At 53.5% G+C, this 57,157-nt stretch overlaps 5 protein-coding genes across 9 annotated transcripts; 2 read left to right on the top strand and 3 right to left on the bottom strand.

Moving 5' to 3' along the window:
- Positions 1-12,085: 12,085 nt before the first annotated feature.
- LOC148757484 (leukocyte receptor cluster member 8-like) lies at positions 12,086-18,661 on the bottom strand. The gene is made up of 4 exons (XM_088800723.1): positions 18,573-18,661; positions 18,325-18,516; positions 12,698-12,838; positions 12,086-12,582 (listed from the first exon to the last, which is right to left on the bottom strand). Exons 1-4 carry the CDS (start codon positions 18,659-18,661, stop codon positions 12,228-12,230), a joined length of 777 nt encoding a protein of 258 aa, XP_088656849.1. The 3' UTR covers positions 12,086-12,227.
- On the top strand, positions 17,640-22,255 carry CDC42EP5 (CDC42 effector protein 5). The gene is made up of 3 exons (XM_019718648.3): positions 17,640-17,899; positions 18,114-18,268; positions 21,719-22,255. The coding sequence occupies exon 3, from the start codon at positions 21,719-21,721 to the stop codon at positions 22,178-22,180; it is 462 nt and encodes a 153-aa protein (XP_019574207.3). The 5' UTR covers positions 17,640-17,899; positions 18,114-18,268; the 3' UTR covers positions 22,181-22,255.
- Positions 22,256-23,108: 853 nt separating this feature from the next.
- LENG9 (leukocyte receptor cluster member 9) lies at positions 23,109-24,840 on the top strand. Its single transcript, XM_019718647.3, is given in 2 exon segments — positions 23,109-23,620; positions 23,622-24,840. Coding segments are annotated over 2 exon segments (1,347 nt in total). The 5' UTR covers positions 23,109-23,243; the 3' UTR covers positions 24,592-24,840.
- On the bottom strand, positions 24,664-35,919 carry LOC109438643 (leukocyte receptor cluster member 8). 4 transcript variants are annotated; one of them, XM_019718645.3, is made up of 16 exons: positions 35,782-35,919; positions 34,111-34,203; positions 33,223-33,397; positions 32,741-32,842; positions 31,885-31,995; positions 30,896-31,148; positions 30,618-30,756; positions 30,212-30,400; positions 29,698-29,976; positions 29,483-29,623; positions 29,081-29,363; positions 28,567-28,668; positions 28,421-28,489; positions 28,197-28,326; positions 27,912-28,119; positions 24,664-25,891 (listed from the first exon to the last, which is right to left on the bottom strand). In XM_019718645.3, exons 2-16 carry the CDS (start codon positions 34,146-34,148, stop codon positions 25,729-25,731), a joined length of 2,382 nt encoding a protein of 793 aa, XP_019574204.3. In that variant the 5' UTR covers positions 34,149-34,203; positions 35,782-35,919; the 3' UTR covers positions 24,664-25,728. The 4 variants fall into 4 exon arrangements, with proteins under 4 accessions (XP_019574204.3, XP_074172089.2, XP_019574202.3 ...); XM_074315988.2 differs by lacking the exon at positions 31,885-31,995; XM_019718643.3 differs by lacking the exon at positions 24,664-25,891 and having other exon boundaries at positions 27,400-28,119.
- Positions 35,920-40,593: 4,674 nt separating this feature from the next.
- TTYH1 (tweety family member 1) lies at positions 40,594-56,664 on the bottom strand. Of its 2 annotated transcripts, XM_019718650.3 has the most exons (14): positions 56,424-56,663; positions 53,269-53,447; positions 51,204-51,315; positions 50,239-50,459; positions 47,694-47,789; positions 46,303-46,375; positions 45,785-45,860; positions 45,243-45,298; positions 44,992-45,084; positions 44,703-44,795; positions 41,443-41,585; positions 41,263-41,308; positions 41,052-41,132; positions 40,594-40,931 (listed from the first exon to the last, which is right to left on the bottom strand). In XM_019718650.3, the coding sequence occupies exons 1-13, from the start codon at positions 56,547-56,549 to the stop codon at positions 41,094-41,096; spliced, it is 1,353 nt and encodes a 450-aa protein (XP_019574209.1). In that variant the 5' UTR covers positions 56,550-56,663; the 3' UTR covers positions 40,594-40,931; positions 41,052-41,093. The 2 variants fall into 2 exon arrangements, with proteins under 2 accessions (XP_019574209.1, XP_019574208.3); XM_019718649.3 differs by lacking the exon at positions 41,263-41,308 and having other exon boundaries at positions 56,424-56,664.
- Positions 56,665-57,157: the final 493 nt, after the last annotated feature.

Below are 57,157 nucleotides of genomic sequence, written 5' to 3'. Positions count from 1 at the left end.
GTGAGGACGCAATATTGCTGGACTGTGTTGCCACAAGGGTTTAAGAACTCCCCCACCCTCTTCGGGGAAGCCTTGGCCCATGACTTGTAGGCCTTGCAGCTAGAAAAAGGAGTGCTTCTGCAGTACGTGACTGATCTGTTAATCACTGGTGACTCTGAACAAGATCGACTAAACAATACAGTAGAGACTTTAAACCACCTGGCAGAATGTGGATACAAGGTTTCTTGAGAAAAAGCCCAGATATGTAAAAACTGGGTCACCTTTCTAGGATTTCTTCTTGAGCCCAGAAAGAGAAGCCTCCTCAGAGACAGGAAGGCTCTAGTAACAGGGCCAAGACTCCCACAGGTAGGAGGCAGTTACAAGGATTTTTGGGAATGGCTGGATTTTGCAGGATTTGGATTTTTAATTTCAACCTCATCACCAAGCCCTTAAATAAGGCCCTAAAAGGAGAGGAAAGCTTGCCCCTGGATTGGACTCCTGAACGTCCAATCGCCTTCCAGAAATTAAAAAGGCTCTTAGGCCCTGCTCCTGCTCTTGGGCTACCCAATGTGTCTAAGCCATTCCACCTGTACGTTCATGAGAAACGAGGTTTTGCCCTGCGGATGTTAACCCAGATGATTGGGACTATTCAGCAGCCAGTAGCTTGCCTTTCTAAGTGCAGGAATGGCCCAGCTGCCTATGGGCCGTAGCTGCCACCTACAAAGGGACTGGTCCAGGAGGTGGAAAAGTTTTCCCTTAGATAGCGAATGACCGTACTAGTGCCACACCAGGTATTGACACCTACTGGAACAAAAGGGCAGACTGTGGTTAACAGCTGGACGGGTGCGCAAATATCAAGCCATCCTGCTAGATAGTCCGAACCCCCACCACCAGACTGTCTCTGTCCTAAATCCAGCAACACTGCTACCCCTTCCCCACAAACCATTAACTCATGATTGTATAGCAACTGGAATTAGTCTGTTCCAGTCGGCCAGATCTACAGGACCAGCCCATCCAGGACCCAGATTGGACTGTTCTTGTGGATGGAAACAGCTTTGTTGACAATGGGAGACAAAAAGCAGGGTATGCGGTGGTTACTCTGGACCAAATGACAGAGGCCTGACCTTTATCGGCAGGTATGCCCGCCCAGAAGGCTGAACCCATTGCACTCAAACAAGCCAAAGGAAAACGAGTCAATATTTACACTGACTGTAAATCTGCTTTCCTAGTATTACGTGCACATGGGGCCATTTGGAAAGAACATGGCCTCCTTACAGCTGGGAAGAAAGAAATAAAACACACCTCAGAAATTTTACATCTACTTGAGGCTGTCCAAGAACCCACCCAGGTCGCCGTAATGCATTGCATGGGGCATCACAAAGGTGGAGACCAATTGGCAACAGGAAACAGATGGGCCGAGTTTGCAGCCAAGGAGGCAGCCCACCTAGATACAGTTATGGCCCTGATTTCCATGAGAGATCTCCAGAAGCATCAGCCTGCCTATTCCGAAACAGACCTGCAAGAGGCAGCATCCAAGGGGCTACACACAAAGTAGTTCCACAGGGAACAGAAGATAAACTTGAAAGGGAAAGTCTTCCTCCCCTCCTCACTCCTGCCATTGATTCTCCAAGAAATACATCAGGCCACACGCTTTGGGAGAGATGCTTTACTTGATTATGTAGCCCCCGAATCACTGGAATTCACTTGACACAAATAGCTCAAGATATTATCAATAAATGCTCAATTTGCCAGAAAAATAACCCAAAAGCACATTCAGACTCCAGAGGCCAAGGCTGTCAACACAAAGGCCAGCTGCCCTTTGATGACTAGCAGATTGACTTCACTCAAATGCCCAGGGCACAGGGAAATTACCAGTACCTGCTTGCATGTGTACTTTCTCAGGCTGGGTAGAAGCATTTCCTACTCGAACAGAAAAGGCAGCCGAGGTAGTCAAGGCACTACTCTGGGAGAGCATCCTCAGGTACAGACTCCCCCGAAGTCTGCAAAGTGACAATGGACCATTGTTTATCTCAGCCATCACCCAAAATGTGAGTAAGCACCTAAATATTACCTGGAGACTTCACACACCATGGAGGCCCCAATCCTCAGGCAAAATAGAAAAAATGAATCATATCGTTAAAAAGGCCATAGCAAAACTCTGCCAGGAATTCAGCTACCATGGACTTAAGCACTACCACTTGCCCTACTGAGGGTCTGGGTGGCTCCCCAAAGCAGGGTTAAATTAAGCCCATTTGAAATTGTTTATGGGAGACCATTCCAGGCCCTAAGGGACATAGCTCCATCTGAGTTTAACCACCATTTACATGTTAGGAATTATCTTAGGGAACTTACCCAGGTAGTAGAGATTTTCTCTTAACAGGGAACGGGCCCCATCAGAGGGACCCTACCATCCTTTCAAGATGGGAGACAAAATACTGCTCAAAACCCGGAAACACCAAGGACCTGCAGACCAGCTAAACGAACAGTGGACCGAACCTTGGATTGTGCTGCTGACCACAAACTCAGCCACCAAACTTGAGGGATTAACTACACCAGAATAAAGAAGACAGAACTGGAAGACAGAAGAGAAGATACTGCAACATGGAAATCTACGCCCTTAGGGGACCTCAAATACTTGTTCTCATGGCAGTTCTCCTAGGATGTTCCTTGGAGGGACCAATACCACTTGCAAGGAATAAAAATGTCTGGGCCTATCTGGCTAAACATGTACTTAATAGCTCTGATTTTGCCTTTCAGGAGGGACGTATGTAGCACAGACCTTCACCTCCTGCTTAATAGGAGTTTGTACCCCACTAGGGACTATCAGGAATCACACAATGTTCCAATCTATTGACAAGTGTATATCATACTCTGACATCTATCACTGGGGTCCTGTCGTCACCAGGAAGGACAAAGCTATGTTTTCCTTCAAGGTCTCAGCTGTGACCCCAGCAGAGGACTGTGTTGTTTACTGGTTGTACCCACTCTTGTTTTGTTGTTACAGCCGACGCAGAACTAAACTGCAGTTCCACCATCTTATTAAGTTATGCCAATGGACATGTTAAGTTCCTCAGCTGTGGAAGAACTGTCTATTCTTATGTGCCTACCAATAGTTCAGGAGGGCCTTGCCCCTTGGGAAGACTTACTGTTTTTCTGCCACAGAGACCCCACCAACCAGACAATCACAGGGAAATTGCTCTAGGCCTTGACTGCAGTAGCGAACTACACTTGTTTAGTCCAATTGAATACACAGCCTTATCTCTCTTTGTGATGCCAGTTATGACTATTGCACTGAACATAGAAATAAGCAGAATGGCCTGCTCTATGGTAAAAGCCCTGAATGCCACCTCTTAGGCCTTCCATGCTTTCGGGGAAGAACGAGGACAAGTTAGAGAGGCCGTTCTTGAAAATCTCACCGCTATAGATTATTTGTTGCTAAGTCACAACCATGGATGTGAGGAATTCAAAGGACTTTGCTGTTGTTGTTGTTTTTTAAAGATTTTATTGGGGAAGAGGAACAGGACTTTATTGGGGAACAGTGTGTACTTCCAGGACTTTTTCCCAAGTCAAGTTGTTGTCCTTTCAGTCTTAGTTGTGGAGGACGCAGCTCAGCTCCAGGTCCAGTTGCCGTTTTCTAGTTGCAGGGGGAGCAGCCCACCATCCCTTGCAGGACTCGGAATTGAACTGGCAAGCTTGTGGTTGAGAGCCCACTGGCCCATGTGGGAATTGAACCGGCAGCCTTTGGAGTTAGGAGCACGGAGCTCTAACCACCTGAGCCACCGGGCCAGCCCAGGACTTTGCTGTTTTAACCCTACCGAAAACTCCCAATTAATTGAGGGAAGGTTAAAAAAATTCATGATCTCGTATCTAATATCAGAGAGAAGGTGTTTTTTTTTGGTTTGGGTCTATCCCAGTTTATCTCCTGGCTCCCCAACCTTGCGGTTTAAGGGAAGCATCTCTCATTTTTCTTTTGTTTATAATTGTAGGGCTTATGTCTTGCTTCTGTGCTCAATGTGCCCTCGCTTATAGGTCTGCTGCCAGCTGGCTACCAAAGGCCCGACAGACACCAGAGGCTTGAGACTTTCTTCAATGTCACAGCAACTAATTTCACCTCAAGCTGGTCTCATAGATATGGACCTTGCCTTTTGACAGTGGGGAATTGAAACAGGGCCCAGTTGCAACCCACACAGAACAGGCCTCACTTTTCCCTGACCTATAGCTTAGTATTAGATCAGCACCCCTATAGTAGAGGCCTTGCTGCATCCCCGGCCTCACCGTTCCTTGACCTGCCTAGAGCTTAACATTAGGTCATCCCCCTGAGGCTTGAGCTCACAGTGTCCCCTGTCACACCCAGTTCCCTGTTGTAGAAAATTACCCTGAAACTTATGATTAATGCCCCTTGCTTACTGATCACAATCTCTATGGCCTAGCATTCTTCCCAGGTTACTGTCATCACTGCTCCAGGGTTGATGACCAGAAGGAGAGCCGCATCGCCAGAGGGAAGGCTCCACGCAGATCTCCGGACTATCACTCACACAGCCTCTGGAGGAAGGCCCAGATTTTCCGTTAAATACCCCATGCCCAGTCTGAGCATGTGAAGGCAGTTTTTGGAGGTGTTAACTCACTGCCTTCTCAGACCACTGGTGCTCTGATAATAAATGCTTATTCTACAACCCGACTCCCGTCTATTGGCTGAGCGGCGCAGGCAGCAAGAGCCCTGGGCTCGGTTGACCTCCAGTTTCAACTTTATTTCACTGAAGCATCGTTAAAAGCACTACGGGTATACGCCATTTCTTGGGGAAATGAAACCTGCAGAAGTTACAGAGTACTGCGTGTCAGTAAATAGACCATCACAGGTCTGCAGTGGGTTGTGTAAGTGCATGTGTGTGTGTTTGTGTGTGCATGGGTGTGTGTGCATGTGTTTGTATGTGTGTGTATATGTGTGTGCATGTGTGTCTACCTATGTGTGTGCATGGGTGTGTGTACATATGTGTGTGTGTGTGTGTGTAGCAGAACATGATGAAATGAAGTTCAGCAGAAAAACAAGGCTTTGTTTTGTCCATCATTGATCTGATCCTACTCAGGAACTGCCCCACTTAATAAGAGAGGGCACACACACAGACACACAGACACACAGACACAGTCTCTCTCACACATGCACACACAGCCCTTCCCAATCACTGCAAACACTCCTTCAGTTAAATTCCGTCTTCCAGGGACCCCTCTCCTTGCTGCTTCCCAGGATGCGTCCAGGGTGCAGGGAGCAGGTGGCCAATGTGACCAGTGGGGGATGAACGGCTCTGTGTCCTCCCGTTGGACCCTGGGTCTGAGCTGACTGGGCCTGTGCAGTCTCTTCTTCAGGTTGTTGGAGGCCCCGCTGATGTCTGTGCCCAGAGGTCATGGGGTCCACTCTCCGTCTGCTCCCTCAGGACCTGGGGAACCTCCTGGTCATCTCAATGTCCACTGTATCCCAGGGGTTCAGAGGACGTGTCCGAACATCCACTCCTGCCCCATCTGATCTAGGTCGGATCTTCCCTCCTACCACACGGGACCCCCTGACGCCCCCCCCCCCCAGCGTTCACCCCAACACACCTCAGGGGATTTGGGGGTCCCAATGCATGGTAGAGCCCCCTCCACCTGGCCACGCTGAGCCACCAGGAGTGCTCATCATGGCTTGTCCTCCAGGTGGCACCTGGGGCCACGAAGCAGGAGGGACGTCCTTCCAGACAGGAATGTCCCTGCATCCCATGGCCCTGTCCTGCCTCCTGTGTCTGGCAGGTCAGAGGGTCAAGTAGAAAAGACTAGTCCTGACCTGGGCTCTTCTGTCTTCTCCCTGAGCCCCCCTCCTCTCCCCACCAATCCCACGAGATGGGAGAGGTTTCTGTCTTATTTTAAATTTCTCCCAAACCATGTCTCTTCCCACTGTGTCCTTGCTGCCTGGACTCAGGACGTCTTTTCACTGAGCCGTCTGTGCTGTGGGCAGGGGTTGTAGAACTCTCAGGATTCCTCTCTCTATGAATGCAGCCTCTGCAGCCTCTCTGCTCAGGAGCCCTGTACTCACCTGTCTACCTCGGATCTGAAGCAGACAAGCCAGAGTTTAGGGGTGTGACAAAAAAAGGGGTCTAAGGAAAATAACCCCATAGGGTGATCTGATCGTAGATTCCTAGCTGGGCAGGTCAGGGCGGGGAGTCTCGCCCCAGGCCTACACTTGCTTTAGTAGAAGGTTTAGCTTTGCCTCCAGCAAGTCCTTTGTTTCTGTGCATCTCATTTAACACACCTTTGAAATGTCCCCTTTCAAACCTTTCCTTCTAAAGCACTGCCACCCTCAAAAGAGCACATCATCTTAACTATCCTGTAATCTGATCTTCTTTACAGTCCCTCCTAATCTCAAATGCATTAAAGAAGCTGCAAAACTGTCATTCTCTGGAGCATTTGAGATCTTTCTCCCTGAAACATGTCATCAGTTTGGCTCAAATAAACTCATAAAAATTCCCTACAGGTTTGGACATTTCTTATGTTGACACGGGAAATGCACCTGATTATTTTCATCAATGGACTGGGCGTGGGGCCCTGAGAGCTGATAAAACACTGTTTTCTGGGTGTGTCTGGGAGGGGTTTCTGGGGGAGATTAACTTTGATTCTGTGGAATGAATGAGCCACCCTCCCCAGTGTGGGCAGCACTACCCAATCCCCAGAGGCCCCAACAGAACAAAAAGGGGAAGGAGGGAGAATTCTGTCTCTTTTTGAGCTGGGAGAGGGGTAGAAATAGGAATGGCACTGCTTGCTATTACCCCTACTGACCCACTAGCAAAATTTGTGCCTTCTGTACCTGCGACCTTATGCTCTGCTGGCCTAGAGGTCTTAGTTCCAAAGGGAGGAATGCTTCCACCAGGAGACACAATAATTATTCCATTGAACAGGAAGTTAAGATGGCTGCCCAGCCACTTTGGGCTCCTCATGGCTCTGAATCAACAGGCAAAGGAGGGAGTTACTGTGCTTGCTGGGGGATTTGATCCTGATTACCAAGGGGAAATTGGATTGCTATCCACAATAGAGGTATGGAAGAGCATGTCTGGGATACAGGAGATCTCTCAGGGCGTCTATGTATAACCATCCCCTGCAATTAAGGTCAATGGAAAACCAAAACAATTCAAGCAAGACTACTAGCAGCCTAGACCCTTCAGGAATGAAGATTTGAGTCACCCCACAAGGTAAGAAACCAAGACCAGCTGAGGTGCTTACCCAGGGCAAAGAGAATATGGAATGGGCAGTGGAAGAAGGTAGTTAATACATTGCAGCCAAAACTATGTGACTAGTTACAGAAACGAGTGCTGTAATTGCCATGAGTATTTCCTCCTTATTTTGTTATGAATATATATATATATATATATATATATATATATATATATATATATCTTTGTTTTCTTCTCTCTTATTCCCTTATCATGTAACACAAAATTTATTGACTCTGTATCATAACATTTAAGCATTGTTAAGCTTTACTGCACAGTATTTGAGTTATGGGATTTCAAGGAAAAGAGCAAACATCACCCAAAGACTTTGCACCCTGTTCTAGGGAACAGGATAGCGCATTTTCGGTTTGTTGTTCGCAGGATAGTAGTATCACATTAGGTGGAAGTATATACCCTGTTATTATCTTTATCTGGAGATTAAGTGTGAATTAAGGAGATGTAATGGGTGCCAAGTTGACAAAGGGTGGACTTGTGATGGTTAACTTTGTGTCAACTTGGCTGGGTGAGGGTCAGCTCTGTGGTCAAACATTATTCTAGACATTTTTGTAATGGTGTTTGTGGATGACATTAACATTTAAATTGGCAGACTTTGAGTAATGCAAATTGCCCTCCATAATGTTGGTGGGCGTCATCCAATCAGCTGATGGGCTCAATAGAACAAAAGATTGACCTCCTCTGAGCAAGAAGGAATTCTGCCAGCAGGCTGCCTTTGAACTTGAACTGCAACATCCGCTCTTCTAGGTCTCCAGACTGCCAGCCTATCCTTCAGATTTTGGACTTGCCAGCCTCCATAATTACATATATATATATATATGATTGTTGCACAAGATTATGAATGTACCCAATGCCACTGAATTACGGGTATGCACTTTTATTTATTTATTATTTATTTATTTTCAACTTTTTTTTATTAGTTTCAGGTGCAAAAAACAATGTAATAGTTAGACATTTATCATTTATATCCCTCACACAGTGACAATCCCTCTCCCCCCATCCACTACCCCTCTGACATCGCATTCAGCCATTACATTTCCACTGTCTCTATTCCTAATGCTGTACTCTGCTTCTTGTAAATATATATATATATATATATATATATATATATATATATATATATACACACACACACAATTATAGTTGACATTCACTATTGTTCAGCTTCAGCTTCAGGTGTACAGTGCAGTGATCAGGCATCTACATCATCCCTGAGGTGGTCTCCCTAATGAGACAAGTATCCATCAGATACCCTACAAAATCTTTACAACATTATTGATTTGGGTATCCACTCTTAAATGGTTAATGTTATGTTATGTGAACTTTACTCAATGAGAAAAAGAAATGTAATGATGTAATGTTTGTAAAGCAGGCAGCACTGCCCTGACGTTTTATGAGGGTATTCTCATTGCACTCATAGTGTGTATTCATAACATATGCAGAGAAGACAATATTATGACTAATCCAAGTCCAGGGTGCTTCCATTTGTGCTTCCTCTCTGCCTGCCCCAGTGTAGAGTGTGTGTGTGGGGGGGAATTGTCTTTTCCAGATGACAGCATTCTGTGGTCAAGCTGACCCTCATCTATGTGTTGAGCCTCCCTGACTCCTGAAAACTTGTGTCTCCTTCTCTGGGTGTCCCCAACACCTCTGGACCTGTAACTAGATACTCTCCCTAATTCACCCATCAGGACCCAACCCAGGGGGGAGGGGGGAGGGGGCAGTGGCGGCTGTCGCTGTCCATGGTTCTGATGGGGTCTTTTGCTGTTTGAATCGAGTTTCAGCACCATGGTCAGATCCTATGGGGGGCAACATCATTTTCTCTTATCCCAGCTGGCAATTTTGCATTGGCTGAGCCCCCCACCTTTGGTTTTCCTATATAGTCTCCATGCAGGAATCTAATAAAAGATATTCAGTCAGAGCAGGAGAATAAGTTGGAAAAATACTAGGGGATGACAGTAGTTGGCATCAGTCCAGACTCCCCTCACAATCCGTGGATCTCAAGTGGGGACAGAATTCGGGAGTTCATGGTGTTGGCTCTACACTCAGCATCACAAGCATTGGAACAGCCCAGGGTGTCCAATAACATTAGTTCTCCCCTATTTACTGCAGAACGTCTCTTACCTGACCAGGTTCAGGATGCCAACCATTGGGTGGCTCCAAAATGTAACAGATGGGCTCACAGCAAACCGGTTTCAAACCTAGATGTGCCTCTTGCTAGCGCTGTGCCCTCGGGAATATCATTTTGCCTTCTGAGGCTCACTTTGCTTTCCTGTAAAATGGCAATAATGATGGTGTCTGTTTCATAGGAATCTTTGGAAGATTCATGGTCAGAGATTATTATATTCTGCCTCACATAGGAAGGAAAGGTCTAGAGCCAGGCAGCCTGGGGTATGATCATAGCTCTGCACCTTGTTAACTATGTAATTTAGGGAAAGTCACCCACATGCCTCTATTTTGTCCTCTGTAGAATGAGGATCGTGCTAGGACCTACTTCACAGGGTTTTGGTGAGAAACTAGTTTGTATGTGTGATGTGTGGAGTAAAGTGGGCAACATACAGTTAGCATTCATCAAGAGTGTGAGATTTTGTTACTATTATTGCCATGATCACCAAAATCACCCTAATGGTTATGTGCCTTGACACAGACTGATAAACCTCCTGTGTTCAGTAATGATAGCTACTTTCATGGATTATGGAGACGACCCTTAGACATCTGACATAGGTGAAGAAACTGACACTGAGTTAAAAAGTGACTTGCTTGGGGCCACATGGCAAAGTTGTTGGGACTGGGACTCAAAGCCAAGCCTGTCTGATGCCAATGTGTGGGTTCTTGCCACGATCCCACCTGCCCACATTTACTGTCAAGGCAGGAAGGACTTTAGGAATCTCCTCCACCACCCCCAGATGGAAGACTGAGGCTCATGGTACTATGGTCACGAGTTGCAGTCATTATCTCTTGGTCCTTTCCTATTTCCTCAGCTTTTCTAATTGTACCAAGATACCTCTTTCTTTCACAGAACCTGCAATAGGCCCCCAAGGACTTTTCCTGGTGAGGTTTGAGGGCAGAGGAGAAGGGAACTGCAGATAATCTGAGCGCAGGGGGCAGAGTCACTGGGAGACAGGGTCACTGTCAGACAGCTCACCTGAAGAAGGAGGAAGCTGAGACACATCACAGGGAGCTCCAGAGACAGAACTCAGCTATTCTTGGACGTGCCAGACTAGCTGCAGTCCACTCACTAGCATGTCGGCTTCTCCTGGGGCTCTCTCTATTGAAATGGTCCTAACTTACTTCCTCTTTTCTGCTTCCCTCTGCATCTCTCTGTCTCTGTCTCTCTCTCCCTTTCTGTCTGTGTGTATCTCCTCCTTCTCCCTTCCCTTCCCTCCCCTCCCCTCCCCTCCCCTCCCCTCCCCTCCCCTCCCCTCCCCTCCCCTCCCCTCCCCTCCCCTCTCTGTCTTTCGTTCTCGCTCTTGCTGTCTCTCCTGCCCACATTGCTGCATCTTTGACTCTGTCTTCCTCCCTGGGTTTCTTCTCTGTCACTGTCTCAGTCTGTGTTGGTCTCCATCCCTCTAGCTGGCACTCAGCCTGTCTTTCCTGGCCTGTCTCTGAGTTTCCACCCCTTTTACTGTTAGGGATCTGAATCTATAGGTCTCTCTGTCCTCAGAGGCTTTTGTCATGCCGTCTGCTTTTATGTTGGGGTGTTTGTGTTTCTGCACTCATCTCTACATTGCACTATCTACTCCCCCCTGTAGTCACACAACAGCCTAGCCAACTGTCCCCCCATGTCTTTCCTTAAGGAAAGAAGAGTCTGTGAGACTGTGCCTTTCTGGGTCTTTGTTCCATCCCTATGTTTACACCTTATGTCTCTCTGTCTGGTCCCCAAAAGATGGTTTGCAGCCAAAGACGGGTAAGATATCTCACGGGAGACACAACCTAAGCCAGGCTGAACCGAGTGGGGACCCCAATGAGCTGCCTTAGAAGGATATGGGAAGGGGCCTTGCCTCCCCTTCCCCCTGCCTGGGAAAAGCTGTTGCCGGCTCTGCCTTTTCCCTGGCACCTGTTTGTGAGAGAAGTTACAAAAACAACAAAAATCAGTTCTCTCCACTTAGCTCAACCGAACTTACAAAATAAGAGACTTGACCCTTCTGACCCTGAGAAGGTACATACCTTAATTAGGACATGGTGGGATGTTGTGCTTCAGCTGTTGACTGACAAAGGGTGATTGAGATAAATATTTTTCTGTTATGATGTGTGAGTTTCAGAGACCGTGTATGAAACAATGTTGCTTTCTCTTGTTTTTGCATACCTAGTCAATAAAAACCCCCAGTCGGCCATATTCTGGGCTCCAGTCCTCTGAGACTGAGAGACCCCTGGCCTTCGGAGAGATTTAACTGCATTAAGTCTCTGTTTGTTTCTTTCTAAAAAACTTAACCCAAACCGCCCCTTCTCGCACCCTCACTGCCCGTGTTGCACTGGACGCGACACCCCCACACACTTCTGTCTGTCTGTGCCATGTGTGCCTCTTCATTAAATCTCTCCCTCTCCATGTTTGTGTTGTGCAGGTGTGTAATTGTGTCTCTGTCTTCCTGGGGCCTCTGCTCTTCTCTCTGACTGTACATCTCTTTCTCTGCGTATGTGTCTCTGTCTTTCTCTAGGTCACTCTCTCTCCATCTTTACCCTCTTTGGGTCTCTCCTCTCTCCCTCTGAACCTAGATGGTGCTCTTTCAAAGTGCTTTGGTTTTTGGAAATCCTTCCTGATGTCAAAACCCCAACCCTGGGTGCACTGGTCACTGCATGGTTATAGCCTCTGAGTCACAGCACAGCACAGGTAAGTGTGTCCGGGCCCGGTTCCCACTCCAGCACCCAGCAAGCATGCACCTGGGACACAGTGTTCACTGGATCATCCCGAGGGCCTCAGCGGAGGACGCTGGGGTCCTTCTCCTTCTCAAAGCCATGAAAGCCCAGAGGCTGAGTGACGAAGCCACACACCCAACACTCAGGTCTTCAGTTCACCTCAGTGCCCACCTGGCCAGCTGGGCTCACACGGATGACCCACCTTTCCCACCTGCACTTAACCAGGACAGGGCGCACAGTAGATGGGTCAGGGGCGCAGGTGAGACGCAGGTAGTGCTTGGTGACGTCAGGGCAGGTGCCCACGATCTGCAGCTCCTGCCAGTCAGGGTCAGCCCCGCTGCTCTCCAGGCCGCCCACCTGCAGCACCAGGGGCTCGAGGCGCAGGCGGCGGGAATGTCCGTGCTGGAAGCGGGCCGCCCGCTTCTGCTTCTTCAGCTCGCGCTCAGGGTCCTCACACTCCAGGGCCACCATCCTCTTGCGGCTGCGCTTGAGAGCCAGGTCGTGCCTGGGTTGGGAGGCAGCCAGTAGAGGCATCGACGCCTCAGCCACAGCAGCCACGTGCCTCCCCGACACTCCCCAAGGGCACAGTCCCTCCTCCCTGGTCACCCACTGAGACTCACCTCTTCCCACGCTGTGCCCTGCCTCGGCTGCAATCCATGTGGGCCCCCCTACCCCCCCGGCCCTTGGGGGGTGGGTTCCTGCGGCCCGCAGGCTGACACTCATTCCCTGAGTAGGAACTGTCAGAGTCCGAGTGGGAGTCACTGTGGAAGAAGCACGAAGGTCAGGCCCCACCTGGCTGCACAGGTCACTCACCCACAAAGCTGGCTCTGCTTCAGTCTCTCCTGGACATGGTCTCCAGCACTTTCAAACACCTGCTCCTCCTCCCAGTTCTCCACCTTAGTGGTGGCCTCACATCCCAAAGGACTTGCCCTCTTAGGGTCATAGGGTAGACAGAATGCACCTCTAAGGATGTCTAGGCATGAATCCCTGAAACCTATAAATACGTTGCATCACCTGGTAAAGGGACTTTGCAGGTGTGATTAAAGTGACAGACCTCAAAATGGGGAGATTATCCTGGTGTGATGGTTCCCTTTTATGTGTCCTCTTGGCCAGGCTATATAGTTTCTGGTCATTGAACCAAACACAAACCCAGGTATTGCTGTGGTTAACACCTACAATCAGTTGACTCTAAGGAAAGGCGATTACCCTTGAGGATGTGGGCAGGCCTCCGCCAATTAGTTGAAAGGCCTGAGGATGAAGAAATTTTGCCTCAAGACTGCAGCATCCTTTCCTGCCTGAGTTTCCAGTCTGCCCTACAGATTTGGGGCTTGCCCGCACCTAGCATTGCAAAATCTAATTCCTTGCAGTAAAACATATACACGTGTGTGTGTATATTACTTAGATATAGGTAACTTACTGATTACCAAGTAATACTTAAATACATATTCATTACCAAATATATATGGATATGTACTACTTGCTAATCAGTAAAAGTACATATATATATATGTACTTTTACTGATATATATATATATATATATATATATATATTTATATATATATATATATACCAGTAAAATTATATATACCATATACCGTGGTATATATAATTTTACTGGTATATATATATATATATATATATATATATATATATATACCGTGTTTCCCCGAAAATAAGACCTAGCTGGACAATCAGCTCTAACGCATCTTTTGGAGCAAAATTTAATATAAGACCAGGTATTATATTATAAGACCCGGTCTTATAGTAAAATAAGACCGAGTCTTATGTTAATTTTTGCTCCAAAAGATGCATAACAGATGATTGCCTGGCTAGGTCTTATTTTTGGGGAAAAACAGTATATACACAGGGTGTGCCAAAAACATGTATACAAGTGGACACTGGTCAACGTTGCTCAAGCAGTAGTTCACCATAATCAGAAGTGTCTGGACGCTGATGGTAACCACTTTGAGCACCTCTTGTAATTGCGAAGTCAAACGTGACTTGTATTCATCTTTTTTTTTTTTTTTAAAGATCTTATTGGGGAAGGGGAACAGGACTGTATTGGGGAACAGTGTGTACCTCCAGGACTTTTTCCAAGTCAGTTGTTGTCCTTTTAATCTTAGTTGTGGAGGGCGCAGCTCAACTCCAGGTCCAGTTGCCGTTTCTAGTTGCAGGGGGTGCTGCCCACCATCCCTTGCAGGACTCGAGGAGTTGAACGAGCAACCTTGTGGTTGAGAGCCCACTGGCCCATGTGGGAATCAAAACAGCAGCCTTTGGAGTTAGGAGCATGGAGCTCTAACCGCCTGAGCCACCGGGCCGGCCCTACTTGTATTCATCTTTTGTTATCTGTATGTATTGAGTATTACAATTTTAATAGTTTTTTCCTTTCCTAAAATGTGTATACATTTCTTGGGGCACCCTCTGTATATATATATACTATACACACACACACACACACACACACACACACACACACACACACAGTCAGACAATTAAGTTCGCGAACTCACCCTAGAAAAAGTGCCGCATACCTCATTGCTGAATATCACTACAGTCACCTTCGAAGTACTCCCCTTAGGAAGATTTGCACTGATGCCAGCGCCTAGTCCACCCTTCAAAACAATTTTGGAACTCTTTTTCTGGAATGGCCATCACAGCTGTTGTTGTATTACCCTTGATGTCCTAAATGTCATCAAAATGTCTTCCTTTCAATATTTCCATTATCTTTGGGTAAAGAAAGAAGTCATTAGGGGCCAGATCAGGTGAGTAGGGAGGGTGTTCCAATATAGTTATTTGTTACTGGCTAAAAACTCCCTCACAGACAGTGCTGTGTGAGCTGGTGCATTGTTGTGATGCAAGAGCCATGAATTGTTGGCGAAAAGTTCAGGTCATCTAACCTTTTCACGTAGTCTTTTCAGCACTTCCAAATAGTAAACTTGGCTAATTGTTTGTCCAGTTGGTACAAATTCATAATGAATAATCCCTTTGACATCAAAAAAGGTTAGCAACATCGTTGCAACAATTTCACTAACTTAATTTCCGACCTTGTGTGTGTGTGTGTGTGTGTGTGTGTGTGTGTGTGTAGTCTATATACATATTATACAAAAAGATATATATCTTAACTAGAGAGATAGCTTAATTCTATACTTAATAATACATATGGAGATACATGTGTCTGTCTGTATGTATATGACTCCCACTGGTTCTATTTCCTGGAGAATCCTGATACACCTGTTATTCAGGTGCGCCCAATGTAATCAATCACATAAATCCTAAAAGCAGAGATCCTTCCCTGGCTGGAGGCAGGAGAGAAGGAGCAGACCCGCAAATAAGGGAGATTTCAAGCATAAGAGAAGAGGGACTCAACCCAGTGTTGCTGGTGGAGAGCCACATGGAAAGAACAAGAAGGATGCAGGCAGCCTCTGGAGCAGACCAGCCCCAGCTAAGAGCCAAGGATTCCAGTCCCATGGCCACCAGGAACTGAATTGAGTCGGGAAGAGGACTGGTCCAAATAAGGGCACAGCTCTGCTGGCACCTTGATTTTGGCCTCCTGAGACCCACAGGACCCACCTGGACTCTGCCCAATAGCAACTGTGAGATAATTAATGTCGGTGGTTGTAACCATGTGAGTTGTGGTGATCTGTGATGGCAGCAATGGAAAACTAGTAGCATTGTCCTTGGCTCCTCTCTCCTGCAACCCCATCCCTTTTCATTCCCAAGTCCGAGTGAGCCTGCCTCCTGAATCCCTTCTGGTCCATACCTTCCTCTCCATCCTTGGGCCCCCACCCCAACTCAGACCCAGGGTTCGAATATGAGGCTAAATAAATAAATAAATAAATAAATAAATAAATAAATAAAATTCAGGGGGAACCAAAGGTTCAGTCACCACAACCCATAACATTGTAATGCAGCAAATGAATAAATGGAACAAAAAGAATAAGTGACACATCTAAGAGGAGCAAAGTGTCAAACTTTTAAATGAAGACGTGATCTGTGTGATTTTTCCTTTAGCCTCAGGCTCCAATACAGTTCATCGCAACCCTGACCCTGTCTTCATTTGAAGTTTTAGTACTTTGTTCACTATGGACCTTTTTTTTTTGCATTCTTTTTTAAAATATTGCATTAAGATACTATTTATCTTAAACAAAATGTGGTCTACCCCTACAATGGAATATGATTCAGATATAAAAAGAGTGACGCACTGACACAGGCTACAATGTGGCTGAACCTTGAAAACATGAGGCTACTTGAAAGAAGCCAGACACAAAAGACCACATATCAGAGGAGTTTATGTATATGAAATATCCAGAACAGGCAAATTCAGAGACAGAAAGCAGACTAACAGTTGCCAGGGGCTGGGGGAGCAGGGAGAATGGGGCATGACTGCTAATGGGGTTTTCTTTGGGGGAGATGGAAATGTTCCTGAACTGCACAGAGGTGGTGGTTTGTACAGCACTGGGAATGGATCAAATAAATGCCACTTTAAAATGGTCAACTTTATGTTCTGTGAATTCTACATCAGTAAAAATAGTTAATAAAAATCTGTTTCTGAAATATATTTTTTATCTTGGTTACTGAGTTTTGGGTGACCACCCCAACCCAACCTTAAATTTTGCTCTGGAATCAAGTTCTAACCTTGCTCCTGCCCACCCTGCCTCAACGTGGAAGCCAGGAAGGGGTGGGGCACTTTCCACCACCTGGATCTGACTACTTTATTTCTGTCCCATACATACCCTGCAGCTTTGGTCCCTGCAGTGTCCAGGACAAAGCCTAAGCTCCTGATGGCTTTGGAGTTGATCTCTCTAGGCAAACAACACATCACCTTATGCCTCAGTGCCCTCTGCTCCACCTGGCCTTCAGGCCTGCTCTGAATTTTCTTTCTCCTCTCCAGGATTTATAACCCTCCCCCACCACTACTCCTTCAAGAGTTTGTTCAAGCCACACTTCCTTGTTACCTGTTAAAGTACCTCTCTCCTCTCCAGCCCCACAACCCCAGTTCCAGCTCACAACTGAGCCAGCCTCCTCCCTCCATCCAGAGGCCTCTACCTCTCCACCCTCCAGCCAGCCTCCTTCTTGGGGACTCTGCTGTCCTCCGTGTCAGGCCCATCTTCACACTGACCCCTGAGGGAAGTTCCTAACACCTAAATCTGACCCTCTTCTTGTCACCTGTAGGCACAGGCGCTCAGGTGCTCAATGTTGTATTGACCTGACTACGGACAAGCATCTTCAGGCAGGAACCTTCAGCCAGAGAAGTCTCCTCAGCAGTCTCTCTGTCTCTGTCTCTGTCTCTCTCTCTCTCTCTCTGTCTCTCTCTCTCTCTGTCTCTCTCTGTCTCTCTCTGTCTCTGTCTCTGTCTCTCTGTCTCTGTCTCTCTGTCTCTGTCTCTCTCTCTCTCTCTCTCTCTCTCTCTCTCTCTCTCTCCATACACTCCCAGAACAGCTGCAATCTGGAAGAAATTACTGTTCCAAACACCCAGACTTCCCCAGTTTCAGGAAATTCCAAGCTGGGCACGGGGCGGGGCCGGATTGGGGGGCGCGCCCTGTGCATCCCCCACCCCCTCTGCGTGTCCTCCACGCACATCCAGTCACGGCCTCCACCCGCCCCCACACTCAGCCCCGAGGGGCCTCAGGTTTTCCACCACTGCTTTCTAGTCCTTTAAATCCTAGAAGCAAACTTTTGGGGGATAAGGAAAGCTGGGCGGGGCCTGCGCCTTAACCCTGTCTGCCCCAGACGGACTGAGCTGGACTGGGCGGTGACGCCGCGCCCGTTTGGGCTTCTACCATGGCCCCCGAGAGGGGCTGACATTTCAGTCCCGGTGCAGGTAAAAAAGGGACCGATGCCAGGGGTGGGGCCCGGATTCCTGGGTCTGAATGGGGGAGACACTGGGACCCCTGACTCCTGGGCTGAAGAGTAAGAGCTGGCAGCCAGGACTCCTGGGACCTGGACAGGAGGGGGGCCTGAGGAGATGGCACCGTGGGCCGGGACGCCTGGGTTCTGATCCCCTTCCAGGTTCCGCGTGACACTTTCTTTGCCAGGTGAGATCCGGCCGGGAGGCAGGAGGAAGAAAGCGCGGGCCTGGGACCAGGAGGCCGAGGCGGGCTCCGAACCCAGGACACCGGGTCCCAGCTTCAACTGAGCCTGAGCGCGCGGGCCTCCCTCAGCGCGGGCCCCCCTCAACGAGGACCACGAGGTAAGTGAGGGCAGTAGTGGGCCGGAGTCCCCAGTCAGGTCCAGAGGGAAGCGTACCTAGGGCCGTAGAGACGGCGGCCGCTGAAGTCTGGGCCGCAGCCACGTGGCCTCAGGAATCGCGTACTGCAGCCCCCAGGGACCGGGGTCTTCCCCTTTAGGGTGCCCCACCGCACCTCGCCGCGTCTCCCACGCGGCTGAGAACCAGTCCGGCCGGATTCGGAGCGGGTTGTTATCTCTGTCCTGGCTGGGCTGGGGCCGGGAGAGGACAGAAGAGAACCAGCTGTGCCCCCCACCCCCGCCCCTACAGCTGGAGCGCGCTGGAAGGGGAAGAGGCGGATGGGGGCGGGAGGAGGGCCTCAGCCCCGGGCGCGAAGGCAGGAGGCCTGTGTCCCATTTTCGCTATTGCCTCTCTGCCTGCTTCACGTTTGTCACAAACAACGGCCCCTCTGTAGGAGCTTTGGCCGAGTGACGGACTTTTTCTGAGTATGATCTCATTGCATCCATCACAGAACTCTGCTCGAGGGAGATTAGAGCCTCTCTTTAAGAATACACGAGGCTCAAGGCTAGGAGAAGTGGAGCGACTCGCCCCACGGTCTCAGAGCTGGCAGAAGAGGTGGCATTCAAAACAACAAACAAACAAAAAACATTTACTTCATTGTTCTCATCTGGAATAAATAAAAAGAAAAGAGAACCAAACAGGGTCATGGGTGTAGGAATCCCTGGCCTTTCTAGCAAATCAAAACATTCTTTCCATGGGATGCACAGAGCCTGCCCTATCCTTTGGGGGCTATGAGTGATCAAATATCATCCTTATACTCTGGAATTCAAGTGCTGGCATCCAAATCCGTCCCCCAACATTTGCTACTGTGTGACCCAGGGTGTTACTTCACCTCTCTGTGCCCCAGCCACCACATGTGTAAATCAGACATTATAACACTGGTCTCCTCTTTGGGTCGTTCTGAGGATTACTTGAGTTTGTTCGTCTGTGTAAAGCATGTAGGCGCCCGCCTGGCCCAGAATAAGTGCCTGGGAAGTAAAATGGGAACATCCTGAGTGTACTTTGTGACCACCCCCAGCGTACACGCACCCTGATTCCCGTTTTTCAGCCAAGCAAACTGAGATTTAAGGTTGAGGACGTTCAGGGTGCTACAGAAAGGAAATGGCAGCCCAGGTGTGTTTGATGTCAGAAACCAAGATCTTAATGTGCTGCCAGGTGCTGGAAAATGACGGTGACATCACCTGTTAGGGAAATAGGAGGATGGGACAAGGGGCAAACTACGGCTTTGCCAGGAGAAGCAGTGCCTCAGAGCTTCCCAGAGAGACGTCCCTTTAAAGGGCAGCAGGCAGTGAAAGCAGTGACTCTGGGCTCTGAAGACCCACAGAGCTGGTTTTGTGACCTCCAGCAAGTCACATACTATGAGTGTGTTTCCTTATCTGGAACATGAAAGAATGACCTGAGGTGGGACTCCACTGAACATTTATTGAGCATTTTCTGTGTGCAGGGTACTATGCTAAGACTTTCATGGGCAATATTTCACCTATTCTTTCAAAGAGGTTATGAAGTATCATACTGGTATCATTCCATTTTTGAGATGAGGTCAGAAAGGTTAAGTAACTTGCTCAAAGCCACACAGCAATGGGGAAAGGCAGATCCAAACCTGGGCAGCTGGCTTTCTGAGTATTGCTCTTGTCACCTATAACTCACTGCAGTGTAATAATGGGCACTGAGAGAGCATTTTTTACTTTAAACTATGAATTGATATTCATTAATGAATGTCAGAGGTCAGCATTTAAAAAAATATAAAATAGATTAGAATTGAAAATATCCAAGTGCCTAGCATGTTATAAGAGTAAGTCTTGTTTTGTACAATTTTTGTTTCCCTTATGTGGAGGGCAGGGGGTGATTTTGTGCCAGGTTGCAATAAAAATATAGTTGTTGATCTAGGTGGAGGTCAGAGAAATTTGAGAAACACTGCACAGGTGGTGAAACAAAACTAGTTTTCCCAGAAAAATAAATAAGTGCGTGTGTGTGTTTGGGTAGGGTAGAGGGCAGTTCTCACAACTCGTCCATCTACAATTATTTTGAATCCTTTTGGCTTTACTTTTTGTCCACATTATCACTGATAGTGCCCAGGGTGCTTGTTACTAAAAGAATAATGCTGGCTGTTTAGTCTCCCTTGTAGGATTTTATGAAATCTAAATTTTGTTCCACTGTGGTTGTTTGGGAACACATATCCTGCCATCCAACACTAGCACTCACAATTGGCTGGCACTGTTACAAATATCATTTTCAATATAGTTTTCTTTGACTGAGCTTTTCTGTGTGCCCTGCAAGGAAGCTAGTGCTATTTTAATCATTTTACAGATAGGAAACAGAGAGAGATGACATAATTCATACAGCTGGCAAAGGGTGGGGCCTCAATTCAAATAGAAAGAAAGTCGTTCATTATAACAGTGACTGTTATTACCAAGGCACAAGGTCATCAGAGTCCCTCCCAGAATTCCATGAAAACAGGCAAGTTCCAGGATGTGGGCAAAGGTTGGCAGACATTTCTGTTTATCATGAATCGCTGCAGCCACATGGCAAGAGGGCATCTAGTTAGTTTACAGTTCACAAACTGCCAGATTCAAATTTATGCCACTTTGCCATTTTTTAACATAGATAAATCTGCATTATCTTACAAAAAGTGAGACTTTGTTTCTTTCAAAATCAAATAATTCAAATTAAGACATGCTGTGCCTGTATACAGATTCCCAAGTCCACCCTAAAACTCCCGACTTAGAATCTTCAGACAGGCCTACAGTCACGATTTTTGTGTGCTCCAGCCAAAGCCTTTATGGGCCCCTTCGTATACATGAAATTGTATTTTAAAACTGCACTGTTACAAAGACATATATATATATATATATATATATATATATATATATATATATATATATATATATATATATATATATATAATAAAAATAATGCATTGCACACATTTAAAAATAAATTCAAACATTTCCACGTTTTCGCTGGCCTCTGAAAATGTGTGGGCCCTAGGCATGGTGCCCTTTGCACCCACTGGATGCAGCCAGCCCTGTCTTCAGGAATCTCCATGTGTGAGGAGCTGGAGTTTCTGTCAAGTTTGGGAAGCACTCTTGAAGGTTGTTCATTGCCTGGCCTCAAAGAAGCTCAAATGTTAGTTCTTAGTGGAATCAGCACAGCATGTGGTGATGGGCAGACCTAAACTTGAGTCTGAGATGTGAATCAGGCAGATGCGACCTCGGGGCCTCTGGGAGCTTGTTTTCCCACCTATAAAATAGTAATAATCCCTCCACCATCATCCTGTCCCTGTGGAGGGCGTCCTGGGAATGGCTGCCTAGACCCCTCGCTGGGGGTCGGCAGGCCTAGGGCTAGGGCGCTCCCTCCGGATGGAGGCCGGGCTGACACGTCCCTACCCTGCAGATGCCTGTGCTGAAGCAGCTGGGCCCCGCGCAGCCCAAGAAGCGGCCAGAGCGCGGCGCCCTCTCCATCTCCGCGCCACTCGGCGACTTCCGGCACACGCTGCACGTGGGGCGAGGTGGCGACGCCTTCGGGGACACGTCATTCCTGAGCCGCCACGGCGGGGGGCCGCCCCCTGAGCCCCGGGTGTCCCCCGCAGGGGCCCCGCGCTTCGCACCACCGCCCGCCGTGCCGCAGCACCCGCCGTCCGCCCTCCGCGCGCCCGCACCCACTGACCCGTTGCTGTCCTTCCACCTGGATCTGGGCCCCTCCATGCTGGACGCCGTGCTGGGCGTCATGGACGCGGAGCGCCCAGGGGCTGCTGCCGCCAAGCCCGATGCGGACCCCGGCTCTGGGGAGCAGCACCCCAGGGCCCGCTGCCGCACCAACGCGGACCTCGAGCTGGACGACGTCATCGGCCTGTAGGCTCCCAGTTCCTCGCGCCCTTGCCGTCCGGCACCCCACTTCTTTATACATAAACGGCCAACTTCTGTGCCCAGATTCTGTCTGTTCACTTTGCACGTGTGAAAAGGGGGTGATGGGGTCCCGGCGCCATTAAGAGTCTGGTATGTCATCTGGAGCTCTGGTCCCCGCAGAAACCAGACCCGCCAGGGCGAGGTCGGATGATGGGCCTGAAGTCATGGGTTGCAGCCCCTTTAAGAGAGCTCGGGGACGTGTTTAGGAGGACCCCTCCCAGGGACTGGGTCCCGACGGGCCGTTCCCACAGCCTCATTCATTCATCCTGTTGACAGTGCCGCTACCGACCGGAAGCGGTCCTGCGCGGCCTGACTCGCTCCAGCGGCCGGGCCAAGTGCAGTGGACCCTGCCCTTTTCCCTGGGAGCAGCATCACAGGAAAGTGGAAAAGGCGTGGTCCACTGGAGGAGGGCCTTTTGTTCCCCCGAAAGTGTGTCTGCCGGAGGGCGAGGGCGGCAGCAGCGTCAAGTCTGGGTGACGAAGTTCGGTCCTGAGCCTGCAGTTTGTCTTGTTTTCCGAGGGCGACTACCCCGGGGACCCAGGGGGTGTGGCAGCACATGCAAATCATAAGGTGGGGAGCAGAGACAGGCTCACTAGGGGTCCAGAGGCGGGGCTTCACATGCAAATCATTAAACGGGGACGGACCCGGCTCGCTAAGGACCCGGCTCCCTAAGGACCCAGGAAGGGCGGTGCCGCACAGGAAAATCACGAGTAGGGTGTGGAGCCAGGCTTGCTAAGGGACCAGGGAAGGCGGTGCCGCAGGGGTAAATCTTTTGGACTGGGGGTGGGGCCACACATGTCAGCCGAATAACCGCCGAGGCGTTGGGCTCAGGCTCTCAGAGGACTTTGGAGGGCGGTCCACTTGGGCCAGAGTCAAGAGCCCCGGGGGTGTAGGAGTGGCCGGAGTGCCTCCCCGCGACGTCACAGTAGAGTAATCGCCTGGGTTGAGGCGGGGCTGCCCACTGCACCGGCCAGCCAGGGCAGGACCGTTTCGCCAGCTGTTCCCCGATTCCCATGGCGGCGGCCGGAGAGTCCCCGGAGGACCCCGCCGCGGAGCCCACGCCGCCGCCGGCCTGCCGCTTCTTCTTGGAAGGCCGCTGCCACTTCGGAGCCCGCTGCCGCCACCCCCACCCCGGGGCCCCGGAGCCCGTGACCAAGAAGCCCCCGCTGCGCACTGCCGCGGCGGTCATCCAGCGCATCCGCTGGGACCCGCGCCTGGACCCTGCCGACTTCTCGGTGGGCTACGCTGACCGCTTCTTGGGTGTGTGCGAGGAGCCCTTCAGCGCCTTCTGCTGGGACGAGCCGCTGGCGGCGCTGGGGCCCGGTGTGCTGGCCGTGCCGCAGCACCGCGTGCTGTACTTCGGCTTCCGCGACCGAGTCGTGTGGGACCGCCTCGCGCTTGGACCAAGTTTTTGGCTCAGGCTCCGCGGAGGGCCGCGGACCCACCATCCTGGACGCACTCGACGGCGGGACCGCGCAAGTGTCCGGAGATGTGCACGATGATGACGCGCAAGGGGCCTGGGAAGCACAGGACTTCGTAGCTGCTGCCCCTGCTGGTGCCCGAGAGCAGCCGGGCGGGCCAGGTTCTAAAGCCGGTCACCTGACACTGGCGTCTGCCAACACCCAGGAAGTGGATGGGACCAGAAGCCTGGATTCCCCGTGGACAGAGCCCAAAAGGGTGCTGAAGACAGCCGTGGAAGCCAGGACTGAGGAGGTACAGGCCATGGCAGCCCCAGGAGAAAGCTTCCCTGAGACTAAAGTGTTGTGGGGTCCCAGGGCCTGGCCCGAAGGCGCAGCCCCTCGCCAACCCCGCCCCACGCATTTTGTAGCCATCATGGTGACAGAGCCCAGGCTGCAGCTGGGGGTGGCCAAGGCCCAGGAAGAGCTGGTCCGAACCACGCCTTCCTGCGCTGCATTCACAGTGCCCACAAAGGCCCTGCACCTAACGCTGGCCCTACTGAGGCTGGTTGGACCCGGAGAAGTAGCAGCCGCCGTTGGAGCGCTGAGACGCGTGCTTTCAACCCCCGGAATAGACGCACCACCGCAGCTGACGTTTAGGCGGCTGGTGCTCCTGGGTTCCCAAATGCTCTATGCGCCACCTTCCCCCTCCCTGGAAACCGTGGCCCAAGTGCTGAGCCAGAGGCTGGAGGCTGAGGGGCTCAGAGTGCTACAGCCCTCTGGGGGACTGCACCCCCACCTCACACTGGCCAAGGTGCCCCGGGGCTCCCAAGGCCACCTCCCTGCCACTGGGTTCAGCTCGGAGCAGGAGCTAGGGAGCCAGCCCCTGAGGCAACTCTGGTTGTGTGTCATGGGGAGGGCAGGGGGCGCCTACCAGCCCCTGGCTGAAATCCCCCTGGGGTAACAGTCCCAGACCTCTGCGACAAATAGGATTTCAACCCCAAACCAGCCAGATCCAGTCCAGGAGGCACAAAGCTCGCTCTCTCTCTCTCTTTAATTTTGGTTTCTCTCAAGCTTCCAAACTGTGCTCAGTGCTCCAAGGAAAAGAATGAAGGAAAGAAAGGGGAGGGGAGAGGAAAAGGGAGGGGAGGCAGAGGAGGAACATCTGGAAAAAAAGCAGCCTGACAGTCCAGCTGTTTGCGAACTCATTGCACATCCTCCAGTTACATGGCAGAAGAGGGAGGGAGGGCCGAAAAGAAAAGGGGAGGAAGAAGAAAAAATAACTTAAACACACACAAAAAGAAAAGAGAAGGAAACATGACGTGAGCTGGTGATCCATGAAGGCAGGGAGGGGGAACCGTTTACCTGTGCTGAACCAGGGGGGGGGAGCAGGAGGAGGAAGAGGGAGGGAAGGGGGAAAAAAACCAGAAGAAACACTGGGGTGGAGGGAGGGGACACGAGACAACTTAATACAACTGCAGACGAGGCGGCCCGGCCGGTGAGGTCCCGCGATGGCCTCCGGAGTCCTCAGTGCGAGGTGGCGGCGTGCTGGTGGTGTGGCGATGGCGTTTCTGGGGTGGGGGCCGAGGGCAGGACACAGTCTCTACGGGCTCCCCTTGCTCCAAACACTGAGGCCCCAGAGGGCTGGGCAACAAGAGTCTGTGGTGAGGCGGGCAGCGGGCAGCGTGCTGGTGCCCCCGCCGAGGCGGGCATGGGCGGAGCAGCCTGTCTTCTCCCGCTGGCCCCCGGCGTGGGACGGCCAGCCAGGGTGCCGGGTTGGTGCCGGAGTACAAGCTCGAGAGAGAGAGAGAAAAAACACTGAGACAGCATTAGTGGAGGTACAGAGTGGACACAGACCATGCCCCCACCCCTCTGCGCCCCACCCCTCCTCCCCGTCCCGTCCCTCTGAGGCAAAAAATAAAAATGTAGAAAAAAATCTCTGTACAGACTCCCCAGTCGGAAAAACGGGGGCAGGGATGGTGACTCTTTCTGGAGCCCACTCCCCACAATTAATTTACAACCCAAGTCCATGGCTCAAAAACAAGATCTGCAGAGGCAGCACTGGGGACTGCAGCCCCACCCCGCCCCGTCGTGCTGGTGCTCAGAAGGCGGACAGCTGCGCCAGGCTGAGGCGGCAGTCGATGCTGGTGTTGTCCGGGCCCGAGTAGGCCAGGCCCAGAGGCTCTAGGAAGGCCCGGCAGGCAGCCTCGCCCTCGAAGGCCAGCTCGGCCTGCAGGTAGGAGACGGGCAGCGCAGGGCGGAAGCTACGGAGACAAGAGGAGAATGTGATGAAGCGGGCGGTGGGCAGGGGGGGCCCCACGAGCCCAGAGTGGGTGCCCCCCCTTCGGACACCCAAAGGGTTTCCTCAGCACGTTACCTGCTGACCTCTAACCCCCCTAACCTCCCCACCTCTGGGGCTTGGGGAGGCCCGGGGTGGGGCTGATGGCCCCAACCCCAGTTGTGCCCCCCCTCACCCTCACTTACCTGTGCAGGGGGCGGGGAAGGAGAGGGGACAGGAGTGAAGGGCCCAGCTGGCTCCTCCATGGCACAAGGGTCTGAGCACTCCCTTAGAACAGGGCTGCTGTGACCGAGGGGCAGAGGCCAGGCAGAGGTAGTGACCTCGGAACCGCATGGGATGGCAGGGCTGACTGCTACTCTGGGGGCCCAGCCTTCATGAGTCCCCAACCCTGGGCTAGTGCCTTGGAAATGCCCAGACACAGGTCGTCCGCCAGCACTTACTACATACTCAAAACAGGATTTCTGATTGTCCAGAAGAGACACTATTTATGGAGCACGTGGCATGTGACAGGATACAGCTGTTCTAAGTACTGCCACAGTGACTCACTGAATTCTCGCCTGTAAGCTATGTCACCCTACGCTTTATAAACAAACACTGAGCAAACTGTAGATCCAAAGACAGAGCCACTTGACCAGTGTCACCTAGGAAGCAAGTAGTAAAAGATACATGAACCAGTCCTGCCCCAAACTGATGCCCACATGGAGTGGGGGGACACGGGAGAGCCTACTGTCCCCCACATCTGAGCTGGCCTCCTGGCTGCCATGCAGGGACCTGACTCTGGGATGGAGGGACGTGTCTGCCCAGGAAAGGCAGTACCAACTTAAAAGTGGGAAAGCATGAGAGCCTAAGGCGAGTGACAGGCCAGGGCCCCTTCCATAGGCGCCCTGCTGTCTGTGTCCCCACAAGGCAAGCACACGGAAGCTTGGGAGCTGCCCTGCAGGAACCTGTCCAGCCACACAGGGTGGACTCACTCGGAGGGGCTGCTGGGTCCTTCAGGCACACCGCCGCCGCCTCACTCCCAGTCATTAACCAGGTTCTGTGCACCCTCACCCTCCACGTTTCTGCCCCGTGTCCTTTATTTCCACGGCCCCTGCCCTGGCTTGGCCTTTCCCTTCAATCTTTTCGACCCAAACTACATCCTAGACTGCCCTTAACCTTCAGGTTGAATGTCCCAAGCTAGCAGACATGGCAATCAAGGCCCCTGGGACCAATCGACCCCTGACCAGGGGTTCTCAACGTCGGCAACACCAACACGAAGGTAGATGATCGGCTGTGGGGCACCCTGCGCACTGCAGGCTGGGCAGCAGCATCCCTGGTCTCTACCCACTACAGACCAGTAGCACCCCCAACTCGTAACAACAAAAGATGTCTCCTAACATTGCCCTATGTCCCCAGGGGGAGTCTCACTGTCCTGAGAAGCACAGGTCCCCCTCAATGTCTGGCAGCAGGACACAGACTGCGTCAGCACTGCCCATGTCCAGTTCGCCCCGCATCATGCCTCTTTCCCTAACCCTTTTTGTACCCTTGAAGGACTCAAGTGGGAACGTGGCCCCGTCCCATCAGACCAGAAGCTGCCAAGAGCAGGACCATCTTTTCTACTTTGTCTCTAGACCAGGAGCTCAGTGACAAGAGCCGAGAAAGACAGACAGACACCTTGCAGGGAGGGAGGCTGGGGCCCATAGCAAGGAGCAGACCAGCCAGGGTCCCAGGTGACGTGAGCAAGAGGAAGACAGCAGCAGGGAGTAAAGAAGGACCCCCAGAGCACTAAGACAGAGATGGTGGAGGGAGCAACAGGAGGGCCAGAACAGAGGGTGGGCTGTGCGAAGGGAAGCAGGAGGCACTGGAGGGTGCTGTGTGTGGAAAGAGAAGGGGAGAGGGAACCAGGAGGGAGACCAGAGATGACAGGTGATGCAGCTGGAGGCCCGGCGTCCGGGAATGTGCAGATAAGGGAAGAGAGGGCCGGGGCAGAGCTCAGCAGCACATACGTTTTGATCATCGCCTTGAGGGCAGCCTTGCGCTCCCGATCTGCGAACTTGTCTACGAGGTAGCCAGACATACAGGGCGCATGGCAGTAGAGCCGGAAGAAGCGGTGGTAGTTGCCCAGAGCCCAGGCTGCCCTTAGCGCCAAGGCGTGGGCCACGCAGGGGTCTGTCTTCAGCTCCCGTGTCAGATACGCCAGCTCCGTGGTGATGTCTGTAGCCCCAGACAAAAGGGAGTCAAGAAGGGCCCAAGCCGGGCCGTGCCGCCCAGTCCGGCAGCCAGGGCCTCACCTCCTGAGTTCTTGGTGAAGATATAATACAGGATCCGGTAGGCAGTGAATTCACCCACGTTGCCTGGCAGGTTCTCTGCATATAGCGACTTGAGCTGCGTCTGGCACTGGTTGAACTCCTCGTGGTCACCCTGGTGGTGGGGGGCGGAGAAGGGGGAGGAGCACAGTGAGGCCCGGGGAGGGGCCCCGGGGCCCTGGAGCAGCCCGGGGCACGTCACCACTCACCTTCTCCAGGGCGATACGGGCATGTGTCTCGTACACCTCCACGGTAAACTCCGTGCGCACACCTTGCACCTGGGCAGTGGGGACAGAGGTCAGGCCACAGCAGGGCAGCACCTGCCCCCACTGAGCCATGTCAGCCCCCCCCTCACCGTCAGGTCCTGCCGGATGGACTTCATCTGTTCGCAGGCGAAGGCGTAATCCTGCTTCTCTTTCCAGTGGGACTTGACCATGCACAGTGATTTCTTCAAGACCTGGGGCGGGAAGGAGACGAAGGCTCGGCATGACAGGCAGGCAGGGCAGGGACGCACCACCTCCCATTCCAGTTCCATTCCCTCGGTGTTTCAAATGAGGGCGTGACACCAGAACCACTCAGTGACTCACTACTGTCATGGGGAAGAACTCACAGCACGGCACAGGTAAGTGTGCCCGGGCCCGGTTCCCACTCCAGCACCCAGCAAGCATGCACCTGGGACACAGTGTTCACTCGATCGTCCCGAGGGCCTCAGCGGAGGACGCTGGGGTCCTTCTCCTTCTCAAAGCCATGAAAGCCCAGAGGCTGAGTGACGAAGCCACACACCCAACACTCAGGTCTTCAGTTCACCTCAGTGCCCACCTGGCCAGCTGGGCTCACACGGATGACCCACCTTTCCCACCTGCACTTACCGGGACAGGGCGCACAGTAGACGGGTCAGGGGCACAGGTGAGACGCAGGTAGTGCTTGGTGACGTCAGGGCAGGTGCCCACGATCTGCAGCTCCTGCCAGTCAGGGTCAGCCCCGCTGCTCTCCAGGCCGCCCACCTGCAGCACCAGGGGCTCGAGGCGCAGGCGGCGGGAATGTCCGTGCTGGAAGCGGGCCGCCCGCTTCTGCTTCTTCAGCTCGCGCTCAGGGTCCTCACACTCCAGGGCCACCATCCTCTTGCGGCTGCGCTTGGGAGCCAGGTCGTGCCTGGGGAGGGAGGCGGCCAGCAGAAGCATCGACGCCATCCTCAGCCACAGCAGCCACGTGCCTCCCCGACACTCCCCAAAGGCACAGTCCCTCCTCCCTGGTCACCCACTGAGACTCACCTCTTCCCACGCTGTGCCCTGCCTCGGCCACGATCCATGTGGGCCCCCCTACCTCCCCGGCCCTTGGGGGGTGGGTTCCTGCGGCCCGCAGGCTGACACTCATTCCCTGAGTAGGAACTGTCAGAGTCCGAGTGGGAGTCACTGTGGAAGAAGCACGAAGGTCAGGCCCCACCTGGCTCCCCACAGGCCCAGCCCCACCTGCAGCCAGTACGCACCTGCGGCGGAAGTGGCGGCTAGGGGATCGGGAGGAGGAACGGGAGCGCGAGTCAGTGCTGGAGGAGGAGCTGTGGTCCTTCATGAAGACATTACGGTTGCCAAACTTGGCGAAGCTGCTGCCCCTCGCTCGGCTGGCTCCCCCCGCCCCTGGTGTCCCTCGCTGGGACTGGGCGGCCCCACCCCTGGTGGTGGCTCCCGCCCCCCTGGGGGGGTGAAGGCTGCTGGGGGTCTCCCATCGCTTCTTCTTGGGGCTCTCTGCCACAGGATCGCGAGTCAGCCTGAGGACAAAGCAGGTCAGGGTATCACCAACCTGTGCTCCCACCGCCCACCAGCCACCCACCCCAGGGACACAGAGCGGCAGGCAGGAAGGGCACGCGTGTAAACGACTGGGCTGACATGCTGGGCAGAAACAGAGGCAAACCCGGCTGGATGTGTCTAGCAGGTGCCTTCAGACTGCAGAACCCTGGGCCCGGCCTTTCGTCCCTCCCCATCCGGCACCCAGGCAGCTCTCACCCCGGCAGGGGCTCCCGGCTCCAGTCGATGGTGTAGGCGGAGCCGTCCTGGAGGCGGGCCTGCAGCACCTCCTTCAGCAGCTTCTCCGTCCTGTCCTTGTCCTCCTCCGATTCACAGGCCGTGAAGCAGCGCTCCACATACTCTTTCATGTCCTGTGGCCAATCGTCTGGCTTCCCAGAGAGGCTCCCCCTGGGCAAGCACATTGCAGGGACTCAGCTAGGGCTCACCCATCGGCAGAGCCCGTTGTCACCACCACTCACTGAGCTGATTTGTGTCCCAGACCTAAGGTGGTGTTTCCTTCTCCATCCCAGTCTGTGCTCCCAACCCCACGGGAGGCCCACTCCCCTCTGAGGACCTGCAGGGAGTTGAACACAGATGCTGAGCATGGGGGCAAGGGAGTGGTCACCTGTGGTTCTGGGCCTTCTCGGGGTTGGGCTGGGGGCCGAAGCCACTGTGCTGGCCCTCGGAGGAGCTGAAGCTCTGGCTGGTGACAGCGAAGGGCCGTTTCTGAATGTTGAACTTGAGACCACCAGTCCCGGGGGCCGCTGTGAGGGCAGTGAAAGCCAGGGTTAGGCCTACCCCGGGAATGCAGGTACAGTGCCTGGCGGCTGCCCCAAGGCCCTGTCGATGCCAGCACCCAGAAGTAAGGCCCCACGTCCCGGTTTCTCTGCACTGCCCACTTACGCTTCATGCGGTTCCATAGCTGCTGGCCCTTCTTGGGCTTGGTGGGCTCTGTGTAGGAGTGCGGTCCATAGGCCTGGCCCGAGGCAGGCCCGGCCTGGCTGTGCTGTGACGCTGGGGCCGTGCCGGGCTGGGGGCCGTTGTTCAGAGCATGAGCCCCGTGTTGGGGGTTGGAGGGCTGAGGGGGCTGGGCCGCGGGCAGCTGCTGGGGAGGCGCCTGGTAGGACATGCTGTCATCCATGCTGGGGACAGGGGACTGTCAGAAGAAGTGGTGCTGAAGACAGGAGCAGAGTCTCGGGCTGCTCTCAGTCTGTCCACAATCGTGACAGTACTCAGCTCTCAACTCTGCCACGTCCTTCTTCTGAGGCACGGCCTTTTACTAACCACCCTTCCACAGCTAGGAGAATTCAGGCTTAGACACAGAGCTACTCACATGGCCTCAGCTGTTAAGTGGCATCCTCCCCCCACCAGTGGTTATGGTCCGAGCACATGTCCCGTGCCAGTCAAGATGTGTATATGACAACAATACACACTCGCAAGAGCCCTGTAATACGATCACCTTTCCCATTCTAAGTAAGAGCTGGCTGAGCTGTGGAAGTCACGTGACCACACCACCAGGCCCACCCGCCTCCCTGCACTGGTTGTACCACTCCTCCAAGCTGCATATTAAGTGCAAGGCCAGAATATATGTGTGTGTATGTGTGTGTGTCTCACACACACACAATGTGTGTGACTGCACGTGTGGGGAGATACAGAAGACAGGCTGCTACCACCATCACCGCAACAGCCCAGGCCTGGGCCTTAGCCAAGCCCTAAACCCATCCTGGTTTCAAAACCTCTGCTCTGCCCAGCCTCAGAGCAAGACTTGCTTGGCAGGAGAAAAAAAAAGGGGAGGTGGTCAACTTAAATAACACAGGTGTCCCCATTGCTAGCCCACTCAAAAAACTACATCCCCAGCTGGAACATGACATGGAGCTGGGCTGGGGCGTTACCTGGTTCAGAGTCCCTTGGTGCTGGGGGCCTGATGGCTGCTGGGGTGTGGCTGAGCCATAGGAACCGGCCATCCCGTACTGGGAGGGGGAGCCATAGCTCTGGTACATGCTCTGCCAAAGGCAGGAAGGAGGGTTAGTGGCAGGCCACCCCCACCCCTGCTGCTCAGACACCATATGCAGCCTGTGGCCCTCCCTCCCTCATCCCTCACCCTTTTGTCTCTACCGCATAACGACCTAATTCTCTTACATTAAGGAAAATTATAAAATAAAAATGATTAATTCTATATCCCACTTCCACTAGTCCTCAGAAGTTATTTCTCTATTCCACAAGAATTTACTGAGTGCCAACTCTTCTAAGCACTACAAAAGACATAAATCCATGCTCAAATGAAACTGGCACTCAGAACAGCACAGTTGCAGACAAACATGTAACACAACCAGCAATTAAGAGCTGGGAAAGAAAAGGCCAAGCAAAGCCACAGAGTGCAGAGTGAGGGGACGCTCCTTTACACATAAATTTGGTCAGAGAAAAGTGCTCTTTTTAGGCGCCATCTGTGCAGCCCTCTGGAAGGTGAGGACACAGCGAGGTGTGGGCACGTGGGATGGAGAACAGCAGCAGAGTATGGAATGGACTTGGTGTGGGAACATGGAGCGTGTGGCAACTGGAGTGGGGAGGAGAGGTAACCGGAACCACCAGATAGCACAGGACCTGGTGGACTGGGGCGGGCTTGGGAATCGATCTCATGGGCGATGAGTTAGTGGGGCATGTTCAGCAATTGTCATGCCGTCTTCAATCCATCAGCCACCCGGGCTGTGCCCCACTGAGCCCGCCTGCGCCCCACAGCTGAGCACTCACCACAGGATAATAGTAGCTGTAGGGATAGGCGTAGCTGTACTGCTGGTACCACTGGTAGTACTGCTGCTGCTGTAGCACCGAGGCTTCCGCCTGGGGCACATACTGTGGAGACAGCCCACTTGACGTAAGCCTGGGTGCAGGAGCCCACGGGCCCCATGGTCCCCAAAGGGCAAACCTATTTACTGGTTACCTGCCGTGGAACAGAACTGGGCCCACATCTCCCCATGGAGAGCCACCACCTCTACCCCCGGACTCAGACACCTTAGGAACCAAGGGAATGTCTCCCTCTTCAGGTTGGACTCCCAGGGATAAGGACACATGTTGCCTTGGATGCTTCAAGGGAACAGTCCTTGCTTCCCCCACTCTAGAACTCCTAGGGTGTCTTCAGAGCCCTATGTACTGGTGATACATGGGGACACCATGAGTGTCTCTCCCCCCAGCAACCCCCCATCAGGGTGCTCAGGCCCATGTGGCCTTCTCACCTGTGCGCTGGCCACAGGCCCATTGCTGCTGGCCTTGGCGGAGCTGCCAGCGGCACCAGCCTTACTGATGCTGGCCAGGGCCTGGCGGGCCTTCTCCCACTCCGGGTTCTCGTGCATGGGCGTCTCCATGCCGTTCTCTCTGCCAGTCCCGGCCACCATGCTGTACTGAGAGGACCTGCACAGAGTGGACCGAGTGAGTCTGCTCTCCCCACTGCACACAGTGTGTGTGTGTGTGTGTGTGTGTGTGTGTGTGTGTGTGGCGGGGTGGGGTGGGGTGGTCCAGGCAAACACCAGGGCTGGGATCCCAGATCTCCCTCTATTTATTGGAGCCTAACTTTTCTAATCTATGATATGCTAACAACCAGTTTCTGTTTCATAGTTTTCTGTGAGGAATAAATGAGATTTCCCACCTAAGGTGCTTTTCCAGATGACTGGTACACAGCAGTTGTTAAAAATCAAACAATACAATTAACAGCATCCAGAGAACTTAACATAGCACCTGGTGACCAGTAAGTCTAAATATTGTGAGTCAACAAATTCTGTCTGACACCAGCCAACTCAGCAGGTTATAATTACAATGTTTTGAAAAAATAAGGAATTAACAAAAAATTAAATGACTAGTAAGTGTTGGAAGCTGCCTCCCAATCGTAGCTCACTGAACAAATCACCTGAACTATACTGTGAAAAACGAAAGCTCAGAAAGCTTGACCCTCTTCACACTACACCCAAATGCTTCCTGTATCCTGTGGCCAGAAGTCCTTATCCTCACCCCCGGGGACAACTGCATCACTTCGCCCCACGCTGTGTGAGGTCCCGTCCCAGACGACAACGCTGGGGCTTGCTTCCTCTGGCCCTCCCCTCTGGCTTCTGTCCCTCTAACCCACTAACCAGTCTGTGCTGCGTTGATCACCCACGTTGGCCGCCATCTGGACCTTGGGGTGTAAGGGGTGGACCTCGGGAGCCAGACTGCTTTTTCACTGTCTGTGAGAAAAAGAATGAATTAGGGAGACTCAAAAAGGAGCAACAAACATACCACAATGTGGGGAAAGGAACAGATGGACTCACGAGAAGCCAGGCAGAAAAGAGATGTTTGAGAAAGGAGCCCCTAGGGTAAAGAATCTGGAGAGAATTCTGGGTGTGGGAAAAAAGGTGAGGGGAAGACCTGGGCCTCCCGGTAGTGCTGTGGGTGGAAAATGAAGGATTTGAAAACAGGAAAGTTTGAAGGAATTTCCCATAGGGAAAGAGAAGGATCTGAAACCCATGAGAAAAGGGAAGGATTCGAGGGAACCCTGAGGCACATACGGAAAGGTCAGAGTGGGATGGGGGACCTCGGCCAAGGTAAGAGGTCTAAAAATTCCTGAAAGGAAACAGAAAAGAGAAGACACTATAATGAGCGAAGTCTGAATGAACCCTCAACACTGGGAGACTTGGAAAGATTTCTGAGAATTCTGTAAAGAATTCAGGGCGCTCTGAAAACACTGGAGAATGGAGAAAAAAATCTGAGAGGAAAAGGACTTCTGGAAGTTACTCCTAGAAGCAGGAAGAAGTTGAGTGCGCGCAAGGGAAATGCCAAAGTGAAGAAATGGGTTCCTAGGAAGCTCTGACAAGAATGATTTCAGGAAGGTTCTCTAAGGGCAAAGAGCCCTATGTGGGAAGTTCCTGGGGTAGAGAAGAGGCAATTGCTTTGGCTGGGGGTCTGGAGAGAAAGCTTGGGGACGCCTAAAGAAGTCCAAAACATGTTTTGGAAGGTAATAGTGGGGTGGAGTACGAGAAAGTGAATGGGAGTGTTGGGGGCAAGAATTGGGGGGCCTAACCTTGAGGGGATAACTGACAAGCACGGATGGGCTCAAAGGCGAGTCCCGCTTGAGAACTCGACAATCCTACAAGAAGTGAGGTGACAGGAAAAGGAGTCTGGGGCTGGAAAACGCCCTATGAAAAAAAGGTCTTAAAAGAACCAGACCAGGGTGAAGCAGAGGGCCATGAGCAGGGTACTGGTAGGGTGGCAGGACAGGAAGGAGATTGGGGGGAAGTCGGGGCCGGAGTGAGGGTCCTGGGCACGTCTAAGGGAGGAGGCAGGAACGGGCGAGGGGCACCTGGCCGTCAAGCAGGCGCGGGGAAGGCGGAGGAGGGCGCTAGGTGGACGAAGAGCCCGCCCAGATCCCAGCGACAGGCCCAGGAGCCACCGCCCCGGCCGCGCCACGCATGCGCACTACGTTCCCGGGAAGACGACGGCGCAAGGCCCACCCGTCGCCCGGGGCAACGCCGTCCTCCGCTTGGAACCGCCTGGTCAAAGGGAGTTGAAGAAAGGGGCGCCGGGGTCTCAAAAATTCCAAGGGAGGGGCGGGAGAGCAGAGACCGACTACACGGGAACGAGCGTGCGCGGCCGCGCGCCCCACCCCGCGTGCGCAGGCGCAGTGCCGCCCGTGCCCGCCACACCCAGTAGACGCTCGCGCGCGGTGTCCGTTGGGGTGACGGCCACCAAGGCCTCGAGGCCCGCAGGGCGTAAGACTGAAAGGAGATGCCGTGCTCGTCCCCCCGCCCGCCGCTCCCGACACTCACCCCCGCCGTCCACCCCCGGGACTCAGCAGCAGCGGCCCAAGGCAGCAGCGACACAGCCGCAGAAATGCTCGCGACCCCACTGCCTCTAGTCTTCTTTGGGTATCGACGTCCTGACCGCGGCGTCCTGACGTCACGCGGAGTCCTTGCTCCGCCTCCCTCGGCTCTGCACAGCCAATGGACGCCGCGAACTTCCCTTGAGTCCGCCCTCCCGCCTACGCAACGACGCATGGGCGTGTTAGGCAAGCCGGAAGACCGGGTGGGGGTGGTGGCCCGGACGGGCGACGTGCCGCTGAGTTGGGCTCTGCGCCCTTCCACGCAGCCTTGTTTTGGCTCGGTTAGTGGTAGCCATTATTATTATTTCTAGATATAAACGAGGGTGTTGGTAGTTGTAAGACTGCTCACCGTACAGGGACGTGGAAGCCCGGGAAAGAATGACGAGCTCTTAGAAAGAGTGAGAACAGGCTCCACCGGAAAGGGAAGCTTCCCCAGTAAATAAAACTGGAATGGCGCACCTGGTGGAGGGAACAGCGTGCTCAGATATTTGAGGCGAGAAACAAGCCCATCTTGGGGAGTTGGGGTGGGAAGCGGTGGGAGGAGCAGGGGGCTGTGGCAGAATAGAGGGCTGTGAGGTCCTGGAATAAAGAGGTAGGTCCGGAGAAGTGGGCAAGTAGCAAGGCCATTGATGTTACGCTGAAGAATTTGGACTATGTCTGTAAACAGGCCTTTCTATCAACTTTTTGTACCTGTCCTTTCGAGTCTGCCATGTGTTTCCATCCATGATTGACTCATGAAATTACCCAGTCCAGTTCAGGGACAGGTCACTGTAGTTACAGTAGGTGGCGGAACATTAAGGGGCAGCTTCCTTTACATTTTCCATTGTTACAAACTTTTCTATTGATAACTACATATTATGTTTTTACTGTTAGCATACTTGATCTCCTACCTTTTTATGTTTTTAAATTAAACTTTGCGTTTCAGAATTATTTTAGATTTACAAAAACGCTGCAGAGGTAATTCAGAGCCTTGCATACCCTACACCCAGTTCCCCCTAATGCTGTCATCTCACATTATTGTACAATATTTGTTAAAACTAAGAAACCAACATTAGCACATTACTATTAACCAAATAACAGGCTTTATTTGAATTTCATAAATTTTTCTACTGAAGTCGTCTTTGAGTCCAATCCAGAGTACCACACTGCATATAGATCCCATTACTTTTTTTTTTTTTAATCTTGCTGGGATTTTTTTTTTTTTTTTTTTAGATTTTATTGGGGGAAAGGGAACAGGACTTTATTGGGTAACTTCCAGGACTTTTTCCACGTCAAATTGTTGTCCTTTCAATCTTGGTTGTGGAGGGCGCAGCTCAGCTCCAGATCCAGTTGCCGTTGTTAGTTGTAGGGGGTGCAGCCCACCAACCTTGCGGGAGTCGAACCAACCATCTTGTGGTTGAGAGGATGCCCTCCAACCCAGTGAGCCATCTGGTAGCTCAGAGGCAGCTTAGCTCAAGGTGCCTTCAATCTTAGTTGCAGGGGGCGGAGCCCACCATCCCTTGCGGGAGTCGAGGAATTGAACTGACAACCTTGTGGTTGAGAGCCCACTGGCCCATGTGGGAATCGAACCAGCAGCCTTCGGAGTTAGGAGCATGGAGCTCTAACAGCCTGAGCCACTGGATCCCATTACTTTTAACCAGTATATTTAAGGTGGATTTCTTACTGATAGCATATAAATGGATCTTTCTTGTTCACCCAAAGCATACAATCTCTGCCTTTTAAAAGAGGTGTTTATAACTTTATAAAATGTGATTGTTGGTATGGTTAAGTTTAAACCAATCATCTTGCTATCAGGTTTCTACTTGTCCATCTTTCTTTGTTCCCCTTTTCCTCTTTTTCTGCCTTCTTTTGGTTTGAGCATATTTTTTTAAATCGACTATATTTTAGAGCAGTTTTAGGTAGGGCCTTTGGGAGGTGCTGCACCTCAGGTCCCCTCCCCTGTCCTGTGGTGGGAAACTCATGAGTTTCCCAGCTGTGGCGATTTCAGGGCTCACCTGGATGTTTTCCGTCTCTCAGGGATCACTCTCCTTCCTTGCCTAGTGTCCAGAGTCTGAGTACCATTTTTTCACGTATTTTGTCTGTCTTTTTGGTTGTTTCAGGAAGGAGAGCAAATCCCGTCCCTGTTACTCCCTCTTGGTTGGAAGTGGAAGTGCTCATATGTATCATTTAAAAATATTTACCTTTTGAAATGTGCTTTTATCTTGGTTAAAGCTTACCGAGTAAAGATCAGTGGCAGGCTCTTTAGCAGGAAATCAGGCGGCCTGAATCTTGGGGTACTTTGCCAACATCCAACCCATCAGAGCACGCTTCAGTTTCTAGACATGGTCTCGGAGTCACTAGAGGGCAGTGTTTGAGAGCAAAGCAGCCAGAATAGCAGGGCTGGCCCCAGGGTCACACAGCTCATGCGGCCATGAGAAGAAAGCGAGTCAACACAGGTGGCTCCCAGAATCTCCCTACTGGACATCGTAGTGCATTTCTCTTTCCCAGCTCAGGCCCACACATTGAAAACTGCCTCGAACATCCCTTGCAGTGCGCAAGGTGGACATGATTATCAAGCACGGTGCAGTCCTCCGAGGTCGGCTCCCCTGCTACATAGCTGATGTGTGGCACTCTGGGCCAGCAAGCCTTGACCTGAAACCCTTGGTGCCATCTATGTTTTCGGATCTGGGATTTTTCAGTTTTGAGCGGCGACATGGTTGAGTCCACACAGTACACTGTACCCTCAGTACCCCATATGACACTTCGAAATAACCCCATCAATGTTTCTGCAGGAAACAGATGAATGTTCCCACCAGGCGGGGACATTGTCTGTAAATGACCCCATGCCAAGGTAGGTCAGGTTCTGCTGCCCAGTGAGTTGGGGAAGACCTCTGGTATGACAGCTCTTTAGGTTTTGGACTTGACAGGAGGGACTGGGGAGCTGTGTGTGTCACCCGTCTGATAGATGAGGCATCCACGGTCCAACAAGTCAAGGGACTGCCCACGTCCCATAACCACAGCCTCCTCTGTATTTGTCCACTCTGCTGCCATTGTCTGTTATACCCACCTCAAATCTCTCCTCTCAGGCATTCCCCTAAAATCCCAAACCTAGCCAAGAGCTCCCATGTTTCCAAGAGCTGCCCTGCTGTGCAGTGACGTAATGGATTTGACCTCTTTCTGTGGACTTTAGTTTCCAAAGTTTAGCTGATTGAAATGTTTTTTTTAATTATTCCTCCTCTTCTTCCACCTCCACTCCCCCACTCCAGTTCAAGCCGTTGTTTCTCAGTCTAGTTGTGTAGGACACAGCTCCCTAGCCCATGCTGGTATTACGAGTCTTGTGCTCCCCTGGCTGAGGCAGTCGGTTGCCATTCGTTGGTCAGCCGCTCATATCAGCTCATGGCAGCTCTCGGCTGCCGGCCATTCATGCTGGCCACCGGCCACTCATGCTGGCCACCGGCCACTCATGGCAGCACATGGTAGCCCATGTCAGCATGCAGCAGTTCATGCTGGCTGCTGGCCACACACACTGGCTACCAGCCACTCACGGCAGCACATGGCAGCCCGCAGCAGACCACAGCCTCTCATGCCAACCTCCGGCTGCTCATGGCAGCCCAGCTCCAGGGAGACCTGTTGTTCACAATCTTAGCTGTAGACGGCGCAGCTCACTGGCCTATGTGGGAATCGAATAGGCAACCTCGTTAAGAGCATGGTGCTCCAACCACCTGAGCCACCAGGCCTGCCCTGATTGAAGTATTGTTGCAGGAAACAGCCCTTAATATATGTCCTTAAATGCTTCTGCTGTTTTCATAAATTGATTCCCAAAAGCAGGGTCTTATAGTTTTGATTTGACCCCACATGAGATTATATTTTTTGAAGGATTGCAATTCACAGCCTCAGGAATTGCATTTCCTGGGTGGGAGCCCATTTGAGTGCCCAGGTCCTCCCCATCCTTTCCAGTGCAGAATGTTATCACTCCTTTAATTTTATGAGAACTGGGTGGTAAAAAAAGTTTCTAGTAGTTTCAAATTGCACCCCCTAATTATTGGGGTTTGAACATCTTTTCATCTGTTCACTGGCATCAGGATTTTCACTTCGTTGAATGCTCCTATTAATTGCTTGTTTTTAAGTTGTCTGTTTTCTTGGTTTATAGAATCTTTGCAGGTTATATATGTGTATTAAGAATTGCATATTTCTTTGCTGTATGTGTTAAACACACAATTTTCCTCAGACTATCAATTTCTATTGACTATACAGTATTTGTTTTCATTCCACAATTTGTCAAATAAATGACCTTTTCTTTTCCAGCTTTAGAATATCTTGCTTAAAATCCACCCCTGCAAGCAAGATGTACAATATACAAAATTCTCCTTTCTCTGGAAATACTTTGGTCCCCTTTAGATGTGTCACCCATCTTGTCCATATGTAGAGCATTTTCTTCAGATGGAGAGCCAATTGTGTCAGCAGTGCTGTGAAACCAACCAGTCCTTTTCACCCTGACTTAACATGTTTTCTGTCATATATATACACACACCAAGATCTATTTCTAGGCTGTCTATTCTGTCACGGCGATGGCTGTCTCTTCTGTGTCAGGACACATGTATTGATTTTAGAATTGGGGGGAGGAAAATTTGTTTTTCTAAAGAGCAGTCCCTTTGGAACTGCCACAGAGCCTGGCCTGGAACAGAAATGCCTGGCAGCCAGGAGGTTGAGGTGAGGGGGTCTCCCCACCCCAACCAGGAAGCCAGATCAGGGAGGAGAGAAATAAGAGGTACCCAGCTGCTTGGAAAATAAAGTCTTCCCTTTTATTTCAAACCAACCCATTCCCAAGTTAGTGCCACAAGTTGTGATCAAGGGCCCCAAGCCCACCAGAGCATGGTGGGGGTGAGGGAACTCATGTCCCTTCAAGGATGGGCCTGGTGACCAGGGAGGAGGGGCCCCCTCCCCAGCCAGCCCCTGGCCCTGGCCTGCCCCTTAGCCTTCTCCCAGGGTTAAGGACACGTAGGGGGGCAGGGTGGGGAGGCAGTCCTGTTTGGGGTGTCCGTGGCCAGGGGTGATGTTAGTGGTGGGAGCCCACTCAGGCTGGGTTAGTGGGGTCTTCTCCAGCAGCCAGGGAGGGAACTGCAGAGAGAGGCAGAAATAGGGCACCAGATGCTGGCAGGAAGGCCACCACTGTGCCCAGAGTGGGAGAGGGGAGAGGAGGCCGGCTTCGGGAGCTGGGGTGTCACTTTGGAAGCTCACCGGAGAGGGGGGGCAGCCTCCAGTCTGGCATGGAAGAAGGGCTCAGATAGACGACTGCCACTGCACGAAGCGCTTGGATTCCTGCAGGGGATTTGGGGTTAGAGGAGGCCATGATGTAGGATCTGGCTTTGTAGTGTGGGTCCCCAGTCTCCTCCCTCAGACCCCGGAGTCCAGCCTCCAACCCCCTCCCTCAGACCCAGAAGTCCAGTACCTGAGGGTTGAAAGGGTCATCATCGTCTGTGTCATCGTAGTCGTCACTGGGGTGTGAGGGGGGCAGTGGCAAAGGAGGAGGATGGGGGAATCCATCAGGACGCTTCCCCCTCAAACAGGGCCCCCCTGAGAGTCCTCCCCCTGCCGTTTCCCCCAGGACCCTGCCTTCTCCCCTCCTGACCTGGTCGGGAACAGGGCCCAGGCTCGTGGCAGGCTGCAGAGGGCTGTGGCCAGGGCCCCTGCGGACAGGAGGGAGAAGAGCAGCAGGAAGAGCAGGCCTTCCAGGGCATCTTCGCACAGTCCCCGCAGGGCTGTGCCATAATCCTGGGGTGGGCGGAAGACAGCATCAGCAGGCATGCCCCTTCTCTCCTCCAACACTGTATGTCTACCTGGCTGCACAATGCGGGACAAGTCACTCAACCGCTCTGCCTCCTCATATGTGCTCAGCACCGGGCCTGGCACAGGAAGCACTCAGGGCACACAGCAGGCACTGTGATCACTGTCACTATCATATCCACAGGTATGAACCCAAATCTTGGCCTTTGGTCTGTCACCGTGCCCCCTCCACCACAGCCCCCAGCCACTGCAGCAGCTTGGCCTTGGTCCAGGGCAGGGCTTCTCAACTTGCACAATGACACCATGAGCCATTCTCCAATGTGGGGCCTGTGCACTGCCAGGTGTCAAGCAGCATCCCTGGGCTCCACCCTCTAGATGCCAGTAGCACCCCCTTCCCAGTTGTGACAAATGTCCCCACTCATTGGCCAGTGTCTCCTGCGCAAAATCCCTGGTTTAGAAGTTCTCTATGACAATTCTCAGAATCACTTGCACATAACGCATACTCATACATGCTGGCTGCCATCGCTTCACCCTGGAAATGAGCAGAACACCCATGTACTGACTGCCGGCCACCACTCTTCAGCAAGGATTGGCCCTGGGACACTTCAGTAACCAGGTTCCCAAAGGCCACTTCACACCACACGAGCTGGTGAGAGGCAGTAGGCGACAGCAGAGGTGGCACCTGCAGGACGGAGCTGTGCTGAGAGAGGCTGGTGGGGGCTGGGGTCCAGGAGCCCTGAGACAGGCCTCAGGGCTGCTGTGGCCTCTTCAGGAGGGGATGCAAGGGGGCCCACACAGCCCCTTGTAGGTCAGGTGGGGGGCCATCATCTGTGTGCAGGGCGTCACTGGAGGGTTATAAGTGGAGGAAGAACTTGATCGCATAGTGTTTAAAAGGCTCACTCGGCTGTTGGCTGCTGCTGAGAGGACAGATAGGGGCGGCAAGCACGGGGACAGGAGAGGCTCTGGCCACTGGGCAGGAGGTGAATAGGGCGAGGCCCGGGGTAGCAGGGGTGGCAGTACTAGTCACCTCAGAGTCCAAATGAGTTTCATAGGAAGGGCCAACAGAACTTGCTGGCGGAATGGTTGAGGGAGGTAAGGACAGGAAGCAGGAGAGATCTTACTAGATTTCTGACTTGAGCCCCTGTGTGTGGGGTGGGGGTGCCTGGTACTGAGCCAGTGAAGCATGGGGGAGGGGCTGTCAGGGCAATGGGGAGTTCTGCTTTGACTGGATCAGGCACATACACAATGTCCTTTCATCCACCTAACAGCCCTATAAGGCAGAGATCATCTCCCCCTCACATTGCTGCCTTTTGCAGTGATCGAATGAAGCCCAGAGAGGGCAAGCCACATGCCCAGTTATATAGCCTGGAAGGGGCATAGCTGGGATTGGAACCAGGTCTGTCAGGCTCCAGAGCCTACCCTCTTGCCACCTCATCCCTGATGTCCCTTGTCCTGATTTTAATATGTGGGGATCCCAAGACCCAGACAGGAAATCAAGGCCCAGGGTCACATGCTGAATCAGCAGAGGGCAGAGAATCTGACCCACTCTTCTCCCTCCCTTCCCTCCTTCACAATGAACCTTGGGCTGTAATCCAGCCTAGTGTCTTCCTGGGCCCCACAGAAATGCGTGGATCCCAGTTTGCCCTTGAAAAGAACAGCACAGCCTTTGAGGATGCGCTCCCTTCTGAGCTCTGTAATGCAGCACTTCTGACTATTAATTCAGTGCCCCCTATGCCCCCATGTTCGAGTGCCAGTTTCAGAAGCATTGGGGGCAACGGGAGCCATTGAAGGGATGTGAACGCAGCAAGGAGCAGCTCAGACCCATCCTACAGAATAAATGGATCCCTCTGGAGGTCGGGGTGCCAGATGGGACACAGGATGCCCAGGCAGACTTGAATTTCAGACAACATAGAAAACAGTGCAAGTATCTCCCCAGGATGGCATGGGACATACCTACGTAAAAGGGTATTTGTGGTTTGCTGAGTCTGGCAGCCCCAACTGAGAGCCCATGGGGGCATAAGTGGGAAGGGGAAGAGGCCTGCGTCCTCTGGGGAGAGACAAGGCCTGAGCTCCAGCACGCCCTTGGGGGTGGGGGCCGTGGATGCAGACATTGAGGAAGCAGAAGGAATGAGACCACTGGGTGACTGCCTGGCTGTGGGGGCTCGGGAAGTGAGGGGGCAGTGATCCTGCCTGAGGTCTCTGTCACCATAGTGTGCCTGGGCCAGCTCTGAGACCTTGGGCAACCCAACCCTCTGTACATTATCGTCCAAGTGTGTTAGACAGGCAGTAACAGCAGTTCCTTCTTCATCGTGTTACTAAGGAGGGCTTGGCGAGTCACCACCAGAACCCACACTCAGTAAGCTCAAGTGCACGCAAGGTGTCAGAGGGAAAAACTGATTTTCTCCTTCACCCTCACGACTGTCCAGTAAACAGGTACCATCTCCCTCACTTCACAGGTGAGAAAACTGAGATTCAGGGACATGCACCTGCGGTGGCCACAGACCCTGCATCAGACCCCAGACTGGCAGGAATCTGCGGGACACCAGGCACTCTTCCTCCTGGGTGTCCTGCTCACCCCTGCCTCAGCACGGTAACAGCACACTTTACAGATACTCACCTCTGTAATCCCAGTTTTATAAGTGAGGAAACTGAGGCACAGAGAAGTTAGTGACTTGCCTGAGGTCAACAGCTAGGACTGGAACCCAGGCAGTCTTGCTCCAGAATTCACTAAGCTAAATAGCCAATAGGAGGGGCAGAGGGAGGAGGAGGGCGGGAGGAAAGAAGCAGAAGAGGAAGAGAAGGAAGGAAAGAGTAGGAGGGCTGGAGGGGCTGGGAGAGATGAGAATGGAGCCAGGGATATGGGTGGGGAGACAGCGAAGGAGGAAAGAAGGAAGGAATATAGATGGTAGATGGATAGATAGGTAACAGCTAGATCGAGACTACCACCTATATGATAGACAAATAATAGATAAATGGAAAGATTTCTCAGGGGCAATGGAAAGAAGGCTGGCAGGGTTGGAGGAGGGGAAGGAGGCTCTTCAGTGGGTACGGGTCAGGTCGAGGCTCCCCTTGGGAGAAGAATTTGGGGAAGGGGACAGAAGTCACCTTGTGCAGGCTTCGACAGTGCAGTAGTGCCACCAACTGGTGGAAGTTTCCTTCAGTCACATTCAACGTCTCCTCCAAGGACAGCAGAGGCTTCTGAGGTGGGAGGAAGGTTGTTATCCCACGTACTTCTGCCATCTAAGCCTGGGTCCCGCCCACAACCAGAGAGCCTCCCCTTTTCGTACGCCCCACCCACACCCTACGGACCACGCCCATCGAGACGGCCCCTCCTGCAGTCCCCACACTCCTTCCCTGGGAGGCGAGGTATAGGAGGAGCGCCCAACCCGCGCACCTGCGCCGAAGGGAACTGGGGCACAGCTTCTCTCTCCAGGCCCTGTAGCTGGGAGTGGATGTTGGCCAGAGCTCGCTGGGACAGAGTCAGCCTCTGCGGGAAGACAGAGGGAGGGAGGAGGACCCAGTGGTCCACTCCTCTCCAGGGACACAGGACTGAGGCCCCTGGCGCCTTCATCCTCCCCCAGAACCCCTAAGCCCAGGACCCAGCCCCGTCCTCCTCCACCCCGTTCCCTTGCCCGTAGCCCTAACCTGTTGAAAGGGGTTGGAGACGGCCTGATTGCAGAGGAAATAATAGTTCAGGATGTCTGAGGCAGGAGGGGAAGAGGGGGGAGGCCGTGAGCCTGGGCCCAGGGCCTCTCCATGGGGGAAGGCCAAGGGGGCGGCGGGGCCCTGTCTTTCCACCCTCAGGACCGGGGCCCCTCCCCAGGTCAGGACTCTCTTGTGGTCCCAATGGCCTGGCATTCTGAGACCAGCCACCAGCCCAGTCCCTAAACTCTTCTGCTCAGGCCACAGCCCAAAACACACTGGTCTCCACACTCGGTGGGAACCCTTGACTAAACCGCTCCCCCCAGTTTCTCCAAAAGGCCAAATCCTTCATCCCTCAGGCCCTGGCCCCTCTCCTGAGCCCAGCATCTTTATCCTCCCTCTTTTCCATTCCACCAGGGAGGTTCTGAGAGCTTTGGGGAACCAGGCTAGGCCTGGCTGATGGCTGGGCACCCCCATCCCACCCCAGGCAGGGCTGAGGACAGAGGCCTGAGGATCCAGGGTTTGCACTGGGCCGATGGGGTCACCTGAGCCGAGCCCAGTCTCCTCCTGGGTCAGGTTCAGAACATAGGTGTCAGGACTGGAGCAGAAGTCACTGAGGCCCTGAGGGAGGCAGCGGAAAAGGGACTCAGACCAGAAACTGCCCCAGTGCCACTCTCCCACACTCAGTGCCCCCAGCCTCCTCCCTCAGACCCTGGAGCCCAGGCCCCCAGCCCCTCCTCCCTCAGACCCAGGAACCCAGGCCCCCAGCCCCTCCTCCCTCAGACCCAGGAGTCCAGGCCCCTGGCCTCTCCTCCCTCACACCCAGGAGTCCAGTCCAGGCCTCCAACCCCCTCCTTCCTTAGAACCCAAGCATCTAGGACTCCAGCCTCCAGTACCTCAGGATGTAGGACACTAACCCCAAACCTCAAATCCTATGATCCTGGCCCCCAAGTCCTTCCTCTCAGGACCTAAGGCACTGGCCCCCACCCACGCCAGGATTCAGGAGTCAGGGCCTCCAGCCTTGCTAAGTCCCAGAGCCCAAGGACCGGGGCCCTGTACTCACCACAGCTGTGGCTGCCTCCAGGCCCAGGGAGCCCCAGCTCAGGACAAGAACCACAAGACTCATGACAGTCATCCTGTGGGGGGAGGCGATTGGACTTGGGGTTTTTGATCTCTCCACCACACTTCTTCTTTTACCCCACCCCAAATCCCATCACAGCCCACCCCCCACCTCTGGAGCCTGGAAGATCAGAATTAGGGACAGAGAAGTTGATTGCAGGGGGTGGACCTGTGGTTGGTGACGTCAAACTGAATATGTGGCCCTGCCCATGGGGTGGGGGACTAAGAAGGGCCCTGGAGGGCAGGATCCCAGCCCAGCTCTGCCCCCATTTTCTTCTGGGACTCTGGGGAGCTACTGCCCACTGCTGGGCCCCATTTCCCGGCTTTGAATTCTATAGGACCCCGCTTTTCCCAAGCATGGTCCCAGATTCTCCCAGAACTTGGTCAGCCGCCCACTTGCCCAGACTGTTCCTCCCAGGAATGGAGACAACTCCAGGGCTGAAATCACCTCCAGGCTTTTCTCTGGGTATGGGGTTTGGGGGGTCAGCACTGGAGAGTGGTCAGCAAGCAAGAAAGGCACCTGGGGGACCCAAACCAAAGGTCTGACCTCAAGTACCAGACCTGAGTGTCTAGGCTGTGTTACCCTGGATGGGATGGCAGGACCTCTCTCGCCAGGGGGAGTGTGGAGACAGTGGTAGGCACTCACTCACCAGTGCAGCTTCTCCCCCCCCCCCCCCCCCCCAGGAGCAGGGAGGAAGCAAGGGCTCCTCCAAGTGGGACAGGCTGGCCTGGGTCGAATCCCAGCTCCAGGACTTCCTGGCTGGCTGGCCAGTGGTCCCACCTGTCTGAATGCCATTCTCCCCCTCTGTTAGGGGAGAAGGAAAGTGCCTCCTGATAGGGTTGGTTGAGGGTTCCATAAGAGCATGGGGCACACAGAATAAGAACGTGGCCCTGCGATTCTGCCATGCCATGTCATGGCCATGCAGCCTGGATGTGTTCGCCTCCTGCCTCAGGTCCCTCATCTGCAGGATGGGCATCTGGCAGGCACCTCCTTTATGAGGATGTGTGACAACTGAAGGAGTCAGCATGCATGGCCTTCAATAGCCGTCAGCGATCACCATCATCCGCAGTGCATTTAGAATTTCCCGAACTTTCCACTGCTTGGTGGCCTGTTTGCAGGTCTGCCCATCACTCCTGGGCAGCTCCAGGTCTGATTTCACTCTATGTGCCCCACCCACACTGGGAACTCCGTGGAGATCGTGGAGGTTCGTGGGACAAAGGAATGCACCAGTGTAAGCCTGGGGAGACCTGTGGTCCCTCTCGCAAGAGGGCTGTGGGATGGAATGTGGTTCCCCTGTGCTGTGACATGAGCCCCCCGAGAATGCCCAGACTTACACAATCACCAGCCACTTGCTCTGCTTTGCCAGGCCCAGGAGGGTGAAGAGGCAGACCAGGAGCTCCAGGAGCAGCAGTAGAACATAGGCCAGCCACCTGGGGGTCGGGGGGGGGGGGGGGGGGCGACAGTGGTGCTGCTGAAGCAGCAAATCCAGCCTTCAGGCTCATGGGCTTCCAGACTCAGTAGAAGGCAATGGCACCCCCACGGTCCACCCGGCCATGTGACTTTCTGTCATCTAGGTCTCCAGGCCACAGCCCAGCTCATCTGTGAAATGGGTGCACTGGGAGGCAGGTCATCCTAGCCTTCTAGAAAGAGCTGAGGTCCGAGGGTCTCTGTGACAGAACATGTGTGATTTGGCCACAGAGCCCCAGTCCCCACCCCACCCCTGCAGAATATAAAGCAAGTCTCTCCCAGGCATGCACACAGCATAACATTGCACAACCTAAGGGTGTGGTGTCTGCAGGCAGATACCTGGGTCTCTACTTCCTATGTGTAACTGCCTCAGTAACTTTGCCTCCCATGCCTCATTTACCCAGCCTGTAACATGGGGAGAACGATGGCACCCACCCCAAAAGTTGTGGTGAGGTTAATGAGTGAGAACCTGTAAATTGCTTAGAAGAGGGCCAGGCATGTGGATGCACTTAAATATTAGCTTGAACGTTAAATACTGTTTAACAGTTCAGTATTATCGAATAATTAATTCCCTCTGATTGGAGAGGAGAATGCTCATGAGGCCAGAGCACAGTGCCTGCCTGGCATGTAGTAAATGCTCAACAAATAGTAAGTTCTCAGTGGCCCCACATGGCTGAGCAGAGGCTGGGGTACCGCCGGAGTGGCAAGAGAAATGCCACACCCTCTGCAGCAGCCTCTATTTGAAACTCTGCAGGGGCTCACTCTGCCCTCCTTTCCTGGACCATTGGAGGGTTAAGCTCTCCCAGGGAAGGGGAAGCTGGGCCCAGTGACTCCAGGTGACTTCCATGCCTTTGTTTTCCATGTCCCCACCGCCAGCTCCTGCCTCCAGGCTTCACTTCAGTGAAGGGGCAGGCAGCCCATCCTGCTCTAAGTGGCCATGAACTCCTGTTGTAAGCCTCCATGAACTTGGCCAGCAAAGCTCTCCCTCCCTCAGGGGCCAATTTCCTTCCAATAAACTGGCCATGTTGGTTGAGGGACTCAAAAGTGCCAGGCAGTCTCATACTGGTGCATCCAGAAGGTATTTTCTGTTGATGGTGGGTCTGCTCACCCTGGTGTAGTCTGCATGTTGGCTACCCCCAGCTGGCCTGGAAGGGGGTTAAAGCCCACTGTGTGTGGCCCCTGGGCTCGGCCACCACACAGAACCTGGATTCGCTGGGACCCAGGCCTGCCTTATGCCCCACGAGGCATCCTCTTCTCGGCCTGCACCAGCCTGGTCTGCCTCCCTCTGGAGCATAGCATCCAGGACCCAGTCTTCCATCTCTGACTCCACACCTGGGCCAGGCCTTTGGAGGGTGTCAGATGAATGAGAGAAATAATTTCTAGTGGATGAAGCAAGGCAGAATACATTATGGAGGCTGCCAGGAAGGGTGGTATTCCAGATGTCTGCATAACTTGTTTCTCCCCTCCTCCAAATGTCACCTCCTCAGTGTGACCTTCCCAGACTCCCAATTCAAACCATCAGCCTCTGTCCCCAGCCCACCCCCTCCCTTGCTTAACTTTCTCCAAAGCTCTTTCCACCCACTACCTTCCAACATTGTTTTACTCATGTTTTATGTTTTACTCGTGAGTGTGTTTGTTTCTTATTGGTACACCCTAGAAGCCAGGCGGGAATTGCTGTCTGCTTTGTTCATGGCTCTAGCTTACAAAAACCTACATTTTACAAACAGCTGTATAATGTTAGTCACTGTTGTAGCCACTGGACCAATGTCGACTCATTGGATCCTCAACAATCCAATAAGTGGGGTTACTGCCCATTATTCCCATTTTACAGATGGGGACACAGGCACAGAGCTGGTGAGGACTGGTTTAAGTCCATGGTTAGGAAGTGGATGTCTAGCTTCAGAGCACGTGTTTCCCTCCCCCCACCCCACCCCCACTGGGCATGCCTTCTCACCAGAAGATGCTGAATAAATGTTTGTTGAATGGATACATGAGTTAGAGGCATGACTGAGGCAGTGAACCAATTAACGGGCTGGTCAGGGAGGGAGCTCAAGAATGAACTAATGAGGAGTAAACTAAGTTGAGGAGGAAATGAATTCATGAAAAAATGGAGGCAGTGGGTGAATGGATGAATACTTGGGTATAAGGATGGGTCCCTCTCTCTACGTCAAGGTTTCTCAACCTTGTCCCATTGACACATGGGACAGATCCTCCTTGCTGGGGGGGACCGTCCTGTGCACTGTAGGGTATTGAGCCGCAGCCCTGTTCTCCACCCACCAGATGCCAAGAGCACCTCCTCCCCCAGTTGTGACAACCAATCATGTTTCCAGACGTTGTTCGATGCCCCCTGGGGCACAGTAACCCAGGTTGAGAAACCTCTGCCATAACAGGGTAGGAAGAGTGGTCACCCACCTGTACTCCTCCACAAAGGACACATCTTCAGCCACCTGTAGGGGGCTCAGGGGCACTCCCTGCCAGAAGGCCAGCCCCTGGAGCTGCTGGGCCACAGCCTCTGCCTGCCGCCGAGCCCCCCGGGTGGCAGCCACCAGCTCTGTGCGCTGTGTGAACACCTCTTCCAGAGTGGTAAGCTCCGTCCTCACGGCCTCCCCCAGCCTCTCCACCGTCTCCAACACCTGGATGCAGGGGCCGGTCTGGGGTCAGGGGAGGGCACTCTCAAGGTGCACAGGGTTGGGGGACAGGGTTGTGAAGTAGGAGCTAGATCCAGGGCTAGGGCATCTGTGATCAAGGAAGGGGAGGGCTCTGCGGTTTGCTTGTGAGGCTCTATGGCCTCCCTCTGTGGCTTTAGCCCTGGGTAGAAATTCAGACCCCAGAACGGGATTAAGTCTGGGGTCCTAGGTCTGATGCTGACAAATGCCTTCTGAGTCTGGGGTCCTGTCTGGGTTCCATAGTCCGGGATCTGCACGGATGTGAGATCTAAGGTTTGAAGTGAGGCTGGGTCTCATCCTGGAGCTGGGGAAGGGAGTGAGGCCTCTTATCTGCAGCCTGGGTCTCAGCACTGAAGCCCCCAAGCTTGCATTTGGGCCAGGGATCAGGTCTGGATCTGACCTGAGGGCAGAGGCTAGGGTCACTGGTGATTGGGCTATGAGCTGAAGGTCAGGACTGGGGCTGGTTGTGCGTTTGCATCTGGGTTTGAGCCGGAGTCCCAGGTCTGGGTTGAGGTTTGAAGGTCCTGATTTGCAGTCAGTGTGAGGGGTTTGCTGTACATTCTGAGGTCTGCAAGTCTGAGTCTGAAATTCTGAGTCTTGGGGTCTTGACTGTGAGTTTGGATTCCGTTTCTCTGGGAGGGGGCCCATTTCCCAGTGTGGGGAACCAGTCTGGGTGTGGGTCTGGGGTCTGGCAGCTGCCTGGCCCCTCACCAGGTGGTCAATGGCGCTGAGCGTGTGGTTGGCGTGCAGCAGTGCAGAGCTGAGCTGGGACACCCCATCACTGGTCTCGCTGTTGCCATAGAAACCGATGCCAATGCCCGCGCTGTGAGGAGGGACGGGAAATCACAACGGATCCTGGCACTGTGGTGGTGGTGGGGGGCGCCGCCTCCCACCTCCTCACACACCCAATCCCATCTCCTACTCCCACCCCATTGGTCCAGTCTGTCGTGGGAAAAGAACGTCTCCAGCCTGGCCCCCACCGGTTGCCACGGTAACGGGAAGGCCGAACACCTCCAGCCCAAAGGACGTCATTGTGATGCTAATAGTGGGTGGAGTGGCAGAGGGGAGTGGGGCCCAGATTTAACTCGCACCTAACCGAGAGGGCCCGGGAACACCCAGCCCCAGATGACAGTCCTCCCCCACTAACGACAGCCGGCCCCGCACCCATCCCCTTCATCCTTTCCCAAGTATTCAGGCTCCTTAGCACCTGTCCCTTCGGGGTCCAGACGTCCCCCTCCTCCTCCCACCTCCACCTCCCCGCATCCTAGGGGTTTCTAAAAGTGCAGGCCCCCAGCCACCACTTCCTGGGGGAACCCAAGCCAGGAGCTCCCGGCCATCCTCCACCCCCGGGACCCAAGCGTCTGGCCAGCTGGGAGCGAAGCAAGGGAATGTGGGACGATGGGCCAGGAGCCGGCGGCCCCGCCCCTCCGCGGCCAACATACAAAGCTCCATTGTGGGGCTTGAATCGAGTCCCACGCCCCCCTCCCCTCGAACTGCGCGTCCCTCAGTGGAGGGGCCAGGGCCAGACTGAGGCGGAGGGAGCCGGACGCCCTCTCAGTTCCCAGCCCCGGTGGTGCAGGCCCCCACCCCCAGCCCTGGGACCCGCCGCCCGCCGCACCCCCGCCCATTGTTCGCTGTCCCACAAAGCTGCTCTTGTTCCCAGGCCGCGGGGGACGGCCGTGTCTCTCCCCCACCGGGCCTTTGTCCACCCACCTCGCTGTCCACCCCCATCAGTAGTGCCCCAAGAGGAAACATCTTGGATATAGGCCGCCCAGCCGCCTCCGCCACATACAGCCCCAAACACACTGGTGCTCCCTGCAGTGAGGCGGGGTGGCAGAGCCCATCCTGGGTGCGGGTGGGAGTATCGGCTTCCAGACCATTCCCAGGGGCCAGGCACGTCTCTCCCGGTGTCCCAATCTGTGGAATAGGACAGCTGTCCATGCCCTTGTAGGGGTCGCCCTGCCCGCTGGGGCTGTGCTCAGAGCTGGCCCTTGGTAAAGCTGCGGGAGTGCTCTTCTCCTGTCTCCCCGGGGGGTATCCCAGAGAAAGGTCCCTGGGCTCCAAGGGGTTTGCGGTCTGAATCTCCACTCTCTAATAGGGCCACATAGCCTTGAAATGTTGCCTTCTCCCTCTCCCTGAACCATCCTCTTTCAAAACTGGGCATGAGAATTCTGAGTCCAGCCGGGTGACTGCAGGAGACAGGGAGAGGGGCTCAGGTCTGGGCCCGGAGGTGGTCTGGATTATAAATACCCATTTGTCTGTCTTCTGGACTAGAACATCAGCCCCATGAAGGCAGGGATCTAGTCCAGCTTTGTCAGTCTATCCTGATACATAGTAGGAACTCAAGAAGTAGTTGTTGAATAAATGAATGAGTTAATGAATGACATCACTGGTTAACATTTACAGCTGGAAGCGGGCACTGCTCCTTTTCTCATTCAATATTATAACTAGGAAGTAGATATTACCATAATATCCATTTTAGAGATGTGGAAACTGAGGCCGGGAGAGACTCTATCACTCTGCCAGGTCGCACAGATATTCAATGGCAGAGCCACCAAACCCAGGCAGTCTGACCTCTCAACTTTTAACCCCTATCTTGTCCTGACAGGCTGGCTGCCCTAGAAAAGTCATGCCTCTTGAACCTCAGTTTCTCCATCCATCAAATGGGGGTCATTCTTCCTGCTGCTGAAATGGAATTCTAGGACACCATACGAAGACTGACAGAGCATTGGGGGAGCCCTGTCCCCACTCCCCACCCACCCTGGGGCCCCATTACCAGCCGACGAGAAGGGCAGCAATACAGCTCCAGGTGACACAGCCTCCTCCAGGTGGGGGGCTCTTGGAGCCGGGGGGCTCTGGGGGCCGGCAGCAGCAAACGCGGATGAGGTAGGCAGCAATGAGAATGAGGCTGAGGCCCAAACCCAGGCCAGCCAAGGCCACCACCAACAACAGGGCCTGGGGAAGGAGTGACATCAGGCCTCAGAGAGGCTCCGGGCTCTTTCTCTGCTTAGCGGGAGAATCTGCATCTGGGATCTCAGTGGAGGAGGTAGACATCCTGGCTAGACTGTGGGCCAAGCCCAACCTGTGCTATTCAGGTTTGTAGGAAAGATGAGATCCCTGGCCTCACCCCCAGGGCTGGCAGCTGGGGCTCTGTGATTTAGGACTGGGTCACTGGAGAGAGCTTCCAACTGGAGCGAGGCCCAAGTCTTGGGTTCCAGTTCTGCTCTGCCTGCCAATGGCTATGTGATGTTTGTCAGGCGCCCTCACTTCTCTGAGCCTCGGTTTCCTCCGCAACCAGACAGTTGGATGGAGCATTTCACAGGACCTGCTGAGACCTGGATCCCTGAACTGCAGGATCAGGGCGCAGGTGGGGGTGCCTGTTCCTCGTGAAGTGTGCACAGCTGGGGGTGGCAGGCTTCCTCTTCCCTCCTCCCTACTCATCCTCCCCACTCACTGCTCACTCTCTCTCCCCTGTTGCTGAGCTCTGCACAACCACCTCAGTGTGAGTCTGTCACCCAGAGTCTCATGGGAAGGGGGGCATGTCAGCTGCTGTGACAGTGTGTGTGTGTATGTGTGCGCGCGCGCGCGCGCATGTATGCATATACACAAGACTCAGGGATGGAGACTGGGAGACTAAGAGAATGAAGACAGAGCAGCAGGGAGGGAGGCTCAAAGAAAGAGATAAGAAAAGTAGAGTCTCAGAAAAAGGAGAGACAGACAGAGACAGAGATGGAGGTGGAACAAAAGGCTGAGAGGACAGAGGCAGGGAGAGAAAGCGTGTCTAAAGTTGGAAAAGGCTTTCAGAATAATGGGGTTCTCCACGAGGCAGGATTTTACACTGGACAATCTGCAGCCCTGTCACCTTCACAGATGCCCAGAGTGGGGCAGGGGTTTACCTGGAGCCACACAGCACGGTAGGGCTCCATCAGGACAGAATCAGACCTCTGGACTCACTAAAGCTGTTTCTCCTAAACCAGTGTCTCTGCCTTTTTCCTCACAGAGGTGTGTGTGCGCACGCGTGTGTGTGTTGTGACAGTGGACAGTGTGTGGAGTGTTTGTGTTTCTGGCTGTGAGAATGGATGTAATATCTTTGAGTTTGACTGAGTCTGCCTATTACATGTGTGTGTGTGTGTAAGTGAGTGTGTGAGAGTGTATGTGTGTCTTTATGGGAGCACCTGTATCTGCAGGTGTGAGAGGGATATGTGGGCATTTGTATGTTTCTGGCACTATTCCTTGAGTCTAACTGGGTGTCTGGTCGTGTTTGTGAAAGAGAGAAAAGGAAAAAGTGTATGTATGTGAGCATAAGTGCGCAAATGTGTGTTTGTGTGAGTGTGTGATCATGTGTGTATGAGAGTGAGGGTGTGATTGAGTTCAAGAATGTGTGTGTATGTGTGAATGTGTACACGTGTATATGTTTGTGAGTATATATTTGAATGTGCGTGTGCGTGTATATGTGAGTGTATGTGAAAACGTGTGTATGTGAGTGTGTGTCTGAGTGTGAGTGTGCTCCCCAGCTCGGTGTTGCCCAGTCCCTGGTTGTTTTTCCAGCTGTGCTCACAGCAGTGACCTCCCTGGCGTTAATGTCCCCTCCTGGGGTGTGTGACTGTGCCAAGTATTCCAGTGCTGTCACCCTGGCTGTTGATGAGGCATGGAGGTGGGATAGGAGTGAGCTTGTGAGTGTCTCTGGCAGTGATGGGCTGGGCCAGGGACCCTGCATGCGTCTGTGTGGGCAGCCGTGTGGGAAGGTCTCCTTGGCCACGAGCAGGTGTTGGGACTGGCTTTGGAGGTTGTGATTGTGTAACAGGGAGGCTGTGGGCGAAGGGCTGGCAGTCCCCACTTGGTGGGGAGAGGGCTGCGTGGAGTAGGCAGGGAGGAGCTGCTCAGGGCTGGCACAGCCATGACCCAAATAGCTCAGAATGCAGCACACATCCCCCTCTTCGCTTCTCTGGGACCCCTCCCCCCTTCTAAGCTTTCCAATCCCCAGGCCCCAGTCCTAGGAGCTCCCCAGGACAGGTGGGAGGGGTCTAAGATCCTACAGGCAGGGCCTGGGACCCATCCCTGGCCCCACCAGGACTCCCAGCCCACCCCCTATCCCCCACCCCGCCTGTGCAGCTCAGCCAAGCTTTGCTTATTAATCTCAAAGTCAAGGACTTGACTTAAACTGGGTCAGGGGACAGTTCTTTGGCCCCTATTGGAGCTGACCCAGGCAGGGCCCCATTTCCCAGGGACCCGGGTTTCTATAAGGGTTCCATCCCAGCCCCACCCTCCGGACCCATTTTTGTCATCCTCTGCTCCTTAAACCTCACCTCACTCGCCCCCTTCCACTCCCGCCCCTCCAGTGCCCGGAACATCCTTCTGTCCTGGCACTGGCTCCCAAGCCTCCTCTGCCAACATCTCCACCTCATTTTCCCACCCGGGCCCTAAACCCCTCACCCCCATTCACCATTTCTGGTCTCAGTCCTGTCCCAGAACCAGAACGGGGGGGGGGGCACCCCCAGCCTTTTCCCTCTCCACCATTATCAGCTCTTCTCTCCTGGGCCCCACCTTCACTGGAATGCCCCATCCTATAAAGGGAGAGGTCACCTTTTAGGACACCTATCCCCCGATGACCCCGGACACTACCCTCCCAGGCAGCTCTCAGATACCCTGGAATCCAAGGGCCCTAGTCACCTCCCTCCTAAGGGACTCAGGGGCCCAGACCCCTAGCCCTCCTTTATTTAAGGAGCAAGGGGTCTGGTCCCTCAGCGCCCGTCGCAGGGGAACCTCCAGGTATGGGAGCCGCGCGCTCCTCCTCCCTCAGACACCCCAAAGTCGGGGTACGGCCCCCACCCCCAGGGAACGCAGGGATTTGTCACCCAGCCCCCTACCCCGGTGGGAGCCAGAAGCGCTGGCCCCCGGCCCCCGCCCCCAGGATCCCGTGCCCACTCCCACCTGCTGGTATTCCTGCTCCTGGGGCGCGAAACCGCTGGACACCGGGCGGAGCTGAAAGTCGGCGCGGGGCAGCTGGTGGAGGAGATGCACCCAGGCCGACGGTCGGTAGCCCGGGGGCGCCCCCATGGCCCCCGGGGGAGGGCTCGCGGGGCCGGCGCCCGGGTTGCGAGAGCCTGGGTGGCTAAGCGGGGCGCGGGCGGAGCGGGGTCTGGCGGGGCTCAGGGGAGTGGAGCCGGGGGAGGGAGGGGGCGGGGGGCGGAGATTGGGGGAAGGAGCGGAGAGGCGCGGGCCGGGCGGGCACAGTGCTGCCCCTGGCGGCTGCGGCCGGGGACTGCGGCGCCGCGCGTCGGCCCCTGGCATTCCTCCCCTCCAGGGACCGCTCCCACCTACCGCCCGCGCAGGTACCCCGACATCCTCGTCCCCATAAGGCCGCTGATACTGTTTTGTCGCTCTACAGCATAACGATCCCTTTATTTTTAGGAAGAACCCTCAGGTACGTGCAAAGGTCGCTAGTATTTGCGCAGCATTTTACAAATAATAGTTGCATCAATAAAAAATCCTCACTTCTGTGTATAAGCGCGCTCTCACCTGTAAACGATGCCTTCATTTCGGCAAAATCCCTCTTGCGCTTAAAAAGAAAAATAAACCAGCATAAGGACACAGCTTCTACACATCAACCTTCCTTTGAGGGTATAGACCACTCCAGAATGCATACCTGCATACCCGTGTAAGGC

This window comes from Rhinolophus sinicus, chromosome 8, assembly GCF_057876585.1.
Source record: "Rhinolophus sinicus isolate RSI-liver-muscle chromosome 8, RSI-T2T, whole genome shotgun sequence".
NCBI lineage: Eukaryota > Metazoa > Chordata > Mammalia > Chiroptera > Rhinolophidae > Rhinolophus > Rhinolophus sinicus.
The sequence above is the reverse complement of the archived record's forward strand: the minus strand, read 5'-3'. Positions and strand labels throughout refer to the sequence as shown.

Excerpts from the sequence above, each read along its gene's own strand:
- CDC42EP5 (XM_019718648.3), top strand. The coding sequence starts at position 21,719 with ATGCCTGTGCTGAAGCAGCTGGGCCCCGCGCAGCCCAAGAAGCGGCCA.
- LOC109438643 (XM_019718643.3), bottom strand. The coding sequence starts at position 34,148 with ATGGCGGCCAACGTGGGTGATCAACGCAGCACAGACTG. Across the intron at positions 32,843-33,222 it reads GGCCTGTGGCCAGCGCACAG|TATGTGCCCCAGGCGGAAGC; the intron begins GTGAGAAGGCCA and ends CTGTCTCCACAG. Across the intron at positions 31,996-32,740 it reads ACAGCTACTATTATCCTGTG|AGCATGTACCAGAGCTATGG; the intron begins GTGAGTGCTCAG and ends TGCCTTTGGCAG.
- TTYH1 (XM_019718649.3), bottom strand. The coding sequence starts at position 56,549 with ATGGGGGCGCCCCCGGGCTACCGACCGTCGGCCTGGGTGCATCTCCTC. Across the intron at positions 46,376-47,693 it reads AGCAAGTGGCTGGTGATTGT|GATGACTGTCATGAGTCTTG; the intron begins GTAAGTCTGGGC and ends CTCCCCCCACAG. Across the intron at positions 41,133-41,442 it reads TGGGCCCTGTTCCCGACCAG|GAATCCAAGCGCTTCGTGCA; the intron begins GTCAGGAGGGGA and ends AATCCCCTGCAG.
- LOC148757484 (XM_088800723.1), bottom strand. The coding sequence starts at position 18,661 with ATGGGACACAGGCCTCCTGCCTTCGCGCCCGGGGCTGAGGCCCTCCTC. Across the intron at positions 18,517-18,572 it reads CCTTCCAGCGCGCTCCAGCT|CCCAGCCAGGACAGAGATAA; the intron begins GTAGGGGCGGGG and ends TCCCGGCCCCAG. Across the intron at positions 12,583-12,697 it reads AGGGCACAGCGTGGGAAGAG|GCACGACCTGGCTCTCAAGC; the intron begins GTGAGTCTCAGT and ends CTCCCAACCCAG.